Source organism: Hyperoodon ampullatus (genome assembly GCF_949752795.1).
Source record: "Hyperoodon ampullatus genome assembly, chromosome: 17".
NCBI classification, from domain to species: domain Eukaryota; kingdom Metazoa; phylum Chordata; class Mammalia; order Artiodactyla; family Ziphiidae; genus Hyperoodon; species Hyperoodon ampullatus.
Window position 1 is genome coordinate 77,914,956 of NC_136930.1, and position 71,058 is coordinate 77,986,013.

At 49.3% G+C, this 71,058-nt stretch overlaps 1 protein-coding gene and 1 long non-coding RNA gene across 2 annotated transcripts; one reads left to right on the plus strand and one right to left on the minus strand.

The window, feature by feature from the left end:
* Positions 1-7,505: 7,505 nt before the first annotated feature.
* LOC307065793 lies at positions 7,506-11,877 on the minus strand. Its single transcript, XR_013811349.1, has 4 exons — positions 11,804-11,877; positions 11,312-11,438; positions 10,515-10,628; positions 7,506-7,630 (listed from the first exon to the last, which is right to left on the minus strand). It is a non-coding gene; the product is annotated as an uncharacterized lncRNA (long non-coding RNA).
* Positions 11,878-20,744: 8,867 nt separating this feature from the next.
* Positions 20,745-22,745, plus strand: LOC307065517 (UPF0488 protein C8orf33 homolog). The gene is made up of 6 exons (XM_079722358.1): positions 20,745-20,805; positions 20,894-20,933; positions 21,031-21,179; positions 21,379-21,463; positions 21,624-21,770; positions 22,149-22,745. Exons 1-6 carry the CDS (start codon positions 20,800-20,802, stop codon positions 22,286-22,288), a joined length of 567 nt encoding a protein of 188 aa, XP_079578484.1. The 5' UTR covers positions 20,745-20,799; the 3' UTR covers positions 22,289-22,745.
* Positions 22,746-71,058: the final 48,313 nt, after the last annotated feature.

A 71,058-nucleotide genomic window follows, 5' to 3' on the forward strand; every position in this document is an offset into this window, starting at 1 on the left:
CACTTCTGCCCACTGCTGAAGGAACGTCTCCAGGAGTCAGGCCTGGAACACAACGGCTGAACCCTGGCTCTTCTGTAGAGCTCACAGACTCAGGAGCAACTGAGACGCCCCCCACCCCAAGCCCACATTTTAGGGACTTGGAACCTCAGTCCAGATGCCCTTGTGTCAGCGTATTTGTGCACCATCCCAGACCTCCCCCCCTCCCCCCACCCCCTGCGCTCACTCTAACCCTCTGTCCAGACCAGGCCACACCTGGCATGATGCTCCAACACCTGGAGACGTGGCCAAGCCCAAAGCCGATGCTGCTAGGACTGAGTCCCCAGAGCAGGTTGCTAAGGTCAGGGCAGGACTCACCCAGGCCAATTCTGGTGCCTATTTCTCCCATAGAGCCTGGTGCTGGTTGGGGGCTCATAAGTTCTGCTAAGAGCAGTAGGTTCCTTTCCAGCCCCTTTCCCATTCACAAGGCCCTCCTGTCCTCCAGCTATCCCTTTCCTAGATCACTACCTACATGGCCTTCTAATGCCCCCACGCCCTATTCAAGGATCTGCTCTTGTCCACTCAACAAATACAGTAGCCCCAGCAGCCATCCTGCCCCTCTGGACACAGCCAACTGGACAGGCGTTGACATCCAACCCAGGTGGGCCAGAGTCCATTCTCCAAACTCTGCACCCATGGCCACATTCATTGGAGTCCCACAGGTTTATGGGTACATGAATGGACACCAGACCAGAGAATGGACAGCATCCTCTCCTTAGAATATGAATTAAAATACTAAGTTCCCAGCCTTATTCTGGCAGGTCTCTTGGAAGAAGCAGATGTGAACCCAGTAACTGTGGTGGCAGCCAGTTTTTCAGCCCAGTGCACTATTAAACTGAGAAGGCAGGTCTGCAGGGAAACCAGGACACAATCCAGGGGTGGGAAGTCCAGAAACCTTTCCAGTTCCTGACTCCAGCTGTTTCCTTACCTGGGGTCCCATAAGACCTCCCTGGATCCTGACAGATGGTGTTCCCTTCTTTGCTCAGGTTGTCTTAAGCAGGTGTCTGTTACTTAAAACGAGGAGCCCTAGTGCCCACAACTAACCCCTCCAACTTCCACCCTGCAGTTTTCTTCTGGTCCCATCTTCAGATACACAGAATATGCTGCACGTATGCAGCGTTAAAGTGAAAAATCCCAGTGCAGTCCCGCTGCCTGGAAACTCAGGTCCTCAGACTCAAGGCAGCAGCTTGGGTCACTTGCCACTCACTCTTGCATGAACATAAGCAGTAATGGAATCCACCCGCTACCTTTCAATGCTTGTGAATAAACTCATGAAACTCAAGTAAAACCTAGAATTGGTGGTGAAAGAAGAAATGTCAACTACACATGATAAACCAGTAGGATTGGCAGGGGAACACACAACACATTAACAGGCACTTAAGGGCAGACCATCTTTTACAGCAGAAAGAGCAGATCTTGGTGCCCTTATGATTCACACCTTCAGTTGTGGTTCAAGAGCTAGTGGTGGAGGTCAAGGACATGGGTCATCCTCAGGAGTCCACCACACCAAGGCATCAGAGGAAATACCATAAGACAGGCAGACACAGGAAAAGTGAAGGGCTCCTGTGACCCCTCAGCACCTGCCCCCACTGTCTGGGGCGTCCTTTCTCCTGACAGCAAAGCCACCCGAAGTCTCTGGGAATTTTACCTAATAATCCCATGTTCTGGCAATAGGCAGACACCAGAACTAACAAAACAACTCTGGATTTACAAACATGACACTCCTACCCACACAGGGAGCAGGTCCTGGCTGGGCCCCATGACCCACACCCTCATGGTGACGGCTGCCTGCCAGGAAGGCTGAGTCCTTGGGCAGCTCCTGCCGCACAAGCTTGAAGGTAGGGGCCCTTCTCAACACCCCCACACCAACCCCAGCTCCTGCCAATGTCCGGCCCCCGAGTCCAGTTAGGCTATAAAAGTATTTCATGGGGAGCAGACCATCCAAACTGCAACCAACTCTCTTAGTTCAATGAGTAGTAAACAATGTCTTCCTCCAAGTATTAACTGCCCTGAGTTCCTTCCAGTCATAATCCCACACAGCCTGTGGCAAGAACAACCAATACATGGAGATCTAAGGCAGGAGACTTCACCCACCTGCTGTGCAGCAGATAGGTGAGAGAGAACACCTGTCACCTCACCAGAACAGCGGCTCCAGGGGGACCTGAAAATATCCTTATTCTTCCCCGTGTGAGGGTATCGAGCCCGACCAAATAGAGCAGCAGGAATAGGGGCGTCTTCAGGATGAGTACTAGACAGATGGTACGATGTCTGCTGACCAGAGCTCAACCTCCTGCATGTCAAAACTGTCCTGGCCACTGTCCATCTCCCTGCTTCTAGTACCTTTCAGGTGATGAAAGCCCGGGCCACAGGGGGGATTTTGAAAGGTTGTACATCTGCTGGCACTGTCACAAAACTCCTTTAGAAACAGCTTCTTCGCATCAGCTGGGGAAACCAAAATGCCCTTCTCAACCACAGGCAATCGACTGGGTTTAGACGTCAGGCGGCACCAGGTGGATGGGCGCCCTGTGCTCCTCACCACGCAGCGCAGAGAGGCTTCGAACCGTCAGGAGACAGTCTGGCTGCAACCAATACTAATGCCATCACCCAGCTAGGTAAGGCTGGCTAACAGGGATATTTATGACTGAGACAGACAACATTAGCCATGTAAATAAAATTCAGTACAATTTGGGTAAAACATTTAACTGAAAACTAAAACATAATCCAAACTCACTGCAGGAATTACTCATAAAGACGTTTTAGCCACACAACCTAAAACAGAGAATTAGAATAAAAGCTGAGGTTCTCAATTAAGTAAACTGTCCACCGTATGTAAAGATGAATGCATAAAGAAAAAAACCCCACATATTTCCTCCCAATTTAGCATTCTAATTATATGGCCTCGAGGAAGACACTGCCACAGCTTCCGAGTCCTTTTGTCTCTTGAAAGGATGCCAAGGAGATCCTTGGAGCAAGAACAGGGAATTTCTTTTTCTTCCTTCCCAGAAGTTCTTTCTCTACAAGCAGAAGTTGTAACTGGATAAAAAGCTCCAAGGTCCTATCTCAGACTGAAGCCAGGAGAGCCCTGGGAGGAGCTTCTGACACAGCTCAGGAGATTAAGGTGTCCAGTCACCTCAGGAAAAGACAGACATGCCCTCTCTTTTTGGAACACGGCGATCAGGCAATGATTAGTGAAGTCACAAGCCAGAGGCTCCCGACTCTGGACCATCTTCCCATTCTCCTTCACTGATAACACATCTAGAAGACCCACCAGACCACACTACGTGAAACATACAACTTCAATGGGCCAGAATTAGTCAGATGGGTCAGCCTCAGGACTGCAAGCTCCCTGCCTGGGGTGCCGGGGGTGCAGCGGGTGTGGGCCTGGGGCAGGCGCCCAGTGGGGGATCCACGGCTGTGGGCGGCAGAGCCATGTGGTACCAGAGCCGCCCCCGAGCAGCTTCTCTGTGCCTCAGTCTCATTGTGAAACAGGGTTAATAAAAGTACCTACTTCACTGAGGTGATGTGAGGATTAAATGAGAAAACCCAGGAGAAGCATTCATCACAGTGCCTCGCACATACTAAGATAAAAAGGTAAAGGTTTGTTGACTCAATCAGAATTTTTGTTTAGCACGTGATAACCATTATTATCACAGTGTATTCCAGTTTTAAAAAATGTCAAAGCTATTTGTGGTGAAGTGTGCTTAGGAGAAGTATCATTAAGAGGCAGATTTTTCAATCAGCTCCTCAAAATTCTAAAACGAGTAAAGACCAATACTACTGCTATATAGACAAGAGCCTGGAAAATAAGGCCTGAGCCATAAGTCAAGTCAACATAAGGAAAAAAGGTCAGTTAACTTCTAAGAGAAAGTTTCTTTAATAAAGCAGGAAAATAGGTATAAACTTATTATTGAAAAGGATACTATAAAGGAATAGAATGTCCAGCTATTAAGCAACTCACCGCTCCTCTCTCACTCCATTCTTACCCTGCCTTATTCATAAAGCGCCATCCCACTACAGCCCGTGCCAGATCCTGTTAGTCCCTTCTCAAGGGTTCACACATGGTACCAGCTTCTCATCAGACTCTCAACAGCCACTTTCAATTGCCAGATTTGTTTCTAGAACTGTCTCTCACAGACTCCTTCTGCTGAATCTCTCATATTTATAACCCTTTTCCAGCCCATTGGGATGCTAATCTTTCCTCCACAAAAACAGAAGGAAGTGCCATAGAAACTTCTGGAGAACGGGGTTCTGAGGACACTGGAGTGAACCACACGTGATGAACCAGGGGCAGCCACTCTGAAGACTGTGCTCAGGAAATCAGCTCCCAGGATGTTGAGCATCACCTCAAGAATCAGGTGGGAGGGCCACGGGCCCTGAGACACCACTGACTAATACAGCTCCCGGGAGGGACAAAGGCATGTTTTCAGCATGCAGACAGGGGTCCAAGGCTGACAACAGCCTGCACGATAACCTACCCACGAAAAGGTGCTTAATGCCGTGCCCCTGCCTCACCTGGAGTCCTGTCCTCTGGCAGCAGGAGGACCTGCCTTCCTCACCAGAGTCAGCTCAGTGCGAGGCCACCCAGTGAAAGGGAACAGCTCCAACCACTCACCTCCTCTCCCTCAGAAGTGGATCTAGAACATACCAACAGAATCTGTAAGCTGTGTCCCGGGTCCCACGCCAGCCTGTGTCTACTTTATGCCTATTCCACCCTTCCAATTCATGGGGTTTTTTGTTTTCAAATTACCCTGTAGGAAACCCCAGTTTACATGAGTCACCTGACTTCCTAGCACGATCTCAACAGTTTGAATCTACACACAAGCCTCACCTCATTCCTTAACAAACTCTGCTTATACTCATGCCTTCTCACCTCTGTGGATTACCGGATGCTGAAAAGGGACAACCCCTTTGAAGTTAAAGGTATCATATCCCTCACAATAAAACAAAAACATTTTGAAAAGGCCCTACAAACAAATAAGAAAACCCCAACCCAGTTCCTTCACACTCAAAAGTCCAAGGATCCCAGTTACTTTTCCTGAAGCTGAAATAGATGATGAAGAAGAAAGAAAAGAAAGACAGGGGCCAAATGAAACACATAACTGTACACTAAGGTCTGGTGCTATAAAAATATGATCTAGGAAAGTATATTTAAGTTGCATTCATTTAAAACACCCAAGCAGAGAGCCATCCTCTGGGTCTGAGGGAAGGCATGTTACCTTGGAACGTTTACCACATAATTCAGCAGCCTGCCTTCAGTGAGCAGCATATTGGGAGATAGTTTAATCCCTTAAGAGCTGAATTTCCAAAAGCAAAGTCATCAAGTGAGCTTTCTTATCAGTAGAACTCTCCTGCTGTAAAACTGTGAAGAACGTATCAGACAGAGTGAGTCACTCTCCACTGTGAACCTTCCGGTGCTGCATGAATGCTGCCTGTGCGCCAAAGAGCTCCCCATACTCGTCACGCCGACGGGCTTGCTCTCCACCGTGGAGTCTGTGAACTTTCCCATGACTAATAAGAGATATTCTCTGGTTGTAAGTTTTCCCACATCTACTACACATGTAAGGTCGCTCTCCACTGTGGATTCTCTGATGTCGAATGAGGTGAGAGCTTTGTCGGAAGGATTTTTGACATTCAATGCATTTATAGGGGTTCTCTCCAGTGTGAATTCTCTGGTGTTGGATAAGGGACAAGTGTGCACTGACTGATTTCTCACATTCACTGCACATGTAGGGTTTCTCTCCAGTGTAAACCCTCTGATGCTGAATAAACTGTGAATGCTGGCTGAAGGCCTTGCCACACTCACTGCACTCATAAGGCTTCTCGCCGGTGTGAACCCTGAGATGCTGAATGAGGGAGGAGCGGACGCTGAAGGCCTTCCCACAGTCACTACATGTGTAAGGGCTCTCCCCAGTGTGAATTCTTCGATGGCGGATGAGGTGTGCACCCTGGCTGAAAGCTTTCCCACAGTCACCGCACTCATAGGGCTTCTCCCCATTGTGTGTCCTCTCATGCTTAATTAGGGTGGATATCTGTCCAAAGGTTTTCCCACACTCGCTACACTCACAGGGCTTCTCTCCAGTGTGACTCCTCTGGTGCTGGATTAGGTGTGAGCCCTGACTAAAGGCCTTCCCACAGCTGTGGCACTCGTAGGGCTTCTCTCCGTTGTGCACTCTCTGATGCTGGACAAGGGAGGAGAGAACACTGAAGGCTTTGTCACACTCGTTACACTCGTAGGGCCTCTCGCCATTGTGTGTCCTTTGATGGTGAATGAGATTAAAACTCTGGCTGAAAGCTTTTCCACACTCATTACACTCATAGGGCTTCTCTCCAGTGTGAATTCGCTGATGCTGAATAAGGTGTCCCTTTTGACTGAAGGTTTTCCCACACTCATTACACCCATAAGGCTTCTCTCCAGTGTGAACCCTCTTATGTTGAATAACTTGTGAGCGCTGACTGAAGGATTTTCCACATTCATTACACCTATAGGGTTTCTCTCCAGTGTGGATTCTCTGATGAACAATAAGGGTTCAGTTCAGGCTAAAGAATTTTCCACATTCGTTACACTCATAGGCTTTTTCTCCTGTGTGAGTTCTCTGATGTTGAATGAGAGACAATCGTGTGCTGAAGGCTTTGCCGCACTCAGCACAGTCATGGGGTTTCTCTCCAGAATGGGTTCTCTTATGCCGAGTGAGATGTGACTGTCTCCGGAAGGCTTTTCCACATTCCACACACACGTACGGCTTCTCTGCACTATGCACTCTCTGATGATGGATCAGGTTAGAGTTATGACTAAAGGCTTTTCCACACTGACTGCACTCATGGGGCTTCACCCCAGTGTGAACTTTAAAATGCTGAATGTAAGACGGACATGTGCTAAGAGCTTTCTCACATTTGTTAGCCTCACAGGCTCTTTCTCCAGTGTAAGTGTTACAGTGCTGCATGGTGTAGGGACGGGCATGGGAGGCTCTGCCACCTTCCTCACACCCGCAGCGCTTCTCTCCACTGTGAATTCTCCGGTGCTGAATGACAGCTCTGCTCCGACCAAAAGCTATTCCATACACAGCACACTTTTCAAAGGCTTTTTCTAGATTGTTAATCCTCCGGTTCTCACTGAAAACTGAACTCTGCCTGGGCATTTTCACAAACACATCTGCCTGACAGGCTTGTTCTCCTACACAGAAACTTTGGAGGTTAGTGAGGTCCTTACTCGTTTGGAAGTTTTCTACACATGACACACTCTGGTGGAGACTCTTCCCTGAAGACAGCCTGCAGTTTCTGACAGAACTTGCGTCTGCAGCGCAGTTTACCTCAGCTGCACTGAATTTCGGACCTCTTTCCCCCAAGGGGGTTTTCACATGTGTCACTGTCACTGGCCTGAAATTACTCTTCTGGGGGAAATCCTTCTTAAGTCCCTCCACTGCATATTTCCCCCAGCAATTCTTTAGCTTTCCCTCAGTTTTAGTCATCTCTTCAAAATCAGATTCCTTGGAAATATTCCTTACATGCTCTTCTAATTTTGTTCTCTGGGATTCCATTTCTTCAGAAATTTCCTGCTTTGGAGTCAATTCTTTCTTTTCCTTCCTAGAGACATAACCTAAAAAAAAAAAAAAAAGAGTTACTCATGTTTTACTATGAGAAATACTTAGAGCATAAATAGAAACATTTATATGAAACAATTATCTCCTAGGAGGATTTGGATTTTCAGAATGCAAAACCAAAAATGACCTTACTGGGAAGAGAAAAGAGAAGGCGAGGAGAGAGAAGCATGCTCTCAGAGCAATGAAAGCTGGTTTGGGAAGGAAGGAGGGAAGGAGGGAGGGAGGGAAGAAACCCAAGGTGAAATGCCTCCATTTCAGATGGGCTAACCAGGCACAGATGGAGCAGGAACCTCGAGGCGTGACCTGAGGGAGAGGCACCCTCAGAAGGTGAGGAGGGGGGACTTCCCTGGTGGTCCAGTGGTTAGGACTTCACCTTCCAATGCAGGGGGTGAGGGTTCCATCCCTGGTCAGGGAGCTCAGATCCCACATGCCTCAAACCAAAACATAAACAGAAGCAATATTGTAACAACTTCAATAAAGACTTAAAAAAAAATGGTCCACATCAAAAAAAAAAAAAGAAGGCGAGGAGGGAGATGGTGAAGTCAGCAGTGGAGGCTTGGACGGTCAGCACCTACACTGATGTCACTGCTGCACACTCTGTAAAAAAGGCATCTTCCATGGCTTATACATAACAGGCACTCAAACATTTGTTGAAAAATAAATGTATCGTGAATGATTTATAACGAATGAAGGGTATACTGAGTAACACATTATGGGAAAAATGATTTGATCTGGACAACTTGGTTTCACAGAAGTAAATCACGGAAAATAGAGAAAAATAGAAACAAAGAAGCAACCTACCCATTCAAATAGCAGGTATAGCACAAGGCAAAAAAGCCAAATGTGTACAACAGTCCATACCACATGTTCCCAATGGACAAAAGTACCTGAAACTTTGTAAAAAACAAAACCACCCAGCCAAAAGCACTGAATCATGTGGCTACAAAGACCAGTGGAAGGACAACCTGGTGAGAACTGTGAGAGGGTAGCCTCTCACAGTTTTGAGAGACCGCAAAAGCACAATGGACTCTCTCTTTCGTAAACAGTGGTTATTATTAGAGCTGGCACTTTCAGACTGTTTAGCCAGAACAGAGAGACTGAGCTGAAAATATTAACTGGGTGGGATCTAACACTGGGCTAAGTCGTCTTTGCAGAACTACGCCCAGTGCTTCAAAGGGACTGATTTTTACCATTCAAGTCTGAAAAGTAAAAAGCAAACAATACTTCATTCTAGAAACCTAGGAGCAGCCTGAAGGGGCAGGTTGCGGATGGTAAAGGTCCTGAATTCCTGTGGCTTCTGTCAGGAGTATCTGAGGAGTTAAGAGTCTTCAACATCCTGGGACTAGAGTCTAAAAAGATGATCCTTGTCAAGAGGTACTATTTCACCAGGTACGAAACAGAGTGAAGAATGTGACAAAAAAAAGAGACCACAGAACAGAGTGATCTATGAGTCAAGAAGCAACGTCTCTGGGACTGCCTTGGTGGCGCAGCGGTTAAGAATCTGCCTGCCGGGGCTTCCCTGGTGGCGCAGTGGTTGAGAATCTGCCTGTTAATGCAGGGGACACAGGTTCGAGCCCTGGTCTGGGAGGATCCCACATGCCATGGAGCAACTAGGCCTGTGAGCCACAACTACTGAGCCTGCACGTCTGGAGCCTGTGCTCCGCAACAAGAGAGGCCGTGATAGTGAGAGGCCCGCACACCACGATGAAGAGTGGCCGCCGCTTGCCACAACTAGAGAAAGCACTCGCACAGAAACGAAGACCCAACACAGCAAAAATAAATAAATAAATAAACTCCTACCACCACTTATTAAAAAAAAAAAAAAAATCTGCTTGCCAAGGCAGGGAACACAGGTTCGAGCCCTGGTCCAGGAAGATCCCATGCTGCGAAGCAACTGAACCCGCATGCCGCAACTATTGAAGCCCACGCACCTAGAGCCTGTGCTCCACAACAAGAGAAGCCACTGCAACGAGAAGCCCGTGCACTGCGACGAAGAGTAGCCCCTGCTTGCTGCAACTAGAGAAAGCCTGCTCGCAGCAACGAAGACCCGAAGCAGCCAAAAATAAATAAGATAAATTTATTTTAAAAAGAGTTAAAAAAATATACCTAGCATATTATATGCTAATTATACCTTTAAAAAGCTGTTTTTAAAAAGAAAAAAAAGGCGTGTGGTAGGGAGCCAGTCCACCAGAGATCCAACTCACCTCTGTCCCTGGCTGGCTGTGCGACCTCGGGCTAGCAACTGAACCTCTCTGTGCCTCATTTTCCTGAGCACCGACTCTGCAGGGATGCTGGAGGATTGTGTAAGTTCACTGTGCCAGCACAGTGCTAGGAATGCACAACAGGCCAGGCAATGTTAGCTGCCATGCACCAAAGAGCACAGGAACTCTGCTACGCTTACTACGTACATGCCCAAATCCTTCACTACACAAGCAGCAGCCCTAAGTCACGCGTTTCTCCGAAGCCCAGAATCAGCCTGGGAACTCTGAGTGAACAGCAGGGGTGAGAGTCTGGGCAGGATGGCAAGCCTCCAGGTGGACTCTCCCAAGTGGTGTCTCCAGCAGCCAAGGCAGAGCTGGCCAGCAAGACCTGAGGACTGGGTGACATGGAAACGACTGAGAGGCAGCCAGGGTAGGGAGGCAGCTGCCAGGGAGACACCTGAGCTCTTTTCAGGAACTGAAAGAGCATCTTCTAATGTAAGGTAAACATGACCCCATTCAGGGGCACAGCATAGGGGCCATTAAGAGCAAAAAAGAGAAAAGAAGAGAAAGAAGATGGAGAAGGAAAGCAAAGCTCTGGTGGTGACGCAATTTGGCCTGGTGAAGTGGTGGCACCTGCCAGCAGGGGCACGAGAGCGTGGGGGTGTTCCTGCAGACTCACCTGCATGCCTGCGTCTCCAAATCCAGCTTCCCTCAATTCTTGGTGAGTGTGGGGCCCATGGCTCTTCCCCCTGCTCCAGCTTGGAGATGACATCAGGTTTGGAACCTTGAAGTCCTGCTCCAGAAAAAGAAAGCGAGACTGACAACTCATCCAGGTCCAGGGCAGGATGGCCCTATGGGCAGCGTCTGTGTGCTGTCATGACCTTGCCTGCCACCTGGTCTCCAAAGCATGGACACAGATGTAGGCCTCTATCCCAGCTGAAGAAAAGTCAAACCCAGCTCTTCTGGGGTCACAGATAAGGGACAGACGTGGGGCTTGAACACATCATGGCAGAAGACTCATGGTAGAGGAGGTGTTGCTGTACAGCAGACTAAGTATAAGGCAGGTATAAAGCAGGGCTCTGAAGCCAAATGGATGCAAATCCCAGATCTGCTCTGACAGCCTGTGTGAACTTAATAAAGTGATATTTGTCAGCCTCAGGTTCACCTATCAATGATGTATCATACCACCAACCTCGAAGATGCATGAAGATTAACTGAGTGGATATGAATACACTTGGCGTTCAATGAATAATGTTCTCCTTCCATACTTCCTACAAAGAACTCGGGGGAGTCCCTGGCACCACCTGTCCCCTCCTCTGCCCAGACCAGGCCTGCCTGGGCCCAGGGTCACAAATGCCCCATGTCTGGGCCCAGGGGGTGAGAAGCCTCTGAGCCTTGAGCCCAGCCCCAGTCCCAGTCCCCAGGGCCATTTGTGGAGCAGGAAGCCCAGAGCTGAGCTCCTGGGAAGAGCCTCACCCAGCGAGACCAGGTTCCCATAGGTTTCCAGCATCACATCCCTGTAGAGCCCCTTCTGAGCAGGGCCCAGATGGCCCCACTCCTCTCGGGAAAGGAGCATGGCCACTTCCTCGAAGGAAACCAAGACCTGGAATGACAAGATCTTGTTGCAACCGCAGGATGGGCCTGGGGGTAGGGAGGCACTAGGCTCAGGGTGGGCAAAACCCCTCTGAGCACATGCACCAGACTGCCTTCCCCACGAGAGCGGGCTCTTTGAGGCAGACAACATTCTGACTCGTGTTTACCTGCCCATCCCTTGCCCTCCTCTGCCCAGTCCAGGGGTGAGATGATACAGTCCAGAGTGCATTTCAGGGACTTGAACCCAAGGGTTGAGGACATCAATGAAGACAGGGAGCCAACTACCCTGAGACCAGTGCCTCAGAGGGAACCGTGGAGACTCCAGCCAGGAAAGGGCCGAGGCCACATTGAGGTGTCTCCACGAAGACCACTCACCTGGGGCCCAGGAAGAAGCTGCTTGTGGGCCATCACTGGGTCTCCAAGCTTGTCCCGAGGAGGCAGGCAGAGCTGTAGCAAAAGGGAAGAGTGTGATGGAGCCTGATCCGCCTTCTGCTCCTCACAGCAACTTCAGACTTCCGGGCCTGTACCTCAAGAGGTCTGTGGCAGCAGAGACCCAGTTGTAGGCTACTTGAAATCCCCAGGAAGGAACAATGGTCCCAGCACCCAGTGGCCTGAGATTGTATGTTCCCTTGCCCCCCATGAAGCCTCCCCAGCAGCCCGTAGTACGACAGCATAACAAGGCCACACGTGAAAGCCAGGTCCCCGGCAGTGCACCTAAGGGGAGACGACGGTCTGCATCTCAGGCCCACCTAGGAGAATCCTGGGCAGTGGGCAACCAGCTGAGGACAAGAACAAGCTCCTACTCTACAGCAGTGCACAAGCCGTAGGGAGGTTGACAGACATGATACTTGTGTCAGGGGATAAGGAATCGAAACAATAAGCAGCACGAGGGCAGCAACTGTTGGGAGGAGATATTTTACGAAAGGCAGCCAGGGAAGGCACCTCTGATAAAGTAACATCAGAACAGCTATGGATGGAGTGAGGGCCGGCCGGCACTAAGCAGATATCAGGGGAGATACATCCTGGGCAGGGGGAGGCCCAAGTGCAAAGGTTGCAAGGAGCAAGCACACTTGACATGTTCAAGGAAGGGCAAGGAGGCCAGAGGGGCTGAAGCAGAGTAGGGGAGGGCAAGACAGAGGCGGGTGGGGTGACCTGCGGGCTATAGGACTTAGGCTTTTACTCTGAATGAGATTAGGAGCATCTGGAAGGTCTGGGCAGAGTGATATGACTTGACATGCGGCTGCTCCAGCTGCTGCTTTGAAAATGGACTGGGGGGCAGGGAGGAGGGTGTAAGGGTAGAAGCAGGAAAACCAACTGGAAGGTCCCAGCACTAACACAGCTGGAGACGACAGTGTCAGCAGATGGTGGTAGCAGGAGATAAGTAGTCAGATTGCAGATACCTTTCAAAGTACAGTCAATAGGATTTGCTGACAAATTAGATGTGGGATGAAACACCAAGCTGTTTGGCCCAAACACCTGAGATGATGAAATTTCCAATTACCCAGGAAGACTGTAGAAGTATATCTGAAGGATAAAAATTAAAAGTTGTCTTGTACATGTTATGTTCAAGATGCCTATCAGACTACAAGTGGAGAATGAGGGCATTTCGATCCACAAGTCCAAATTTCAGGAGAGAGGTTGAAGCTGGCTGGGTATATACTGGGAACTGTCAGCATACATGTAACATGTAGAACCACAGATCTGGTGATAATTTAGGGTGACAGGTGACACGGGGTGTCACTCCCATGAAAACCTTTCCAACTGGCCTCTGATACACAGTCAGCCTCTACCCCCACAGCCTGCTCCATGCAAACAGACCCCTTAGTTCAGGTAGAAATGTGCCCTTTTTCCTTGGCCCCAGCTATTTTGGCCCTAGCCCACCTTCTGGTCAACAAGGTGTTAAGGGAAGTTTGCAAAGAGGCTTCTAGAAAAGGCTTTTCCTCTCTGATGATAAAAAAGAAACAAGGAGAAACACTTCTGTCTAGTGTGACCATGAGGGTAAAACCCAGGGAACCTCAGAGACACAACCCGGAACAAACCCTGCCTGCCCCGCCTTCATCACTTAAGCCTCTGTGGGCTCTAACTGACAACTGAACCCAAGCTTATTAATGCCCAGTTCACTTCTCTTGGGCCATCCCGGAATCTCCACCTCAGGCCACCCAGGCCAGAGGTAGCCTCTCGGTCCGCAGCCAGGGCTGGCCTTTGACAGGTCCCTGGTGCTCGCGCCCTTTGTGTGCTGTGCACAAGCGGTCCTTCCAAATGCACTCGGTCTCCCCTTTCAGCCTCATGTGGGAGGCACGTAACACTCCTGTTAGAAGCATAGGCTCTGGGCTCCACCAGACTGAGGTCCAATCTCAGATACACGACCTCTTAACGCAAGGGTCTCGAGTAAGTGACGTGTTTCTCCACAGACCATAAAATGAGAACATCACCACTTACCTTAAGTGACTATTTTGAGTTAAGTGAGAAAAATGTATAAATTGCTTCGCATAGTGTTCGCAAACCACAAACAAAACCCAGTAAATCTTAATCATCACCAAGGCAGTGTGTACTGGGCGCCCACCGAGCGAATGAATGAGCCCCGGGATTGTTCAGCGCCGGGATGTGCACCAACGTCCCTTCGCTGCACAGCCTACGCGACTTCATCCTTTCACGGAACCTACCCCTGATGAGTAAAGGTACTCTCTCTCATCTGAGAAAAAGCACAGGTTCGGTGCATCCCCTGACCGCGCCCAAACTTCGCCTCCTCCGTGAGGCCTGGCTCGTGCCCGCCGCCCCGCCTCCGCGCCGGGGTAGCCCGGACCCCACCCCCGCGCGGGTTTCCGCCCGGCCTGCCCCTCAGGCCACACGAACGGGCGCTCCCCCGGCTCGGCCCAGCCCCGCGCCGTCCCGCCTGTCGCGGCGCCGCAGGCACCTCCGCGCGAGGGGAGGCCAGGACTCCAACGGCTCCGCCGAGAAAGGTCGACGTGCACCATACCCCACGCCGGGGAGGGCGGACCCGCCAGGCCGGAAACGCCCGCTGGGAACTTCCGCCCCGCCGCCAGCTTACCGGCCAATCAGATCCTAGGGTTCTGTCGGGCCGCTCTAGGCGGCTCAGAGGACTCTATGCCACTGGCCCCCTTGGCTTGGGAGAGGTTTTAGAAGTTCGTCAGAGAGTTAGGAAGTGACACGAGAAGCTCGGATTTACCCAGAGAAGGGAAACGGGTCAGAGAGGGAGTAAGTGAAGGTAAAATAAAATCTTTTACTTGTCTTACTCCTAAGCAAAATAAAAGGTCATTGTTTTTCAGAGTAATATTGAATATTAGTGACAGTGTATTGGGTAACTGTCGCATGTGTAAGGTGAGTGGCAGCGGTGTCCTAGGGACGGAGGAGAGGAATCGGGACACTGGGTTATAAGTACCTGTGCTACCCGTGAGGCGGTGTAGTGTTATTTGAAGGTGGACTTACATTAGTCCTAATATATATTGCAAACTTCTAAGACAACCATTAAAATTTTTTTGAAGTATAATTGATATGCTAAATAGGAGAAAAAAATCTAATCAGATAAAATGCTCAATTAAACCGGAGAAGGCAGGAGAAGAGGGAAAGATTTTTAAAAAGAAACAAGTGTAATGAATAAAAAACAGTAACAACCATATTAATACTCGCTTTAAAAGTGAATGGTCTAGGGCTTCCCTTCCCTTCCCTGGTGGCACAGTGGTTGGGAGTCCGCCTGCCAATGCAGGGAACGCGGGTTCGCGCCCTGGTCTGGGAGGATCCCACATGCCGCGGAGTGACTGGGCCGGTGAGCCACAATTACTGAGCCTGCGCGTCTGGAGCCTGTGCTCCGCAACAAGAGAGGCCGCGGTAGTGAGAGGCTCGCGCACCGCGATGAAGAGGGGCCCCCGTTTGCCACAACTAGAGAAAGTCCTTGCACAGAAACGAAGACCCAACACAGCCATAAATAAATTAATTAATTAATTTAAAAAGTGAATGGTCTAGATTAAAATTAAAAGACGGAACTGTCAAAGCAGGTTAAAAAAAAGACATATAACATATAATTATATGTTGTCTATAAGAAGCCCATTTTAAACACGAAAACACAGATAGATTAAAAATAAAGGGAGGAGGGGCTTCCCTGGTGGCGCAGTGGTTGAGAGTCCGCCTGCCGATGTAGGGGACACGGGTTCGTGCCCCGGTCCGGGAAGATCCCACATGCCGCGGAGCAGCTGGGCCCGTGAGCCATGGCCGCTGAGCCTGCGCGTCCGGAGCCTGTGCTCCGCAACGGGAGAGACCACAGCAGTGAGAGGCCCGCGTACAGCAAAAAAAATAAAATAAAAAATAAATAAATAAAGGGAGGAGAAAGGCATACCATGCTGACACTAATGGAAAGAAAGTTGGAGTATCTATATCGATTTCAGACAAAGCTGACTTCAGAGCAAGTAAAATTATCAGGGACAAAAAGGGTATTAAATATGATAAAGGGATCAAGTCTATAAGAAAACACAAGGATCCTTACCGTGTATGCACCTAACAACAGAGCATCAAAATACATGAGACAAAAACTGATAACACAGCACATTTTTCCAACAGCATTTGCTCACTTCATGTCTTGGTGTTATATTTTTGTAATTCTCGCAATATTTCAAACCTATCATTATTATATTTGTTATGGTGATCTGCAATCAGTGATATTTGATGTTTTTTTTTTTTTTTTTTTTTGCGGTACGCGGGCCTCTCACTGTTGTGGTCTCTCCCGTTGCGGAGCACAGGCTCCGGACGCGCAGGCTCAGCGGCCATGGCTCACGGGCCCAGCCGCTCCGCGGCATATGGGATCCTCCCAGACCGGGGCACGAACCCGTATCCCCTGCATCGGCAGGCGGACTCTGAACCACTGCGCCACCAGGGAGGCCCATATTTGATGTTTTGACTACGACTTGCTGAAGACTCATGATGGTTGGCATTTTTTAGCAATATTTTGTATTAATGTGTGTACATTGTTTTTTAGACATAATGCTATTGCACACTTAACAGACTATACCGCAGTGTAAACATACTTTTATATTCACTGGAAAACCAAAAAAATTGTGTGACTTTTATTGCAGCATCCACTTTATTGCGGTAGTCTGGAACCGAACCTGCCGTATCTCTGAGGTGTGCCTGTATATTAACTGCCACACTTTTTGTACTTTTATGCTTTTTCTTGGGGATTTCACTGTTTAAAATGGCCCTCAAGCATAGTGCTGAAGTGCTGTCTAATGTCCCTAAGTGCAAGAGGGCTGTGATGTGATGCCTTTATAGAGGAAGTGTGCTAGATGAACTTCATTCAGCACAAGTCATAGTGCTGTTGGCTGAGTTCAGTGTTTATGAATCAACAGTATATATTAAATAAGGTGTCTTTAATCAGAAACACACATAAAACAAGGTTATGTATTCATTGGTTGATGAAAATGTCGTGACCAGAGGCTCCGAGGAAGCTAACTCTATTTCCCCTAGGAGCAATGGTTTGTTATTCCCTAATTCAGCGTTCTCAGCTACTTTATAGAACTACCATGGATGATGAGAATTGGCTCATCATATATGCATATATTTGCACATACGAAATTTATAGTATATTTTCTAAACAGGCCAGGGGAATAGGCCAAGGAGAGACTGTGTCAGTGGAGACTAGTGTGTCTCAAGAGACAGAAAGCAGCCATGATGGTTGAGAGTGAAACGTTAGGCATGATTCCTGCAGTGGCTGTGGAGGTGCAGACAGCCAGGCACAGCTAGATGAAGACTTGCTGTTCATTTTATGAGCCTTTATTACATGCCAGGGTGGGAGGCAATGTAGAGGAGATTTGGGGACTTAGTGACATGGAGGACTAGATCGTCTATGCTTTCCTCTCTAGAGCTCTTCAAGGACCTATTGTCTGAGTCTGGGGGTTTGAACAGGTGCTAGTACTGTCAGGGAAGAAAAATGAGGTGGCTGGCTGGGCAGAGGGCAGTGGGGGCTGCAGCGGCCTGTAAGGAGAGGTGGGGGGTGAGGCTCGAAAGGCTGGCAGATCAGCAGGGCCAGAGCAGAGTGAGGTCGGGAAATAGTTGCCTCTGTATGACTTATGGGGCATGTGCTGGCTGGAAGAAAGGAGCTTGGACTTTATGCTGGAGGAAATAGAAGATTTCTAGGCAGGAGAGCAACACAGTTTCTGCTTTAGAAAGACCACTCTCACCACAGGGTGGTTCAAAAAAGACAGGAGAGAGTGAAAGTGCAGGCAGAGAGATGAGTGAGAACTCGATTGCAGTTCAGGCCAGAGATGGTGTGTGTTGGAGGGGTGGGGGTGGGTAGGGGTGGAGATTACTTAGGAGGTAAACTGATTGGATTCAGTGGCCGACTGGGAATAGAGGCTGTGGAAGGGGAAGCATCTGCTGTGAGGCCTGTGCTCAGGCACACATGTCTGGGCTGAGAAGGCTTCTGTAGGAAGCAGTTTTGGGCCAAGTCATAGAGGGGTTTCACAGCCAAAGGAGGCAGGGAGAGGCCCCTTAGGGTCTGGAGTCCACTCACCACCAAAACCTCAGTCTCCCAGGACTGAAATACATCCTAACTGTGGTTGTTTTAAAATATATCTAAAAAGTCTTTGGTCTTCCTCCAAAAGGTGAAGCAGCCTCAAAGAGAGCCTGAGCTAGAACCAACCAGCTATGCTTTTGCTAGGTTCCTGACCCTCAGAAACTATGAGATAAAGAATGTTTGTTGTTTTCAATCTGATAAGTTTTGTGGTAATTTGTTACACCTCAGTAAATAGCTAATATATTAGCTATTTGGGTTGGCCAAAAAGTTCGTTTGTTTTTTTCTGTAAGATGGCTATAGTAGTGCTTAGTTGTCTTTAACTTCATTCGAAACAATTTTGTTAGATTGTATTGCGACAGCGGTCATATCAGCATACATTAAAAAAAAACTTATCAAAATTGGTGAATTTTTGTGTAGCCATTTTATTTTACTTTTAAAAAATTTTTTAAAATAAATTAATTTATTTAGGTTTTATTTTTGGCTGCGTTGGGTCTTCATTGCTGTGTGTGGGCCTTCTCTAGTTGCGGCAAGCGGGAGCTACTCTTTGTTGTGGTGCATGGGCTTCTAATTGCGGTGGCTTCTCTTGTTGTGGAGCACGGGCTCTAGGTGAGCGGGCTTCAGTAGCTGTGGCACACAGGCTCAGTAGTTGTGGCTCGTGGGCTCTAGAGCGCAGGCTCAGTAGTTGTGGTGCACAGGCTTAGTTGCTCCGCAGCATGTGGGATCTTCCTGGACCAGGTCTCGAACCCATGTCCCCTGCACTGGCCGGCGGATTCTTAACGACTGCGCCACCAGGGGAGTCCCTGTGTAGCCATTTTAATATTGGAGAAGGAAGAAAACCCCAACATTTTCAGCATATTATGCTTTATTATTTCAAGAAAGGTAAAAACGCGAGTGAAACACACACAAAAAATTTGTGCAATGTATGGAGAAGGTGCTGTGATGGATCGAACGTGTCCAAAGTGGTTTGCGAAGTTTTGTGCTGGAGATTTCTCACTGGACGATGCTCCATGGTTGGGTAGACCAGTTGAAGTTGATAGCGATCAAACAGAGAACATTAATTGAGAACAATCAACGTTATACCACACGGGAGATAGCTGACATACTCAAAATAGCCAAATCAAGCGTTGAAAATCATTTGCACCAGCTTGGTTATGTTCATCGCTTTGATGTTTGGCTTCCACATAAGTTACGTGGGAAAAACCTTCTTGACCGTATTTCTGCATGCGATTCTCTACTTGAACATAAAGAAAACGTTCCATTTAAAAAACAAATTGTGATGGGTGATGCAAAGTGGATACTATACAATAATGTGGAACGGAAGAGGTCGTGGGGCAAGTGAAATGAACCACCACCAACCACACCGAAGGCCAGTCTTCATCTAAAGAAGGTGATGTTGTGTATATGGTGGGATTGGAAGGGAGTCCTCTATTATGAGCTCCTTCTGGAAAATCGAACGAGTAATTCCAACAAGTACTGCTCCCAATTAGACCAAATGAAAGTAGCACCTATCGAAAAGCGTCTGGAATTAGTCAACAGAAAACGCATAATCTTCCATCAGGATACCACAAGACTGCATGTTTCTTTGATGACCAGGCAAAAACTGTTACAACTTGGCTGGGAAGTTCTGATTCATCTGCCGTATTCACCAGACATTGCACCTTTGGATTTCCATTTATTTCAGTCTTTACAAAATTCTCTTCATGGAAAAATTTCCATTCCCCAGAAGACTGTAAAAGGCACCTGGAACAGTTCTTTGCTCAAAAAGTTAAGAATTTTTGGGAAGACGGAATTACGAAGTTGCCTGAAAAATGGCAGGAGGCAGTGGAACAAAACGGTGAATACGTTGTTCAATAAAGTTCTTGGTGAAGATGAAAAATATGTCTTTTGTTTTTACTTAAAAACCTAAGGAACTTTTTCACCAACCCGGTTCTAACTACTGGGATGACCAAACTCTACCTTCTACCTTCTGAGACCTCCCATCCCCTCGCCTCAGGAAACAACGCCGATTTCACTGACAGGAATCATCGGACAGCAGCACCTCAGACTCCTGTCCTCTCAAGCAGCACCACGCACCCGGGTCCTCCTGACGCCTGTGATGCGGGACAAGGAGCGGCGCATGGTGGGGGGGCGGCCTTGGGCAGGGAGCGCAGAAGGGCAGGTAGATGGTGCCCACGTCGGGACGCCAGCAGGTGCGCGGGGTCTTCCTGTTTCTGAATCCCCTCCAGGTCCTCCCCTCCCCTGCCCCAGCCCCTCTGGGCCCTCACCACACAGCAGCATCTGGGTAAGGCCGCGTCACTCCTCGGATGGATGAACGTCCCTCAGTGCTTCCACTGCGCTTACAACAGAAGCCGCCTCCCGCTGCGGTCCAGGGCCCTGCAACTCCCCCACCTCGCCTTGCACCTCGCCCCCCGCCCTCCTTTCCGCTGCCGTACCAGCCCCTCCAGGGCTGCTACTCCTCGCAGGACTTTGCTGACCACTCGCCACCCCGTTGGGGCCACTGTTATTCACAGCGCCGCTCTGGGTGACAGCTTTTCATGTCTGTTTACCTGCTTTTCCCTCCCCACTAGCAGGTGAGCTTTAAGGGCACATTCCCTTGTGTAGGCGTCGTCCTTTCATCCAGAGCAGTATCTGCAACATAGTGTTGGGGAGGGTCTCCCGCCCACCGCGCTCCGAATGGCCCGGGCCCCGCCCACCGCGGCCCGCCCACAGCGCTCCGGAAGGCCCGGCCCCGCCCACCGCGCCGGCCGCGCCCTGCGGAACTCTGCTACGCAGACGTGTTTCGCGGGGAGCGAATTCGGCGTCGGTACCGAAGCCCTCCCTCCTCAGGGTCTGGCTGCGGCTGCAGCGCATGGCGGTGAGTGCTGCGGTGAGGGCGCACCGGTGGCGGGGCCTTGGGCCGTTGGTGGCTCCTCGTGACCTTCTTACTGTCCCCCTTTCTCCAGGCTCCAGGACATCCTGCTCGGGAGACATCGGCAGCCCCAGGTACTGCCCACGCACCCCGCAGCCCCCGGTTCCCCCCGCCGCTTCCCGGCGCCCCGAGTCCTTCCACTGTAAGGCCCTATCCAGTCTGTCTGCTTAGGGCACCCTACGTGCAGTGACGCTGCCTCCAAGGCCAAGAAGCAAAAGAAGAAGAAGAAAACCCGGAATGGGGCCTCTGCAGCGAATGGAGGCGGGAAGGCCACAGAAACTCCGGCCCCAGAGGAAGCCCCCCTAAGTGCGGAGGCCCAGGCAAGGGCGGGCCTTAGTCGGGAAGGGTGGAGCCTCGGGGTGCATTCTGGGTGGGAATCCGCCTGTGGGTGTAGTCTCGGATTTGCGGACTTAAAGCGGGGAGAGGATGAGACGGGGCGTTTTGGGTTCCTGTGGGATGGGGCTGGAGGCCGCGGGGTCCAGGTGCCCTCTCACAGCCACTATCCCCGATCCACCACAGGCGGAACAGCTGGCCCGGGAACTGGCCTGGTGCGTGGAAAAGCTGGAGCTGGGGCTGAAGATGCAGAGACCCACCCCTAAGCAGAGTGAGGGGCCTGTCTGTAGAGTTGCGGGGGGCGGGGGCGGGTGAACGGTGACAGTCCTGTGGCCTGCAGGTGCTCCCAAGGGATGGAATCGTTACTTTTGCGGTAGGACAGTTGGAGGTGAGCATAGAGAAGGTTACTAGTCCTGTGTTTTCATTTGCAGAGGAGCAAGCTCTTGGGGCAATCCGAACCCTGCGGAGCCAAAGAACCCCCCTGCCCCGGAAGAGGCAGCTGATGCGCTCCTTGTTCGGGGACTACAGGGCTCAGATGGAAGCCGAGTGGTGCGTGGCCCTGCGGGCTCTCAGGACTGGTGAGGATCTGGGAACTGGTTGGTGCACACCTGCCTAGGTCAAGGGGGCGGGGAGGAAGAGCCTGGGCAGTGGAAGGAGGAAGCCCAGAGCAGTAGGGCTGGCGGGGGTAGAAGATGGCTCAGGAAAGCGTCAGGGAGCAGGGAGAGAGAAAGCCTGGATCTCAGGAACACAGAACTTGGGCTTGGACCAGGGAGGCAGGGGCCAGGAGAGTTAGTGAATCTCTCTGTGATTCTCAAGGGGGTGTGATGATAGTGTGATACCTTATAATTTTGAGAAGTAAGTCAGTTAATTTTTACAATGGGGATAGAGTTGTATGGGCACAGTTAGCATTAGCCATTATCATTCAATTCTGACACGGTCTCTCCCCTCCCATACAGCTGCCCACTCAGTCCAGGTGCAGCCTGTAGGTGAGGCCGCCAGAAAGAAGAGCCGAAGGGTCTGCAGGCCTCGTCTAACAGGGAGAGCCAAGGACACCCTAGACACTCCTGATGAAGAGTTTAGGTTCAATTTCTTTTAGCCTCTTCCCCATTCTGGAACGGTCCTCCTCTGCAGTTGGTGCAGGGGTTTGTCTTGAGTGCAGAGCTTTTCAGGAATGCTCTGTCAGACAGATGTGGGGTTGCCCTATCCCTGGCTGGTCAGTGAATCTGGTGCCATGGCTGTTGGACAGATGCATGTTGGGTACTGACCTGACTGTCAGACAAGCCCAGGACCCCATTTATAGGTTTTCAGCTGAAATGTCTCTCCTGCCAGAAGAGGGAGGTCCATTCAGAAGTTTCTACAGTAAACTGAAGTGAGTGTTTAGCATGTTGTAGAAGGACTCTTTTAACAGGCTTAGGAGCAGACTGGTAGATGTTGGAAATAAGGATTAGTAGGGAAGCTACATAGTTATACACTGGTGCTCACTTATGGAAGGATGTTCTGTCAACTGGTGTAGAGCTCCACACCATTGTGTCACATTACCGTAATAAAAGTATTCCTCATAAAAGTGGAAGAGTGAAAGCGAGTGTTAACTGTCTATATAGATGAGGTGGTGTGTGGCACTGCTGGGTCCAGGCTCTCACCCCAGTGCTTGGTCTTTCGTCTATATTGCCTTCATTCCTGAGCAGGTATCATCCTTGGGGAGCCATCGTAGCCCCCAGCAGCCCAGGCTTTGTTCTGAGGAGCAGATAGCTTCCTGCCCTAAGAATCCCAGCCAGACACCAGCATTGAGCCTCAGTGGACAGGCTCTGATGCCAGCTGCTCCAGGTGATAATCCCAGGCCTTCTGCATTAAGTTGGGTTTTCAAGGGGGCTTAATCCTCTTCAGTGGTTGTGATGCCATCTTTGGTGGTGTCTCCCAAACTTGCAGACTAGACTAGATAGATACCTGGAGCCCACCTGCCTACTCAACATCTCTTATTTTGCTGTTTCACCGGCATTTCAAACTTGACGTGTCCAAAACATCTGATAAGTCCCTAAATCTCCATTTGTTTTCTGCTTTTCAGTGAATGGCCCTACTGCCCAACTAGTTGATCAGGCCAAAAATCTGTGTCACCTCTGCAAAAGGGGTTCGTGGATCCAATTCCAATGTGTGTGTGTGTTTGTGTCGAGGGTTCCCGACACCAACAGCAATTCTTGGATGTCAGCAGCGTGTCCAAGAATGCAACTCAATTCTGACACTGTCTACCCAGAGATGGAATCAGATTCCACAGGAAAAATGCTCAGTCCCACAAGACCCCCCTCCACTTCACATGCCAGTCACGAGTCCTATAGTTGTTCCCTATACTTCTGACAACTGGCTATAAATCAGGTTCCTGTGACCCCCTTCTTTCTTTTTTTTTTTTTTACATCTTTATTGGAGTATAATTGCTTTACAATGGTGTGTTAGTTTCTGCTTTATAACAAAGTGAATCAGTTATACATATACATACGTTCCCATATCTCTTCCCTCTTGCATCTCCCTCCCTCCCACCCTCCCTATCCCACCCCTCTAGGTGGTCACAAAGCACCGAGCTGATCTCCCTATGCTATGCAGCTGCTTCCCACTAGCTAGCTATTTTACGTTTGGTAGTGTATATATGTCCATGCCACTCTCTCACTTTGTCACAGCTTACCCTTCCCCCTCCCCATATCCTCAAGTCCATTCTCTAGTAGGTCTGTGTCTTTATTCCTGTCTTACCCCTAGGTTCTTCATGACAGTCTTTTTTCCTTGAATTCCATATATATGTGTTAGCATACAGTATTTGTCTTTCTCTTTCTGACTTACTTCACTCTGTATGACAGACTCTAGGTACATCCACCTCATTACAAATTGTTCAATTTCGTTTCTTTTTGTGGCTGAGTAATATTCCATTGTATATATGTGCCACATCTTCTTTATCCATTCATCCGATGATGGACACTTAGGTTGTTTCCGTCTCCTGGCTATTGTAAATAGAGCTGCAATGAACATTTTGGTACATGACTCTTTTTGAATTATGGTTTTCTCAGGGTCTATGCCCAGTAGTGGGATTGCTGGGTCATATGGTAGTTTGTATGTATGTATGTATGTATGTATGTATGTATGTATGTATGTATGTATTTATCTATCTATCTATCTTTATAACAAATTTAATCAGTTATACGTATACATATGTTCCCGTATCCCCTCCCTTTTGCGTCTCCCTCCCACCCTCCCTATCCCACCCCTCCAGGCGGTCACAAAGCACCGAGCTGATCTCCCTGTGCTATGCGGCTGCTTCCCACTAGCTATCTACCTTACGTTTGGTAGTGTATATATGTCCATGCTGCTCTTTCACTTTGTCACAGCTTACCCTTCCCCCTCCCCATATCCTCAAGTCCATTCTCTAGTAGGTCTGTGTCTTTATTCCTGTCTTACCCTTATGTTCTTCATGACATTTTTTTTTTCTTAAATTCCATATGTATGTGTCAGCATACAGTATTTGTCCTTCTCTTTCTGACTTACTTCACTCTGTATGACAGACTCTAGGTCCATCCACCTCATTACAAATAGCTCAATTTCATTTCTTTTTATGGCTGAGTAATATTCCATTGTATATATGTGCCACATCTTCTTTACCCATTCATCCGATGATGGACACTTAGGTTGTTTCCATCTCTGGGCTATTGTAAATAGGGCTGCTATGAACATTTTGGTACATGTCTCTTTTTGAATTATGGTTTTCTCAGGGTATATGCCCAGTAGTGGGATTGCTGGGTCATATGGTAGTTCTATTTGTAGTTTTTTAAGGAACCTCCATACCGTTCTCCATAGTGGCTGTACCAATTCACATTCCCACCAGCAGTGCAAGAGTGTTCCCTTTTCTCCACACCCTCTCCAGCATTTATTGTTTCTACATTTTTTGTTGATGGCCATTCTGACTGGTGTGAGCTGATATCTCATTGTAGTTTTGATTTGCATTTCTCTAATGATTAATGATGTTGAGCATTCTTTCATGTGTTGGCAGTCTGTATATCTTCTTTGGAGAAATGTCTATTTAGGTCTTCTGCCCATTTTTGGGTTGGGGTGTTTGTTTTTTTTGTTATTGAGCTGCATGAGCTGCTTGTAAATTTTGGAGATTAATTCTTTGTCAGTTGCTTCATTTGCAAATATTTTCTCCCATTCTGAGGGTTGTCTTTTGGTCTTGTTTATGGTTTCCTTTGCTGTGCCAAAGCTTTGAAGTTTCATTAGGTCCCATTTGTTTATTTTTGTTTTTATTTCCATTTCTCTAGGAGGTGGGTCAAAAAGGATCTTGCTGTGATTTATGTCATAGAGTGTTCTGCCTATGTTTTCCTCTAAGAGTTTGATAGTTTCTGGCCTTACATTTAGGTCTTTAATCCATTTTGAGCTTATTTTTGTGTATGATGTTAGGGAGTGATCTAATCTCCTACTTTTACGTGTACCTGTCCAGTTTTCCCAGCACCACTTATTGAAGAGGCTGTCCTTTCTCCACTGTACATTCTTGCCTCCTTTATCAAAGATAAGGTGACCATATGTGTGTGGGTTTATCTCTGGGCTTTCTATCCTGTTCCATTGATCTATCTTTCTGTTTTTGTGCCAGTACCATACTGTCTTGATTACTGTAGCTTTGTAGTATAGTCTGAAGTCAGGAAGCCTGATTCCTCCAGCTCCATTTTTCATTCTCAAGATTGCTTTGGCTATTCGGGGTCTTTTGTGTTTCCATACAAATTGTGAAATGTTTTGTTCTAGTTCTGTGAAAAATGCCAGTGGTAGTTTGATAGGGATTGCATTGAATCTGTAGATTGCTTTGGGTAGTAGAGTCATTTACACAATGTTGATTCTTCCAATCCAAGAACATGGTATATCTCTCCATCTATTTGTATCATCCTGAATTTCTTTCATCAGTGTCTTATAATTTTCTGCTTACAGGTCTTTTGTCTCCTTAGGTAGGTTTATTCCTAGCTATTTTATTCTTTTTGTTGCAGTGGTAAATGGGAGTGTTTTCTTGATTTCACTTTCAGATTTTTCATCATTAGTGTATACGAATGCCAGAGATTTCTGTGCATTAATTTTGTATCCTTCTATTTTACCAAATTCACTGATAAGCTCTAGTAGTTTTCTGGTAGCATCTTTAGGATTCTCTATGTATAGTATCATGCCATCTGCAAACAGTGACAGCTTTACTTCTTTTCCGATTTGGATTCCTTTTATTTCCTTTTCTTTGATTGCTGTGGCTGAAACTTCCAAAACTATGTAGAATAAGAGTGGTGAGAGTGGGCAACCTTGTCTTGTTCCTGATCTTAGTGGAAATGCTTTCAGTTTTTCACCATTGAGGACGATGTTGGCTGTGGGTTTGTCATATATGGCCTTTATTATGTTGAGGAAATTTCCCTCTATGCCTTGTTTCTGGAGGGTTTTTATCATAAATAGGTGTTGAATTTTGTCGAAAGCTTTCTCTGCATCTATTGAGATATCACATTGATTGATTTGCATACTTGATCATGGTGTATGATCCTTTTTTTTTTTTTTTTTTTTTTTTGTGGTACGCGGGCCTCTCACTGTTGTGGCCACTCCTGTTGTGGAGCACAGGCTCCGGACGCACAGGCCCAGCGGCCATGGCCCATAGCCCCACCGCTCTGCGGCATGTGTGGTCCTCCCGGACCGGGGCACGAACCCGTGTCCTCTGCATCGGCAGGTGGACTCTCAAACACTGGGCCACCAGGGAAGCCCGTGTATGGTCCTTTTAATGTGCTGTTGGATTCTGTTTGCTAGTATTTTGTTGAGGATTTTTGCATCTATGTTCACCAGTGATATTGGCCTGTGGTTTTCTTTCTTTGTGACATCCTTGTCTGGTTTTGGTATCAGGGTGATGGTGGCCTCGTAGAATGAGTTTGGGAGTGTTCCTCCCTCTGCTATATTTTGGAAGAGTTTGAGAAGGATAGGTGTTAGCTCTTCTCTAAATGTTTGATAGAATTCGCCTGTGAAGCCATCTGGTCCTGGGCTTTGGTTTGTTGGAAGATTTTTAATCACAGTTTCAATTTCAGTGCTTGTGATTGCTCTGTTCATATGTCCTATTTCTTCCTGATTCAGTCTTGGCAGGTTGTGCATTTCTAAGAATTTGTCCATTTCTTCCAGGTTGTCCATTTTATTGGCATAGAGCTGCTTGTAGTAATCTCTCATGATCTTTTGTATTTCTGCAGTGTCAGTTGTTACTTCTCCTTTTTCATTTCTAATTCTATTGATTTGAGTCTTCTTCCTTTTTTTCTTGATGAGTCTGGCTAATGGTTTATCAATTTTGTTTATCTTCTCAAAGGACCAGCTTTTAGTTTTATTGATCTTTGCTATCGTTTCCTTCATTTCTTTTTCATTTATTTCTGATCTGATCTTTATGATTTCTTTCCTTCTGCTAACTTTGGTGTTTTTTTGTTCTTCTTTCTCTAATTGCTTTAGGTGCAAGGTTAGGTTGTTTATTTGAGATGTTTCCTGTTTCTTAAGGTAGGATTGTATTGCTATAAACTTCCCTCTTAGAACTGCTTTTGCTGCATCCCATGGGTTTTGGGTCATCGTGTCTCCATTGTCATTTGTTTCTAGGTAGTTTTTGATTTCCTCTTTGATTTCTTCAGTGATCACTTATTATTAAGTAGTGTATTGTTCAGCCTCCATGTGTTTGTATTTTTTACAGATCTTTTCCTGTAATTGATATCTAGTCTCATAGTGTTGTGGTCGGAAAAGATACTTGATACGATTTCAATTTTCTTAAATTTACCAAGGCTTGATTTGTGACCCAAGATATGATCTATCCTGGAGAATGTTCCATGAGCCCTTGAGAAAAATGTGTATTCTGTTGTTTTTGGATGGAATGTCTATAAATATCAATTAAGTCCATCTTGTTTAATGTATCATTCAAAGCTTGTGTTTCCTTATTTATTTTCATTTTGGATGATCTGTCCATTGGTGAAAGTGGGGTGTTAAAGTCCCCTACTATGAATGTGTTGCTGTCGATGTCCCCTTTTATGGCTGTTAGTATTTGCCTTATGTATTGAGGTGCTCCTTTGTTGGGTGCATAAATGTTTACAATTGTTATATCTTCTTCTTGGATCGATCCCTTGATCATTATGTAGTGTCCTTCTTTGTCTCTTCTAATAGTCTTTATTTTAAAGTCTATTTTGTCTGATATGAGAATTGCTACTCCAGCTTTCTTTTGGTTTCCGTTTGCATGGAATATCTTTTGCCATTCCCTCACTTTCAGTCTGTATGTGTCTCTAGGTCTGAAGTGGGTCTCCTGTAGACAGCATATATATGGGTCTTGTTTTTGTATCCATTCAGCCAGTCTGTGTCTTTTGGTGGGAGCATTTAATCCATTTACATTTAAGGTAATTATCGATATGTATATTCCTATTCCCATTTTCTTAATTGTTTTGGGTTTGTTATTGTAGGTCTTTTCCTTCTCTTGTGTTTCCTGTCTAGAGAAGTTCCTTTAGCATTTGTTGTAAAGCTGGTTTGGTGGTGCTGAACTCTCTCAGCTTTTGCTTGTCTGTAAAGGTTTTAATTTCTCCATCGAATCTGAATGAGATCCTTGCTGGGTAGAGTAATCTTGGCTGTAGATTTTTCTCCTTCATCACTTTAAATATGTCCTGCCAGCCCCTTCTGGCTTGCAGAGTTTCTGCTGAAAGATCAGCTGTTAACCTTATGGGGATTCCCTTGTGTGTTATTTGTTGTTTTTCCCTTGCTGCTTTTAATATGTTTTCTTTGTGTTTAATTTTTGACAGTTTGATTAATATGTGTCTTGGCGTATTTCTCCTTGGATTTATCCTGTATGGGACTCTCCGTGCTTCCTGGACTTGATTAACTATTTCCTTTCCCATATTAGGGAAGTGTTCAACTATAATCTCTTCAAATATTTTCTCAGTTCTTTTCTCTTTCTCTTCTTCTTGTGGGACCCCTATAATTCGAATATTGGTGCATTTAATGTTGTCCCAGAGGTCTCTGAGACTGTCCTCAGTTCTTTTCATTCTTTTTTCTTTATTCTGCTCTGCAGCAGTTATTTCCACTATTTTATCTTCCAGGTCACTTATCCGTTCTTCGGCCTCAGTTATTCTGCTATTGATCCCTTCTAGAGTATTTTTAATTTCATTTATTATGTTGTTCATCGTTGCTTGTTTCATCTTTAGTTCTTCTAGGTCCTTGTTAAATGTTTCTTGCATTTTGTCTATTCTATTTCCAAGATTTTGGATCATTTTTACTATCATTATTCTGAATTCTTTTTCAGGTAGACTGCCTATTTCCTCTTCATTTGTTAGGTCTGGTGGGTTTTTATCTTGCTCCTTCACCTGCTATGTGTTTTTCTGTCTTCTCATTTTGCTTATCTTACTGTGTTTGGGGTCTCCTTTTTGCAGGCTGCAGGTTCGTCGTTCACATTGTTTTTGGTGTCTGTCCCTAGTGGCTAAAGTTGTTTCAGTGGGTTGTGTAGGCTTCCTGGTGGAGGGGACTAGTGCCTGTGTTCTGGTGGATGAGGCTGGATCTTGTCTTTCTGGTGGGCAGGTCCATGTCTGGTGGTGTGTTTTGGGGTGTCTGTGGACTTATTATGATTTAGGCAGCCTCTCTGCTAATGGGTGGGGTTGTGTTCCTGTGTTGCTAGTTGTTTGGCATAGGGTGTCCAGCACTGTAGCTTGCTGGTCGTTGAGTGAAGCTGGGTGTTGGTGTTGAGATGGAGATCTCTGTGAGATTTTTGCCATTTGATATTATGTGGAGTTGGGTGGTCTCTTGTGGACCAGTGTCCTGAAGTCGGCTCTCCCACCTCAGAGGCACAGCACTGACTCCTGGCTGCAGCACCAAGAGCCTTTCATCCACACGGCTGTTAGTGCTGGACGGTCTCCTGCAGAGGTGGGCGGTGGCTCTTTTTCACCATGGGGACAAGGACACTGGCAGCAGAAGTTCTGGGAAGTACTCCTGGGTATGTCTCTGACCCCCTTCTTGGGTTCAGTTAACTTGCTATAATGAATACCAGAACTCAGGAAAACTTGTTCACTCACTAGATTACCAATTTATTACTAGTATATGAATAAAAGCCAGATACATAGCACCCCGCATGGGGAAAGGCATGGAACTCTCCTTCGGTCTCCATGTTCACCACCCGGAAGCTCTCTAAACCCCGTCCTTTTGTATTTTATGGAGTCTTCCATACATAGACATTATTATTATTTTTTTTTCTGGTACGCGGGCCTCTCACTGTTGTGGCCTCTCTCGTTGCAGAGCACAGGCTCCGGACGCACAAGCCCAGCGGCCATGGCTCACGGGCCCAGCCGCTCCACGGCATGTGGGATCTTCCCGGACTGGGGCATGAACCCGTGTCCCCTGCATCGGCAGGCGGACTCTTAACCACTGTGCCACCAGGGAAGCCCTACATAGACATTATTGATTCAACTTTTAGCCCTTCTCCACTCCCCAGGGGTGGGGAGTTTTAACCCTCTAATCACATGCTTAGTTCTGCCAGCCAGCCTCCATCTTTGGTTGGAATTCGAAAGTCACCTTCCCTGAAGTGTTTTCAGGAGCTGAGGACAAGAGACCAAATAGCCTATCGCCATTGTTCCTCAGGGAATTCCATGGATGAAGACCAAATACATGTGAGAAATACATATTTTGATCATTTGAATGAAACACACACGTATGTGTATATATATATATTTCTTATAAATCATGGTATTGTGTCCTGTGTTGCCCTTTCTCCCCCACATGTGTTCAGTACTTCAGCTGGTGCGAGCTCTGTCTTCAAAATAAGCCTCAGATCTTCCGCGCTTTCTTTGTCTTCTCTGCTAAGCATTCTCATCCTGGCCGCGTCTCTCACCCTGAGTGCTCTGTGGGCCTCCAGGTGCGAGTCCCCTCTGACAGCCACTCTTGCCTCCTGTCTGTTCACCAGCTAGAGTGTTCGTCCTCCATGTGTGTTGGGTTCTGTTCCTCTGACCCAGTGACTTGATTGTACCTAGGATACCATATGAAGGCTGGTGGATGAGGCCCCACACAGGGCCTGCACACATTTAGGCTCCTGACCCCCTGTCTGATGTGGCTCCCTCCCCGCCACCCGCGTTCCTGCCTTGCTGGCTTCCTGTCTGCTCCTGAGGTAACCTACTTAATCCTGCTTAAAGGTCTTTAGTTCTGCTGCTCCCTTTGCCTGATTGCTCTTCCTTCAGATCTTAGCAGGACTGGCCTCTGGGAGAGTAAATGGCTTTGATGGAGAAGTCGCTCCACCCTGTCACTCCTCAGTTTGAGCTGGGGAGGGGCACACAGAGGTGAGCAGCTCTGAGGTGCAGCACGGCAGGTTCCATAGAGTCCACCTGCAGCAGGTCCTGGACTTTGGGAAACACGCGACAAGGAAACAGGACGCCTTTGGAGACCAGAGATATGGGGGAACTGCCTGGCCTCTGGGTGGGCAGTCAGCTAGGCCGCCCTCTCTAGCCTTGGATCATCTTTCTACTTGGGATGCTCCTCCTTTGCCCTGTACCCAGTGGTGGTCTTGGCGGGGTTCCCTCTGTGACTTTTTTGTTGCGCAACTACAGCCAAGTCACGTCCCTTCCCCTGTCCTCTGTTCAGCCATCTGCACATGGGGTGGGTGGAGGTAGTGGTGGGCGAGGTGAACTGGAGGCCCTCACCCACCTGCCGTGCTCTTCAGCGTGTTCTGGTGTGTGCAGCAGGCCCTGGTGTGGGGTGGGGGTCTCAGGCTGACACCAGCTCCACGGCTCAGTGGCTCACCTGCAGATCCTCCAGGTGGCCTTTGCCCTCTGTGTGAGCTACACCCACGTGTGTGACACAAACCACTGGGCGATGTCCTCCTGGTCTGACCCCTGCAGGGGTGCTGGTGTCCAGCCACACTGTGAGCCCTCCGACCCCCCCCCAGTTGCCCAGTGACCCCACTCAGGGGCCCTATTTCTTTTCCTAGTCCCTGCTTTCCTGGGGCCCCTCTCATGCTCTTCTCCTTCCTGCTCTGAGAAGACAGTCCTCCCCGCCAACTCTTCCCCCGGTGTCCGCTCCCTCTGCCCCGCCCCCAGGCCCTACTCTTCTCACTGCTCCCCACACTCAGTACCCGTGCACCCTTGGGCTTCCTGCACCCCGCTCTCTACCTAGTGTCCCACTCCTGCTCCTTCTGGAGACATCTGCCTCCTACCTTTAAGAAACCCATCGTCCGCCTGCCCCCCGCCCCCCACCAGGTTCCTTGTTCCTACCCGGGTCCCCATCCAGTCAGCTCTCTCGCCCCCTTCTAGATCAGCTATATCTTGGAGTTCTTTAATCCTGCCTGGAGGAGGAGGCACTGGGATGAAAACCCTGCCTGTCCCTGCACTGGCCCCGGGCAGTGCTGACCACAATTGTGCTGCCTGGTCTCTTCCTCCTGCCGCTTGGAGCCACCCAGGCAGGGCCCACCTGTGAATCCAGTTGAGGTTCAGCCCGTGGGTCACTGTGTCTTGGTCCTGGCAGGACCCTCACCTGGGATGGCGGCAAGGACTCTGGACAGGCTCTAGGTGTCCTGAGCTGGTGGCAGCAGTATGCTGGCTCCACTGCTCCCACATCCTTGTGTGCACTGGACCAGGGCTCCGGGGGTGCCTGGGGCAGCCTTGAGCATTGTAGGATCGACCCTGTCCTCATAGCTCACTGAGTACCCCTTTTTTTTGCAGAGTTAGGGAAGGGGCCAAGAGATCAGAATGGATGCGGTTTTGTAAAATGTAATGTACACGTTGGTTTTTAGTAAAATAGACCATTTGTTTTTCCTTCAAAATGTTATCAGCACCTGCTCTGTCCCCTATGGCCTGTTCTGAGGACTGTGTTCCTTCCAGGAGAGGGAGGCCCTCCCCCTTACTTTGAGTCCTGTTGTCTCCTGAAAAATGGAGGTGTGTCCCCCACCCTCTGGATGCCTGGACAGGTTTGGCTCAGGGATACGCATTCTGCCCCTGAGATTTCAGAGCCCCAGCTATGTCCACCTGCAACTACACTGCAACTACACATACCTTGGTATCCTGGGGTCCCAGCCTAGTTTGTCTGCTTGCTGTGTCCCCATGGGACTCACCAAAAGCTGATCCCCACCTAAAGTCTTGCCCTTCCAGTCCTGGGCCCCAGCTGCCCACTCCCCTCTGGTCATGTGGACCCCACACCTGGGGAGCTTCAGAAACAGGTGACACCCAGACACTCTCCTGTTGTCTTCCTTCGAAAGGGATGCTAGCTTCTCACTCACAATTCACAATAATGAACGCTGGAAGAGTAGATCTAAAGCTGTAAACTAACCTCTAGAAATGCTGGGAAAAAAAGCGAGAAAACATGTTCAAGACTGGAGTGTAGGGAAGATTTGCAGAATTTTATAATTCATTCCACACGCTGGGAAGAATATATCTAAAATGGCATTCAAGTGTTTGAAACTGATAACTGAGGGGCTGACATTCCTGAAGGAATTGCTGATCACACAGAGCTTACTTTCTTCAATAAGAGGGTAAGTAGTAAATCTAGCTTTAGTTAGGATAAGAGGCAGGACATTAGCTAGGGACAGTGTCAGCCTAGGGCTAGTGTCAGGAAATGAGCTAGGGATAGTGCCAAGACCTTAGTGACTGAGACGTCAAGGCCTTATTTACTACCAGCGTCGGGGCCTCAAATAGTACCAGCAACAGGGCTAGAGGAAGGGACAGAATCAGAGCTTGAGTTGGCGAGAGTGACAAGCTTTGAGTCAGGGATTTCGTCGGGGCCTGAGTTAGGGACAGCGTCCCTAACTATAGAGAGACAGGTCTCACCGTTGCTTCTCCACCTGCATCTCTCAGAGGTGGAAAGTAGGAGCTTAGATTTATCTCTGGCACAGTCTGCTCAAAACTTTTTTGAAAGTATTAAGTCATTTGTGTCACATAAAACCTTATTCTCAATGCTCATTAATGGAGGAATCATTGCAGTAGTTGTTCTAATTCTGATATTTTTACTTCCAGTCATCGTTAGAATAATTATTAAAAGCATCAAACAACTTTCCGTGGAGCTACATACCGCACTTTTAAAAAATAAAAAAGGGGGCGATGTCGGAAGCCATCCTGGAGCCATTGCACCATGACAAAGTCATGAGCAACGGAAGGTGAAACTGCAAGGCAGCGCCGTGCCAGGAAGGTGGACTACAGCTCCATTGTTATGTTTTATGATAATAAATTTACATACAGGGGCAATTTTGGGGGGATGTTGCTCCACGTGAAAGAAAAATTCCTCTAGGACTCCCCCTCCTGAAACTACTACAGAATGGGAAGTACCCACTAAAGCCCCGGGAAAATAGGTAAAGAATTAAGAGCCTGGAACTAAGGGGATGTTTTTATGAAAAACGCCCTCTAGTATGGAGTTATGGCCATGGGCCGGAGTTTCTGATGACGACATAGGAAATTTATGGTTCTATTATAAAGGAAGATTAATTATAGAAAAACAAATGACTAGAGCAGAATTCGTTGCCAGGATAGGGAGAAAACACTGTCTTAGTTGAAGAAAACAATGAGAAAGAGCATGCAGGTACATTGTAAATATTTTCATGGAACCATTGTAAAAGGTTGCTCATGCAAGAAGAAAAATAGGAACAAGTAGCTTTAACTTTTACAATTGATATAATCATATAACTGCTTAACTTGGTTACTAAGAAACAACCTGTGATTAATGGGAATTTGGGGAAATATTTTAATAGGACATCTAGAAACTAGGGGATATTTGTTTTAAAAAATCTTTATAGAATATTTTGAGGTTTGTGCTAAGATTGTTTGGCCATGTACCTGGTAATGTAATCAACTACAATATATGAACCTGTGATTGTAACAAAAAAAGAATGAAAAAGAAGAATCAAGAATAAAGACATGAGAGAAAGAAACATGCAATGCTGAAGTAATAGAATTATTTCCTTCGCTGACGCTATCCATCCCTCGGTTATCCCTGGACTCGCTGGAGCTGGACTCCGGCAGGACCAAATGTGTTCTGTGGAGCTGGATGATTCTTACAGACAGAGGGCAGGTATGACTCCTGGGCTCCCACCTCCCAGGGACGCAAATGAAGTCTGTGTGCCTTTTGAGGCACACAGGCAATCAGGGCCAGCCTCTGATGTGAGGCCCCGATGCCCAAAGCAAGAGTCGAGTTTACCACCAACAGCAAAGTTGCTATTTTAGCAAATGGAAGAGCTTCCTGCCATCAGGGGAGGACAGCAAGAGCCCTGGATGGGTGACCACAGCCCCTGACCTTAACTGAACCTCTTCCTTTCTGGTAAAATGGACATTGAGTGGGTGTCGCCTGGAGTTTCTGGAAGTCCTGGATGCAGCGAGAGAGACTCTTCCTGTGAATGGGGCCACCCAAAGGCATTTAGCAGGATAAAGGATTGGAGGGAGACCAGATCACACTGCAAGAGAGTGAGCCACCAGAACTGCCAGGTCTAAATCCACTCTTAAACCTGTCTCTTGCAGTTACTAATTTATTTATATCATTAAAAAATAATGATTTATTTTACTTTAGTAAGTGTGTCCAGTCCATTGGAATCACAAAAGTCATAGCTGATAACATCAGAACCAATAATCCCTGAGACTCCCTTGGGTGCCCTACTGGATGGGGCATGGCTGGGCGAGGTGAAGACACTGAGTGCAGCCCGAACTTAGGGGAACTGCCAGATGGCTCCGTCTCCATTCCTTCCCTGTCCCAGGAGAGTGAAATCCCGGAACAATGAAAGGAGAAGCAAAATGGGGAAGAAGTCTTTTGGTGGCTAACTGTTCTGTTTGTATTTTCCTTTGTTACGTTCCATTTTGTTAATGAGTGTTTTTACTAGGAAGTTACCCATTTCGTCTAGATTTCTAGTGTGATGCAATAGGTTTCTCATTCTAGTTTTCAACCGAATTGTCACAATTAATGATAAAACGTCAATACCTTATTATTAACTGACATCCATATTTCACTTGGGTTTCCTTCATTCTAACTTTTTCTCTTCCAGGATGCCATCCAGGGTATCATGTGACATTTAGTCATCATGTCTGTTTAGGCCCCTCTGGGCTTTCTCAGTTTCTGAGACTCTCCTTGTTTCTATGACCTTGACATTGGTGAGGAGTACTGGTCAGGTATTTTGTTGACTGTCCCACATTGGAATTTACTTGGTGTTTTTCTCAGGATTAGGCTTGAGTTATGGGTGTTGAGTAAGCAGATCACAGAGGTAAAGTGCTTTCTCATCACTTTATATCAAGGGAACAGGCTCTCAGGGCAACTTATCACTGTTAATATTAACTTTGGTCACCTGACTGAGGTAGTTTGTCAGATTTCCCCACAATGAAGTTAAGTTTTTCCCATTTCCATACTGTGTGTCTTCTTTAGGAGGAAGCTACTTTGGGAACCAGCACTTATGGAGACAGGAGTTATCTCCACCTCCACACTCCATGGATGGCTGAGTGTCCACATCAATTATCTGGACTTCCACATAGGAGATTTCTATTCAACCCTATTCATTAAAACAAACAAACAAACAAAACCCTGTGCAGTTACTTATTTTTACCAGCATGGACACCTGTGGATAGTATTTTTTGCTTTGCTTTGTTTTTTTAACGTTTTGTTATAATCCAGCAGTCCAGATTTTGTTGCTAAGTTCATTCCTACTTTGGCTATTGAGAGCTCTTTCCATTGGTTCCTGTTTTCCTTTGACATCATTCCATCCTGTGGATTTTTTTTTCTTGGTACTTCCTTATTTTCTGATATAAGATTCAAGATTGTCCTGGCTCATATATTTCCTGTGTCAGTCCTAGTGTCAGCCTTTATTTCAAAGAGCTCTGGTTCCTTTTACTAGAGAATGTTATTAAAAAGTTACATATAGGGCTTCCCTGGTGGCGGGGTGGTTGAGAGTCCACCTGCCGATGCCAGGGGACACGGGTTCGTGCCCCGGTCTGGGAAGATCCCACATGCCACAGAGCGGCTGGGCCCGTGAGCCATGGCCGCTGAGCCTGCGCGTCCGGAGCCTGTGCTCCGCAACGGGAGAGGCCACAACAGTGAGAGGCCCACGTACCACAAAAAAATAAAAAATCAATCAATATAACTTAATATATCAAGGAGGAAAATCTATATGATTATCTCAATAGATGCAGAAAAAGCTTTGACAAAATTCAACATCCATTTATGATACCTACATTCTATATAAACTAGAAATTAAAGCAAACTTTCTCAATCTGATCAAGGATATCTATGATAAACCTACAGCTAATGACATGCTTAACAAAGAAAGCCTGGCTCCTTTCCCCCTAAGATCAGTAACAAGGCAAGGATGTCTCCTGTCACCATTTTTGTTCAATATCATACTTGAGGTTCTAGCCATTGTAACAAGTCAAGGAAAAGAAATAAGAGGTGTACCAATTGGAAATAAATAAATAAAATTGTCTCTATTCATGATTGACATAATTATGCAGAGAATCTTAAAGAATCAAATAAAAAGTTAATAAAACCAAAGCATCTACAAGCCTAGGAATACCAAGGATTGCTGGGAACCACCAGAAGCTAGGAAGAGACAAGAAGCATTCTTCATTAGAGCCTTTCAAGGGATCACAGCCTTGTCGATACCTTGATTTTGAGCTTCTGGCCTCCAGAACTGAGACAATATATTTCTGTTGTTTGAAGCTGTAAGAAGTTACTAAAACTAATACCTGAGTGTAGCAGGGTCAGTATATGAAAAGCAAATGTATTTCTATAGATTATCAATTAACAACTGAAACTGAAAAAGTTCCATTAAAATTGCACCCAAAACATCAAATAACTGGCTAACTCTAAAAATATATATGCTAGAGTGTATGCTGCAAATTTCAGAATATTGACCAAAGGAATCTGATTTAATAAATAAACCAAGCACTATATCACGTTCATGCATTGGAAGACTCAATATTGTTAGTTCTCCTCATACTGATCAATAGACTCAGTGTTATGCCAATCAAAATCCCAACAGGCTTTCTGGGTTGAGATTTATAAACTGATTCCAAAATATACGTAGAAAAGCACACAAATTTGAGTAACAAAAACAATTTTGCAAAAAGAATAAAGTATTTTAGCCATTTAAAGAATGACAATATTAAGTACTGATGAGAATGCAGAAAACTCGAATTCTTGTGTTCCTAGTGTGGATACAGTGGTACCGCCGCTTTGGAAAACAGTTTCACCGTTCTTTATCGTGTGGCTCAGGCAACCCACTCCTAAGGGAGATGACATGAAAGTATACATGCACACAGAAACTTATACGCTAAAGTTTGTGGCTTTATTCATAATCGCGCCAAACTGTAAACAACTCAACCATCAGCCAAATGGTGACTGATAATCAAACTGTGGTGTGTCTGTGCGATGAGACGGTTCTCACTCAGCAACAGAGAAACAGGCTGCCGATGTGCTTGGCGTGGGTGGGGCTCAGATGCATCGTGCTGGGTGAAAAGTCAGACTCGACAGCATGTTGTATGAAGCCACTTGTATGACATTCTGAGAAGTTGAAACAGTTGAGACAGAAAACACATCGTTGATGCCAGGGCCCTGGGAGAGGGCGAAGGGGTGGACCACAAAGGGTACGGAGGGAGCTTGGCAGGGGTGCCGAGCTCCTGCCTGGATTGTGATGGTGGATCCACGGTCATATGCATTTACCAAAGTTCACAGAGTGGGAGAACTAACCAGGTGAATGTTTATGTACGTAAATCACACTTTAATAAACACGATGTTTAAACAAAGATGGATCAGAGTGCTTTATCCCTCTGCTCGGACCCTCTGCTGCTTCCTGTCTCAGCGGCCCCCACCTGCACGTCCTCTCCCTCTGCTCCAGCCTCGCCCTCCTGGCTCCCTGGCCCCCTTCAGGGTCCCGTGAGCCCTTTCCTGACCGTTCTGTCCAAACTGCAGCCCTCCTGATAGTTCCTGCCCCTCCCCTCTTGGTTTTCCCTGTATCCAACATACTGGATTTTTAACTTACTGCTACTTTATTGTAGATTAAAATCATGTAACTCCACAAGGGCAGTTTCTTTTTTCTCTTTTTTTTTTTTTTTTTTTGCGGTACGCGGGCCTCTCACTGCTGTGACCTCTCCCGTTGCGGAGCACAGGCTCGGGACGTGCAGGCTCAGCGGCCATGGCTCACGGGCCCAGCCGCTCTACGGCATGTGGGATCTTCCCGGACCGGGGCACGAACCCGCGTCCCCTGCATCGGCAGGCGGACTCTCAACAACTGCGCCACCAGGGAAGCCCCAGGGCAATTTCTTTTGATTTTGTTCCCTCACCTAGAACAACACCTGGTGTTCGGTGGGCGCTCAGTAACTTTTATGGAATGATTGATGAATGGCTGGAACACCGCGGTGTCCCTTCCCAATCCCATCAACACCCACGCCTACACGCCTTCACACCCTCGCCACTGGGCGGCTCAGCTCCCACACCTCTTTAGACAGGTTCTGCCAGGGAGCTCTCTGACCAGCCTCCAAGGCAGTGTTTCTCCCCCCTGCACCTTTCCTCGAGCATGGGGTCTCTCCCCGCCCACCCCAGCTCTGCCTGTTTCCCCAAGGGGGCTGTGGGATGGCTCCTAACATCTCTCCACCCTTCCCACCCTTATCCTGCCCCAGCTGGCACAAAGCAGCATCAGTGTGACACAGAATTGAGGAAGGAGATTTCCTCTGTGTGGGCCAATCTGCCCCAGAAGACCCTGGATTTACTGGTGCCACCCCATCAACGTAAGTGGGGTGAGAAACTCCCCCTGCCCACCCCTCTTCTGTCGCACCCAGAGGCAGAGCAGGGAGTCCTGGGTGAGGGCAATTGTTGAGTCACCTTGGAGAGGAGGGCTCACGTCCTTGGTAGCCCAGAGCACTCGTCTCCAAGGTGGGTGCCAGGGGCTGTGGGAGGAGATGCCTGGGTCGTATTCCGTTGGGCAGAGTCACCCACACTCCTAGTGTGGGGAATTCCCTTCAGAAAATCCAGAGAAAAGGTAGGGGGACGCCTACAGTTGGAACTGGTAGAAGGATGAGGTGTCTGGGGTTAAACTGAGCTGTGCTGTGTTGGGTGGAGCCCAGCGGGGCCTGGGGAAGAGTCAGTGCAGCTCCAGGTGGTCCCACGGTCCCGCCCACGGGTCCAGGAGTCCTCGTGGTGGGCGCTGGCTCCTCACCGCAGCCCACCCCACATGTCCCCTTTCTCTTGTATTCCCTCCCTTGCCTGCCGTGCTCTCCAGCCAATGAGATGACAGTGGGGAAAGTGTATGCAGCTCTGACGATGTTCGACTTCTACAAACAGAACAAAACCACCAGAGACCAGATTCACCAAGGTCCCGGAGGCCTGTCCCAGGTACCAGGTTCCAGGAGTTCCAGGAAGTAACCCCAAGCCTCTGCCACCTTCCACTGTTTGGCAGCAGAGGGGACCTGGCCCCGTCTTGAAGAAAGTGCAGCGGGAAGAAAAGGAAGATGAGAGGTTCTTGTGGCCGCCTCTCTGGCCCACAGAGTCAGAAACCCCATATAGCCTGTGCTTCCGTTAGTGGGAGGTGCACACAGGCGGGGCCCAAAGAGGTTCAAACCAACTGCCCAGGGTCATGATGTGTCCCACTCATGCCTCTGGCTGGGATAGTTTGGAGGACTTTCTTCCAGAGGTCATCCTTCAAAGATGACGACTTCACCACACAGCCAAAACCTTTGGTGTCCGTGTGTAGACTCTCATCTATAAAGTTGTCCTGTGTCCAGCACTCAGGACATTCACCCCCAGGGTGCGAAGTGTCTGGTGCCCACACCCCAGCCCTGAAATCTGCTCCGAATTCTGCTCAACCTGGGACTCTGGCAGCCTCTACCAGTCCATCCAAGTTGATGATGAGATGAAATCTTTTTGCCATTTGTAATCAGATCCAGTCCCCAAATTGTGTAGGAAGGGAAACTGAGGCTCCAAGAAAGGAAATGACTGTCCTGAAGTCACTTACAGGCCAGACTGGGAATGGGCTTCTGATGGGCGAGGGGCAGGCCCAGGGACCCCCATCCTGCCCTGGGGGGTCCGGACAGGTGGCCGAGCACCTCGGTGCCCGGGGTCCATGGGGCGTCCCCGGCCTCAGAGACCCTCCTCCTGGCGCCCCTTCTGCAGATGGGCCCCGTGTCCCTGTTCCACCCTCTGAAGGCCACGCTGGAGCAGACGCAGCCGGCCGTGCTCTGCGGAGCCCGGGTTTTCCTTCGGCAGAAGAGCTCGGCCTCCCTCAGCAATGGCGGGGCAGTGTGAGTACCACCGGGCAGGGCGTGGGGCCTTGGCGGGGGGAGGGCAGGGGTCCCCTCGGGGCTCCCGTGGGCAGTGCCCCAGGACAGGGAGCACTTGGGTCTCACCGCCACCCAGGCACACCCACCTCCACCCAGATGCTTCGCAGTGGGTCCAGCTGGTCCAGTCTGCCGCCGGAGCCGGTTCTGTGGTGCATCTGAGGCTAATTCCTGTAACAGTAGACAGGTGCTCTGACGGCACCGGGGCCACCTGCTTCAGACAGTCTGTTATTCCAGCCCACGCCTCCCACTGTGGGAGCCTGTTCCTCTCTCAGGTGAGGGCTCCCCTCTGCTTCCTCGTTGGTCTTCGGTGCCTGCAGACCATTAAGAAGGTATCTGTTTCCACCTCAGCTTCTCACCGCTTTTTGTTAATGGCCTGTTAGTGTTCCCATCTTCCTTTAAGACACTTTCCCTCCCAGATCTCCATTCTGATATTGATGTCTGTTTTGTAGACAAATTGGCAAGGTCCTTCCCTATCACGTAACTCTTGGTAACGACCCAAAAACCAAGTGATCCAGACTAGCCATCCCTGTGGCACTCTGAGGGGTGCCAGGCTGGGCCGCACCGGAGGGCAGGACCCTCTCAGCCACCGCCCCCAGTCAGAGGGGGTGTCCCACATCTGCTGACATCCCGTTGGCCGAAGCCACTCATTGGTTGAGCCCAAAGCAGGAACGTGCGCTGTTTCACCGGCAGGGGCTGAGGGTGGGCCTCACACCCACTTGCCGTCCTGGAGAACCACGAGGCCAGGCAGCAAGCATGGCTAGGGCTCCCGGTTTCTTCCTCTCCTGTGCATGTTTTGGACACCCTTTTTGAAGCCTGATTTTGGGTCATGGACTGTGGATCAGGTAGCTTTTGCTGAGTAACAAACTGCCATACTTAGGGAGCCGGCCCTAAGTGCTTTGGCAGTGCTTTGGGCCTGGGCCCGGGCCAGCTCCTGTGGGGCCGGTCGGCCCAGGACAGCATATTCTCACCTCCTGTGTCTGGGCTCATCGGTGTGGGGAGGCTGGAGAACAGCCCGAGGGGAACGGTTAGGGTGCAGGCGTTCAGGCCTCTCCTTGTGCCCCATTGGCCAAAGCAAGTCACCTCCCTAGCCCGAGCTCATGGGACAGGGGTTGACACTGCGGCGGCACAAGTCCAGAGGTGGAGAGGCCACAGGACACTGGGAGAACCTAAGCACAACTGGTAACGCTCGCGTGTGAAAACCGCACTCTTGAGTGCGTGCAGGCCCTGAGGGTGGCCTCCCGGCCTCCGGGAGCCCCCGTGCTCCCACACTCTCCTTTCTCCATGCTGATTACGATCCCTTTTGTGCATTTAAAGTTAAACAGTGGATTCTGAGTGTCCATGTGTGTGTCGGAGGGGATGGGGTGGGGAGGTGTCTTTGTGGATTGATCTGAGCCGGGCTTTCAGTTCAGGAAAATGAACTTCGCTTATTTCCAGGGTTATAATTTCTACACAAATCAGTTACCACCCCTTTTTGTTGCATGTGAGAGAGGGCCCGATCTACCGGGGCCAGGCAGTGGGGGCATTTACTGAGCCTTCTGATGGCTGGTGTAAGTGCCCACCCGGCCTCGGCATGGTGTGACCTCAGAGGTGACCAGGCCTTGGGGCCAGCGTCCGTCCTCCTGGCCGTGCTTCCTCTCAGGATCAGCCTTTCCTGAGGCTAGAGCAGCTCCAGACAGCACAGTGCAGGGGAGATGCTTGCAACTTGAGAATATGAAGGATGTTCTCAGAAACCCCAGTGATGGTGGGTCTGGTCATCAGTGTGGCCAGCGCAGGCCGTCAGGCTCCACCTCTGAGCTCAGAGTGTGATTGTTGCTGCTCAACCCGGGTGACGGAGAATGTACGTGATGCCTCATTGCACACGAGAACGAGCAGAAACCCAGGCAAATGCTGGGCTGTTTTGGTGCCACTTGGGAGACACAATAAGAAAGACAGACACTGACAAGGAGAGGGCAGGCGGTTAGGTTGCGTGTCGTGGGGAAGGCCTCCAAAAGTGGTCTCACCAAAGGTGACACTTGTGCCTAGACCTCCGGGCAGGAAGGCCTCTGTGGCTGGGGTCAGGGGAGTCGTGAGTAGCCGTAGGCCATCAGGGCCGACGGAGCAGCCGCGCAGGCTGGATGCCTCACCCGTGTGCATGTGTGTGGCCTTGTCCCACCGCACATGTAAGCCCCTGTCTAGGCCAGATGTCCCCAGACTAGGGTCCCCTCTCTGCCCATCAACTCTGAGCGGGCACGACCATTGCTGTACCTCCACTGGAGAGTGGCCACACTCAAGAGGCCTCCTTCCTCTGGGCTCCTTCTAGCCCAGAACAGGGTCGGGGGTGGAGGTTTCTGGCAGGTGGGAGCCACGTTCTGTGGCCCATGGACCTCCAGGCCCACAGGACAATCCTCTCTCCTCCACAGACATACCCAAGAGGGTGGCATCAAGGAGTCGGTCTCCTGGGGCACTCGGAGGACCCAGGAGGTGCCCTGCGAGGTGACGATGCCCCTGGAGCATGGCCACTCCATGGAGATCCCAGTGGTGCAGACAGGAGAACCGATGAGGGCTCCCAGGGCTGGGGGGCCGAGTTGGGGGTGGGGTGAGAGTGGGAGGGTGAGGGCGAGAGCAGGATGGGGGGAGGCTGGCATGGGGGAGAAGGTGAGAGTGGGATGGGGGTGGGTGTGACTGGGGGGCTGCTGACCCCCCAGGCTGTGGATGTCCAGATGCACAGCATGGCCCTGAGAGGCCCTGACGGGGAGGCCCAACCCGGGCTGGAGAGCCAGGGCCGAGCGGCCTGGCAGCCGCCTGGCAGCGGAGACTCAGGTGGGCGGTCTGGGAGGGTTGGGGTCATGGGAGGGGGGTGGGGGTGAGGAGACTTGGCATGGAGGAGCTTGTGTTCCACACGCGGGCTTTGCTGGGGTGGAGCCTCCCCGAATGCACTGTAGTCTGGACACCACCGGCCCTGTTTGGAGCCCTCAGAACACGATGCTGGCCTCGAGAGGTGTGGCCAGGCCAGCAAGAGTCCCCACTGCCCCGTGTCACTGGCCCAGCCCTTCCCTGTCTCTGGGACACGCCTCCCCCGCTCCAGCTCTTCACTCCCCCAGAAATCACACACACGGCCTCCTCAAGCCACCCTTTTCCCTCATGTCCTCTCGGAGGCCCTGGGGGTGACCCTGCTCTCTGTCTGGACACTGGAGGTTCTTTCTCTGGGACTCGCTTGACCACCTGGCAGGAAGCCCCTGGCCAGGGGGCTGCAGCACTGTTTCCCGGGCTGAGCCCTTGGGTTGAGCATTCCTCTTCCAACCCCTCACTCCCCCGTCTCTGCCCACTGCGCCTGGTGCCCTCCTGGCCTGGCCACCTCCCTTCGGTGCCATGCTGGCACCTCTTCTCCCTCCTTCATGTTTGAACCCGAGCAGTGGCTCTGGGTGAGCCCATTTCCGTGGGTTGTGCTTTCAGCCCTGGGGGAGCAGCCTCACGGTGCTGGATGGACGGAATGGCACAGTGGTCTCGGATGGCACAGTGGTCTCACTGTGGCCGCCGAAGCAGCTCTGGGCCCCACTGGGGATCCTTCCAGCCAGGCCAATGGCCTCCCTCTTCCTGGCACCCTCCCTGTCCTGTAGGGACGCTGAGGCCAAGAGGCCTCCTGGGCCCCGCCCGGCCTGGGAGAGACAGTCAGGCACACAAACAGCATTTTGTGCAAAGAGTGCTTCTGAAGAAGCGGTGGGTCTCGGGTGGGCAAGAGCAGTCCAGGGAGAGGGAGGGGCTTGGTGGTCCCTGAGCCCCAGCCCCTCAGTGGGCCTCCCCAGGGACCCTGCCAGACCGCAGGCCAGGCCCTCCGTGGCGCCATGCTCCCCCCTCCCCCCCAGCCCCCTGGGGCACAGCCTCCCTTGTCCGGGGAGATGCCCTAACTTCAGGGATAGAGTCCCAGGCCCATTCCTCCCGATGGGACGTGGAACGTGGGCCTGAGGACCCCGCCTCGCCCGCGCTCCCTGGGGTCCGGGAGGGAGCCCCTTCCTTTCCTGGTTCCTAGGCCCCAGCCTGCGCTCCTCGCTTCCCGGGCCCGTCCGTCCCGCCGGGCGGAGCCCTGGCCCTCCCGCTGTCCAGTCCCTTCTTTGCTTTCCTTCTGACAGAGGTGGGCTGGGCTGTGGCCCCCTGGTCCCTGGCCCTGTGCCTATCCCTTGCTGTCACCACCATCCCCAGACTGCCATCCCACCCTCCTGGGGCCGCCCCGGGTCCATCGCAGCTGCCCGGCCCCGCCCCCCGCCGTGGCTCTCCCCTGTGCCGTGCCCTGTTCGCCGTGTCCTTTGACTGGGATTTGCTGTGTTCCCGTTTCCTGCAGGGCAGTGCTTCAGCGGACGGGAGCCCCCTGCTGCCAACATCTGGTGCTAGCACCCCTGGCCGCGGCGGGCGGAGGCAGCTGCCCCAGACCCCGCTGACCCCCCGTCCAGCATCACCTATAAGACGGCCAACTCCTCGCCCGTCCACTTTGCTGGGGCTCAGACCAGCCTCCCTGCCTTCTCCCCCGGCCGGCTTAGCCGTGGCCTTTCAGAACACAACGCCCTGCTCCAAAGAGACCCCCTCAGCCAGCCCCTGGCCCCCAGCTCTCGGATCGGCTCCAACCCGTACCAGGGGCAGCGTCTGGACAGCGAGGCTGCTGCCCGCACGCAGCCTGAGGACACGCTCACCTTCGAGGAGGCCGTGGCCACCAACTCGGGCCGCTCGTCCCGGACTTCCTACGTGTCCTCCCTGACCTCCCAGTCGCACCCCCTCCGCCGGGTGCCCAACGGCTACCACTGCACTCTGGGGCTCAGCTCTGGCGGGGGCGGCCGCGGGCGGCACAGCTACCACCACCCCGACCAAGACCACTGGTGCTAGCCGCACCGCGACCGGCGGGCGCGTCCCAGGTGATGAGTTTTATCATCCGCGCTGGGCTCCGGGGCGCTCGGGCGCTGAGGCGGGGGCAGCAGCCCTGGGAGGAGAGCCTCGCCCCTGTGTCTCCTCCCTCGCGCTGGGCGGAGCGGTCTGTAGAGGGCTGTGGCTCCCTCTCTACCCCTCCCGCGCTGCCTCCCTGGGTCCCACAGCTCAGAGCCTACCCAGGACGCGGCTGTGTGTGCTGAGCCGCACTGGGTGAAGGGCCCAGCATCCGAGGTGTGTGCTGGGGACGTTTTGCAGGAGGGCTGGATCTTGTGCGGATCATCCTTCATCCAAACGTGCGGTGCAGAGGAGCGGGCGAGACCTCAGGCCAGAGTCGGTGGTAAACCGAGCAGGTCTCGTCAGCCCCCGTGCACCAGCAGTCCGGTGGCGCCCTTCGCACCTAAAATGGCAAATAGGCGCTAGAAACACACGCAGATGCTCTGTCCTCCCAGACACGGTCAGCCCTGACGGGGACCAAATCTGGACCACGTTCTTGCTGTTGGTTTTGATTTTTAGTCACGACACCCTTCACTCGTTTGTTGACTCTATATACTTGATCAGAAAATAAAAATAAAAAACCAGAATAACGGGGAAGGGAATGTTAACATGACTGTGAAACATCAAATCTATAGGAGGATCTCAGCCTCTCAGGATGTGTGTTCTCGGCTTGCTCGAGGAGATGCTCTGTGTCCAGTCCAGGCGGCCAACCAGACCACCCCGGCTACCGCGGCTCTCGACCAAGTGCCTGACCTCCTAGCCCCTCGCGCAGGCTCCCGGGGGCGGGACGGGAGGCCTGTGTGAACTGCGAGTGGGCTTTGTGGAAACTGCTCCAAACAGCAACTGAGTAGAAAGCGGATGTAATGGAGAACGTGCAGAAAACATCCAGTAGGTCCGTCGTGGTTGGAATGAAGCGGCCGTTTGCCCTTTTTCCTCGAAGCAGTAGAGGCTGCAGGGCACGTGTAGCATGGCCCGCGTGGGCAGGTCTTTCTACATGCGATTCTCAGGGACAGGGTGCCTGACAGGCAGGGCGAAATCTCTGTAGTTGTACAAATTTCTTTTCACAGAAGGCTCATCGGAGAGAGGCTGGTGGGAAGTGGGGGAGATTGGATGGGGTTGGGACAGGCGGGGCGCCCTCGTCTGAGCAGATGAGGGCAGCTGGGAACCAAACGGAAATGAGGCCGGAGCTCGGAGGAAGGAGCAGCTCAGCTGCAGCTGCTGAGCTGGGCATCTGAGCCCACACTCTTTCTGGCACAAGAGGTGGGAAAGCAGGCAGCCAAACGAAGTCCCGCTTCAGGGCCACATTCAAAGGAGAAAGACCACTGTTAGGATGTGGTGCATAAAACACTGGGAGACCCTTTGTTTTGTGAACAAAAGGAGCATTTAGATGAGTAGATTCTGGTGTGTCCTCCATATTTTGAAATGTGAGATGATCTCTTTGCTGGATCATTTGAGTGTTCCCGTTGGCTTTTACCCCATGATTCTCCTAAAGAAACTTGGAGTGTGATGTGTGTGTGTGTCCCCGTGAGTGGATGCCATTAACCCATAGGGCTATGCAACAAAAGACACACATTTATTATTAGAAATAAAACACACAAGACCGCCACCTGTTCTAGGGTTTGAGCATGATTGTGACCAAACCATTTTATAGAATTTCCTTACTTGAAGGCACAACACTCTGAAACTTTAAAATAACAGAGTATTTTACTCAAATAGGATATAATTAAAATCGGAATCTCGGACTGTGCATGTCATCACTGGCTCCTGTTGCAAAGCAGAAGGATGAGTATTTTGGGACTGATGTTTTGTCTCTGGTCCCCCAGCCCATATTATTTTGAGTGTATTCTTCTGTGCAGAACCACAGCTGCTTCCCCAGGCCATGTTGGGCAGAGAATCCACTTTTCCAGACGCACACAGCCATGCTGGCTTGTCTGGATTCTTCTAGACACTGGAATTGGTGAAAATTACAGACAGCGGGGGATATAGTGTCTTGTTTTCCTGACTCTGCATTTTGTTTCTGTACTGTCTCTTCTCAGCTGTCACGTTTCCCCCCAAATATCATAGTGAGTTGCCAAATTTGAAGTGCATCAACCAGTTGTCTGCATCTGGAACCAGTCAAGCAGTGGCTGTAGTTTGAATAAGTTATGTGTGCATGTAAAATATATACATATATACATATATTCAAGTATGTGCATGACATGTATATCTTCATACTTTTTGATAAAATGTATTCATTTGTTAATTTTTAATTATATTTGATATAAATCAAGGGTTTGTTGCAAAACTTTATATTTAAGAACAGTGTTTAAAAAAACAAAAACAAAAAGAGAAGTGCCAACCATGCAACAAAACTGGGACTTGCTTTAAAAAAAAATTCTGTGATTTGTCTAGTTTGCTGCCTGAGTAATATTTATCAGCCAAACTTTGGATTCTGCTGTTGTTTCTACAATGACATTTTGTATGAAGCAAAGTCCTTGGATTAAAATAAAACTTAGCAAAAAATCAAAAACAAAACCCCACCATGCTGCTGGGTGATATATGCAAGGGGTGCGGAGCCAGGCGGATGAGCCATCTCCGTGGGTACGGGGCTCGGGGGCGGAGTGCACAGGGCTCAGAAGAAGGTGAGAACCTCTTCAACTTGCTCTGGGCCTGATAGGATGCAAGGGTGGATTAGGCCCAGCTTCACGGTGAGGATCAGGGTAGGCTTGTGGCTGGAGGAGCCAGGATGACTCACGGGGGATGTGGTTGTGTTTTAGGGTTAGGAATACAGTTTGGGAGTTGAGCAGGCATTGGCTGAGGTTTGGGGTGGCTGTGTTGGGTGGGTTAGTGGTTAGAGGTTAGAGTTAGGTTTGGGGTTGAGGTTGGGGTGTAAGTTAGAGTTGGGGTTAGGAATTAGAGGTTAGGGTTAGGTTACAGGCAAAGGGTTTGTCTATATAACCACTAACAGTGTAGGGTTATGTGGGTATAAGAATTAAGGTTTTGTTCAGTCTACTGTACATTAGAGCTCATTTAGAAAAGGCATAATTGAACAGGCTTAGGTTTCAGACAAAAATGAAAATTGTGGTTCTGATTACACTGGGAAAAGGGATTGGAGTAGGGTTCAAGGTTTTCGTCTGTTCTGATCTGGGCCTCTATTTGGATTAGGGTTAAGGGTGGTGTAGGATCATGGTCAGGCTCAGAGGTTAGGGTCAGGGAGCAGAGGAAGGTTCAGAGTTAGAGGGTCAGGAGTGAGGATGGAACTTCAGGCTCAGCGCTCAGGGTTAGAATGTAGGGTCAGGGTCAGGGTCAGGGTTAGAGGCTCAGGGACAGAATTAGAGGGTACATTAAGAGGATGAGGGGCTTCCCTGGTGGTGCAGTGGATAGGACTCCGCGCTTCCAGTGCAGGGGGCCTGGGTCCGACCCCTGGTCAGGGCCCTGGGTCCCACATTCATGCCTCAACTAAGAGTTCGCATGCCACAACTAGGGAGCCCGCATGCCACAACTGAGGAGTTGGCAAGCTGCAACTAAGGAGCCCACGAGCCACGACTTAGGAGCCCTGGAGCCACAACTTAGGAGCCTGCCTGCTGCAACGAAGACCAGGTGCAACCAAATAATAAAAAAAAAAAGAGGATGAGGTTTTGAGGGATTAGAGTTAAAGGATGCAGGCTAGAGGGTCAGGGTTAGAGGGTCAGGTTAGATGGTCTGAGTCAGGGTCAGGGTAAGGGTTAGGAGTTTACAGGTCAAGGTCGAGTATCTAGGGGCTAGGGGTTAGGAGCATTAGGGTTTAGGATTTGAGATTAGGAGGTTAGGGTTAGGGAGTGAACAGTAGAGGTTTGGGCGTTAGGGTTAGTGGGTTAGTGTTAAGCACAACTGGCCCACGGCCCCCCTAACCACACACCTCTGAGTCCTGTAGGGTGGACAGGACTTGCCCGGGGTCACTCACGAGTGTGGGGTTCACCTGGACCACTGGTTATCTACCCCCGTCCTGTAACCTGAGAGCAGAAGAATGAAATGTCTGCTCTGGTCACTGACTGTTTCAAATCCAACTCAACCTCAGTCAATGGCTGTTAGGGCCTCAGAAGCCCACAGGGTTTCCTCCTACCATCTGAACTGGAAAGAGTAGTGCTGGCCCCACTTGGCCTGGACAGCCCGGGTCCAGCACAGGCCTGACTGAGCTCACTCCAAGGTCATGCCATGAATTTATACAGAACTTGGTGCAGCGACCTACCAGCCCCCAGGTGCTGCCTCCTGAGGGCTGGTGGGGCCCTCCTGGGACTGCAGGCATCTTTTGTCCCAACTGAGTGGGCATCAATAGACATCAAGTCTCAGGACGGCCCTTGACCTCTGACCATCCAGGCAGTCATATGTGGTCCTCCAGCTCAGGCCAGTCTGGTCCCTGTCAAACCTCTGTGGCCAATTACTGAGCTGACCTTGCTGCTGGGAAATTGAACAGCTACCTGGGCAGCACAGACAGCCCTTTGGGATGTTTCAGTTACTAGCATCCATGTGGTTGAGAAAAGGGCCTCGCCGTCACAGGCCCATAGCCTGCCAAGCGAGGTAATAACCGTCTAAACATTTGAGTGTGTCCCTGACACAACAACCATACAGCAGATCATGGCCTTGGAATCCTTTGGGCTTCCAGCTGTAACAAATTTTTGATATATATATTTTTTGAGTCTTAAGCAATTAATTTATGAAATTCTTTTCTTAAAAGTCTTGATATTAAAGAAAAAACATGGGTTAAACATATCTGGGGGAAATTGATATCTTTGCACAAGTCCTATTTGTTGTTCTACACCTGTGTCATTATTCCTTGGGGTTCATATAGTTTATCTTTTTTTTTTATATCTTTATTGGAGTCTAATTGCTTTACAATGGTGTGTTAGTTTCCGCTTTATAACAAAGTGAATCAGATATACATATACATATGTCCCCATATCTCTTCCTTCTTGCGTCTCCCTCCCTCCCACCCTCCCTATCCCACCCCTCTAGGTGGTCACAGAGCACTGAGCTGATCTCCCTGTGCTATGCGGCTGCTTCCCACTAGCTATCTCTTTTGCATTTGGTAGTGTATATATGTCCAAGCCACTCTCTCACTTTGTCACAGCTTACCCTTCCCCCTCCCCATATCCTCAAGTCCATTCTCTAGTAGGTGTGTGTCTTTATTCCTGTCTTACCCCTAAGCTCTTCATGACATTTTTTACTTAAATTCCATATATATGTGTCAGCATACGGTATTTGTCTTTCTCTTTCTGACTTACTTCACTCTGTATGACAGACTCTAGGTCCATCCACCTCCTTACAAATAGCTCAATTTCGTTTCTTTTTGTGGCTGAGTAATATTCCATTGTATATATGTGCCACATCTTCTTTATCCATTCATCCGATGATGGACACTTAGGTTGTTTCCGTCTCCTGGCTATTGTAAATAGAGCTGCAATGAACATTTTGGTACATGACTCTTTTTGAATTATGGTTTTCTCAGGGACTATGCCCAGTAGTTGGATTGCTGGGTCATATGGTAGTTCTGTTTGTAGTTTTTTAAGGAACCTCCGTACTCTTCGCCATAGGGGCTGTACCAATTCACATTCCCACCAGCAGTGCAAGAGTGTTCCCTTTTCTCCACATCCTCTCCAGCATTTATTGTTTCTAGATTTTTTGATGATGGCCATTCTGACCGGTGTGAGATGATATCTCATTCTAGTTTTGATTTGCATTTCTCTAATGATTAGTGATGTTGAGCATCCTTTCATGTGTTTGTTGGCAGTCTGTATATCTTCTTTGGAGAAATGTCTATTTAGGTCTTCTGCCCATTTTTGGATTGGGTTGTTTGTTTTTTTGTTATTGAGCTGCATGAGCTGCTTGTAAATTTTGGAGGTTAATCCTTTGTCAGTTGCTTCATTCACAAATATTTTCTCCCATTCTGAGGGTTGTCTTTTCATCTTGTTTATGGTTTCCTTTGCTGTGCCAAAGCTTTGAAGTTTCATTAGGTCCCATTTGTTTATTTTTGTTTTTATTTCCATTTCTCTAGGAGGTGGGTCAAAAAGGATCTTGCTGTGATTTATGTCATAGAGTGTTCTGCCTATGTTTTCCTCTAAGAGTTTGATAGTTTCTGGCCTTACATTTAGGCCTTTAGTCCATTTTGAGCTTATTTTTGTGTATGGTGTTAGGGAGTGATCTAACCTCCTACTTTTACATGCGCCTGTCCAGTTTTCCCAGCAGCACTTATTGAAGAGGCTGTCCTTTCTCCACTGTACATTCCTGCCTCCTTTATCAACGATAAGGTGACCATATGTGCGTGGGTTTATCTCTGGGCTTTCTGTCCTGTTCCATGGATCTGTCTTTCTGTTTTTGTGCCAGTACCATACTGTCTTGATTACTGTAGCTTTTGTAGTACAGTCTGAAGTCAGGGAGCCTGACTCCTCCAGCTCCGTTTTTCGTTCTCAAGATTGCTTTGGCTATTTGGGGTCTTTTGTGTTTCCATACAAATTGTGAAATGTTTTGTTCTAGTTCTGTGAAAAATGCCAGTGGTCGTTTGATAGGGATTGCATTGAATCTGTAGATTGCTTTGGGTAGTAGAGTCATTTTCACAATGTTGATTCTTCCAACCCAAGAACATGGTATATCTCTCCATCTATGTGTATCATCCTTAATTTCTTTCATCAGTGTCTTATAATTTTCTGCATACAGGTCTTTTGTCTCCTTAGGTAGGTTTATTCCTAGATATTTTATTCTTTTTCTTGCAGTGGTAAATGGGAGTGTTTTCTTGATTTCACTTTCAGAGTTTTCATCATTAGTGTATAGGAATGCCAGAGATTTCTGTGCATTAATTTTGTATCCTGCTACTTTACCAAATTCATTGATTAGCTCTAGTAGTTTTCTGGTAGCATCTTTAGGATTCTCTATGTATAGTATCATGTCATCTGCAAACAGTGACAGCTTTACTTCTTCTATTTCGACTTGGATTCCTTTTATTTCCTTTTCTTCTCTGATTGCCGTGGCTAACACTTCCAAAACTATGTTGAATAAGGGTGGTGAGAGTGGGCAACCTTGTCTTGTTCCTGATCTTAGTGGAAATGCTTTCAGTTTTTCACCATTGAGGACGATGTTGGCTGTGGGTTTGTCATATATGGCCTTTATTATGTTGAGGAAAGTTCCCTCTGTGCCTACTTTCTGGAGGGTTTTTATCATAAATGGGTGTTGAAGTTTGTTGAAAGCTTTCTCTGCATCTATTGAGATGACCATATGGTTTTTCTCCTTCAATTTGTTAATGTCGTGTATCACATTGATTGATTTGCATATATTGAAGAATCCTTGCATTCCTGGAATAAACCCCACTTGATCATGGTGTATGACCCTTTTAATGTGCTGTTGGATTCTGTTTGCTAGTATTTTGTTGAGGATTTTTGCATCTATGTTCATCAGTGATATTGGCCTGTAGTTTTCTTTCTTTGTGACATCCTTGTCTGGTTTTGGTATCAGGGTGATGGTGGCCTCGTAGAATGAGTTTGGGAGTGTTCCTCCCTCTGCTATATTTTGGAAGAGTTTGAGAAGGATAGGTGTTAGCTCTTCTCTAAATGTTTGATAGAATTCGCCTGTGAAGCCATCTGGTCCTGGGCTTTGGTTTGTTGGAAGATTTTTAATCACAGTTTCAATTTCAGTGCTTGTGATTGGTCTGTTCATATGTCCTATTTCTTCCTGATTCAGTCTTGGCAGGTTGTGCATTTCTAAGAATTTGTCCATTTCTTCCAGGTTGTCCATTTTATTGGCATAGAGCTGCTTGTAGTAATCTCTCATGATCTTTTGTATTTCTGCAGTGTCAGTTGTTCCTTCTCTTTTTTCATTTCTAATTCTATTGATCTGAGTCTTCTTCCTTTTTTTCTTGATGAGTCTGGCTAATGGTTTATCAATTTTGTTTATCTTCTCAAAGAACCAGCTTTTAGTTTTACTGATCTTTGCCATCGTTTCCTTCATTTCTTTTTCATTTATTTCTGATCTGATCTTTATGATTTCTTTCCTTCTGCTAACTTTGGGGTTTTTTGGTTCTTCTTTTTCTAATTGCTTTAGGTGCAAGGTTCGGTTGTTTATTCGAGGTGTTACCTGTTTCTTACGGTAGGATTGTATTGCTATAAACTTCCCTCTTAGAACTGCTTTTGCTGCATCCCATAGGTTTTGGGTCGTCGTATCTCCATTGTCATTTGTTTCTAGGTAGTTTTTGATTTCCTCTTTGATTTCTTCAGTGATCACTTCGTTATTAAGTAGTGTATTGTTTAGCCTTCATGTGTTTGTATTTTTTACAGATCTTTTCCTGTGATTGATATCTAATCTCATAGCGTTGTGGTCGGAAAAGATACTTGATACGATTTCAATTTTCTTAAATTTACCAAGGCTTGATTTGTGACCCAAGATATGATCTATCCTGGAGAATGTTCCGTGAGCACTTGAGAAAAATGTGTATTCTGTTGTTTTTGAATGGAGTGTCCTATAAACATCAATTAAGTCCATCTTGTTTAATGTATCATTTAAATCTTGTGTTTCCTTATTTATTTTCATGTTGGATGATCTGTCCATGGTGAAAGTGGGGTGTTAAAGTCCCCTACTGTGAATGTGTTACTGTCGATTTCCCCTTTTATGGCTGTTAGTATTTGCCTTGTGTCTTGGGGTGCTCCTATGTTAGGTGCATAAATATTTACAATTGTTATATCTTCTTCTTGGATCGATCCCTTGATCATTATGTAGTGTCCTTCCTTGTCTCTTCTAATAGTCTTTATTTAAAAGTCTATTTTGTCTGATATGAGAATTGCTACTCCAGCTTTCTTTTGGTTTCCATTTGCATGGAATATCTTTTTCCATCCCCTCACTTTCAGTAGGTATGTGTCTCTAGGTCTGAAGTGGGTCTCTTGTAGACAGCATATATATGGGTCTTGTTTTTGTATCCGTTCGGCCAGTCTGTGTCTTTTGGTGGGAGCAATTAATCCATTTACATTTAAGGTCATTATTGATATGTATGTTCCTATTCCCATTTTCTTAATTGTTTTGGGTTTGTTATTATAGGTCTTTTCCTTCTCTTGTGTTTCTTGCCTAGAGAAGATCCTTTAGCATTTGTTGTAAAGCTGGTTTGGTGGTGCTGAACTCTCTCAGCTTTTGCTTGTCTGTGAAGGTTTTAATTTCTCCATCCAATCTGAATGAGATCCTTGCTGGGTAGAGTAATCTTGGTTGTAGGTTGTTCTCCTTCATCCCTTTAAATATGTCCTGCCAGCCCCTTCTGGCTTGCAGAGTTTCTGCTGAAAGATCAGCTGTTAACCTTATGGGGATTCCCTTGTGTGTTATTTGTTGTTTTTCCCTTGCTGCTTTTAATATGTTTTCTTTGCATTTAATTTTTGACAGTTTGATTAATATGTGTCTTGGCATGTTTCTCCTTGGATTTATCCTGTATGGTACTCTCTGTGCTTCCTGGACTTGATTAATTATTTCCTTTCCCATATTAGGGAAGTTTTCAACTATAATCTCTTCAAATATTTTCTCAGTCCCTTTCTTTTTCTCTTCTTCTTCTGGAACCCCTATAATTCGAATGTTGGTGCGTTTAATGTTGTCCCAGAGGTCTCTGAGACTGTCCTCAGTTCTTTTCATTCTTTTTTCTCTATTCTGCTCTGCAGTAGTTATTTCCACTATTTTATCTTCCAGGTCACTTATCCGTTCTTCTGCCTCAGTTATTCTGCTATTGATCCCTTCTAGAGTATTTTTAATTTCATTTATTGTGTTGTTCATCATTGCTTGTGTCATCTTTAGTTCTTCTAGGTCCTTGTTAAATGTTTCTTGCATTTTCTCTATTCTATTTCCAAGATTTTGGATCATCTTTACTATCATTATTCTGAATTCTTTTTCAGGGAGACTGCCTATTTCCTCTTCATTTGTTAGGTCTGGTGGGTTTTCATCTTGCTCCTTCATCTGCTGTCTGTTTTTCTGTCTTCTCATTTTGCTTAACTTACTGTGTTTGGGGGGTCTCCTTTTTGTAGGCTGCAGGTTCGTAGTTCCCGTCGTTTTTGGTGTCTGTCCCCAGTGGCTAAAGTTGGTTCAGTGGGTTGTGTAGGCTTCTTGGTGGAGGGTGCCTGTGTTCTGGTGGATGAGGCTGGATCTTGTCTTTCTGGTGGGCAGGTCCACGTCTGGTGGTGTGTTTCGGGGGTGTCTGTGGACTTATTATGATTTTAGGCAGCCTCTCTGCTAATGGGTGGGGTTGTGTTCCTGTCTTGCTGGTTGTTTGGCATAGGGAGTCCAGCACTGTAGCTTGCTGGTCATTGAGATAAGCTGGGTGTTGGTGTTGAGATGGAGATCTCTGGGAGATTTTCGCCGTTTGATATTACGTGGAGCTCGGAGGTCTCTTTTGGACCAGTGTCCTGAAGTTGGCTCTCCCACCTCAGAGGCACAGCACTGACTCCTGGCTGCAGCACCAAGAGCCTTTCATCCACCCGGCTCAGAATAAAAGGGAGAAAAAGTAGAAAGAAAGAAAGAAAGAAAGAAAGAAAGAAAGAGGATAAAAGAAAATAAAGTAAGGTCAAATAAAATAAAGTTATTAAAATAAAGAATTATTAAGAAAAAAATTTTTTCAGTTAAAAAAAACAAAAACCAAAAAAAACGGACGGATAGAACCCTAGGACAAATGGTAAAAGCAAAGGTATACAGACAAAATCTCACACCGAAGCATACACGTACACACTCACAAAAAGAGGAAAAGGGGAAAAAAATGATAAATCTTGCTCTCAAAGTCCACCTCCTCAGTTTGGGATGATTCGTTGTCTATTCAGGTATTCCACAGACGCAGGGTACATCAAGTTGATTGCGGAGCTTTAATCCGCTGCTTCTGAGGCTGCTGGGAGAGATTCCCCTTTCTCTTCTTTGTTCGCACAGCTCCCGGGGCTCAGCTTTGGATTCGGCCCCGCCTCTGCGTGTAGGTCGCCGGAGGACGTCTGTTCTTCGCTCAGACAGGACGGGGTTAAAGGAGCCGCTGATTCGGGGGCTCTGGCTCCCTCAGGCCGCGGGGGAGGGAGGGGCAGGGAGGCGGGGCGAGCGTGCGTCGGCGGAGGCCGGCGTGACGTTGCGTCAGCACGAGGCGCGCCCGTGCGTTCTCCCGGGGATGTTGTCTGTGGAGCCCGGGACCGTGGCAGCGGCGGGCAGCACAGGCTCCCGGGAGGGGAGGTGTGGAGAGTGACCTGCGCTCGCACACAGGCTTCTTGGTGGCGGCAGCAGCAGCCCCAGCGTCCCACGCCCGTCTCTGGGGTCCGCGCTTTCAGCCGCGCCTCGCGCCCATCTCTGGAGCTCCTTGAAGCAGCGCCCTGAATCCCCTCTCCTCACGCACCAGGAAACAAAGAGGGAAGGAAAAGCCTCTTGCCTCTTCGGCAGCTCCAGACTTTTCCCCGGACTCCCTCCCGGCCAGCTGTGGCGCACTAACTCCCTTCAGGCTGTGTTCACGCCGCCAGCGCGCTCTGACTGAAGCCCGAGCCTCAGCTCCCAGCCCCGCCCGCCCCGGCGGGTGAGGAGACGAGCCTCTCGGGCTGGTGAGTGGCGGTCGGCACCGGTCCTCTGTGCGGGAATCTCTCCGCTTTGCCCTCCGTACCCCTGTGGCTGCGGTCTCCTCCGCGGCTCCGAAGCTTTCCCCCTCCGCCACCCGCAGTCTCCGCCCGCGAAGGGGCTCCTAGTGTGTGGAAACCGTTTCTCCTTCACGGCTCCCTCCCACTGGTGCAGGTCCCGGCCCTATCCTTTTGTCTCTGTTTATTCTGTTTTCTTTTGCCCTACCCAGGTACGTGGGGAGTTTCTTTTCTTTCTTTTTTTTTTTTTTTTCCGGTACACGGGCCTCTCACTGTTGTGGCCTCTCCCGTTGCGGAGCACAGGCTCCGGACGCGCAGGCTCAGCGGCCATGGCTCACGGGCCTAGCCGCTCCGCGGCATGTGGGATCCTCCCGGACCGGGGCACGAACCCGTGTCCCCTGCATCGGCAGGCGGACTCTCAACCACTGCGCCACCAGGGAAGCCCCGTGGGGAGTTTCTTGCCTTTTGGGAGGTCTGAGGTCTTGTGCCAGCGTTCAGTAGGTGTTCTGTAGGGGTGGTTCCCCGTGTAGCTGTATTTCGGATGTATCTGTGGAGAGGAAGGTGATCTGCGTGTCGTACTCTTCCGCCATCTTCCCGCTCTCCCAAACGTTTTAATAATAGTAATATTTCTGACGCATGAGCATGGAATATTGTTTTCTATTGTGTCTTCAGTTTCTTTACCAGTGCTTTATAGTTTTCTGAGTATAGGTCTTTCGTGTCCTTGGTTAAATTTATTGCTAAATAGTTCGTTCTTTTGGATGGAATTGTAAATGGGATTGTTTTCTTAATGTTTCTTGCTGGTGGTTCATGATTAGTGTATAGAAACGAAACTGATTTGTGTATATTGACTGCATATTTTGCGACTTTACTGAATTTATTTTTCAACATATTTTTTGAAGTAATGTGAAAAAGTGCAATACTAAAATCTCACCGTTTCTACTGCCCCCCAGGTGATCCACAGGACCCACGACATGGTAGCTACTACTATACTCTTCCCACGGTGCCTCTTAATACCATGCGGACTCCTACAAGGGAAATAAGTATCACAACTTTGGTTGAACGTGGTCTGGGTAAGTCTTGGCCTCTATAAGAAAAATTTGATGTCTGTCTTCTCTGATTTTCTGGCATGATACTGACATGGTTGTCTAGGAAAGTAATTTACTTTCCAGTAATTTAAAATGTACAGAAAAGTTGCAGTAGTGTCAAAAAGTACTCACATTTGGCACTTGACACAAAATGCTCAGTGTGTTTTGCCCAAGGCACCAGCACATAACCCCTAAATGAAGAAATCCTGATGTCCACATTATAATTTAATACTCAGCCCCACTTCAACCTTCACCTACTGTCCGAACGGTATGAAAATGTCTTTTTCCATCCTGATCCAGTTTTCTTTTTCTGGAACCATGACTGAGTTTCTCCCTCATTTGGACAACCTTGATGGATTTGAAGCAGACGAGATGAGTATGGGATCTAGGGGGCCTTTTCTGTATGGCTTTTTTCACTAAGAATGTTTTTAACGTTCATTTTTGTAACAAATATCAGTGCTACACTTTTTTTTTTCATTGTCATTAAAAATACAAAACACGACTTTAGCATTTAATTCACTTTATGTATACAGTTTTGTGGTATTAACTACCTTCATTTAGTTTGCACAAACAAGTTAACTAACATGTGTATCTCCTGTGTGCATGGCACATACCCAGGAAATTGAGTAACACCCTGAAACGGCCCAAGACATCACCTTAAATACCGTATTCATCTAAAAGGGAAAAAAAGGAAGGCTGTAGTTGTTTCTGTCTACATTCATTTGATCGTATATGGTTTCCAATTGATGTTGTATAACTAGTTGTGGAGAAGTCATGGGATAGGTGGCTTCATTTCAGTTTGAATTTCCAAATTTAGTGGATTCTGCAGGCTTGTTTACAAACTTGTTTACAAACAAGATTTACAAACTTCATATTGGATCAGGACATCCCATGGTGTAACTGGTATTCATGGTTTGTTCAACAGTTAAAGTTCTGTGTGATATGAGTTCATCCTGGAGTAATCCAGGTTAGTTTCTGTTATACATTTGTCCCAGGATGAAAGGACAAGAGAACTAAGACCTAATTTATAAAAGTGCCTTCAAACTAATTGATACTGAAGTATAGTTAACCTACAATGTTGTGTTAATTTCTGCTGCACAGCAAAGTGATTTATACATACGTACATACATATATACATATTTTTCATATTCTTTTCCATTATGGTTCATTACAGGGTATTGAATACAGTTCCCTGTGCTGTACAGGAAGACCTTATGTATCCATCCTATATATAATAATTTGCATCTACTAATTCCAAACTCCCAATCCATCCCTCTCCCCTGTCTTCCCCTTGACAACCACAAGTCTGTTTTCTCTATTTGTGAGTCTGTTTTTGTTCTGTAGATAGGTTCATTTGGGTCTCATTTTATAATCCACATATAAGTGATATCATATGGTATTTGTTGTTCTCTGTCTGACTGACTTCACTTTGTATGATAATCTCTAGGTCCATCCATGTAGCTGCAAATGGCATTATTTCACTCTGTTTTATGGCTGAGTAATATTCCGTTGTATATATGTACCACATCTTCTATATCCATTCATCTGCTGAGGGACATTCAGGTTGCTTCCATGTCTTGGCTATTGTGAATAGTGCTGCTGTGAATGCTGGGGTGCATGTATCTTTTCGAATTATAGTTCTGTCTGGATATGTGCCCAGGAGTGGGATTGCCGGGTCATATGGTGATTCTAGTTTTAGTTTTTGAGGAACCTCCATACTGTTTTCCATAGTGGCTGCATCAATTTACATTCCCACCAGTAGTGTAGTAGGGTTCCCTTTTCTCCACACCCCTTCCAGCATTTCTTTCTAGAGATTTTAATGATGGCCATTCTGACCACTATGAGGTGATAACTCACTGTAGTTTTGATTTGCGTTCTCTAATAATTAGCGATGTGGAGCATCTTTTCATGTGCCTATTGGCTATCTGTATGTCTTTGGAGAAATGTCTGTTTAGACCTTCTGCTTATTTTTTGATTTTTTTTTCTTTTTTGAGCTGTATGAGCCGTTTGTATATTTTAGAATTAAGACCTTGTTGGTCGCATCATTTGCAGGTATTTTCTCCCAAACAGTTAGCACAGGTAGTGGAACAACTGGATACCCACATGCAGAAGGGTAAAGTTGGACCCTTACCTCCCCCCACCCCACATACAAAATCAACACAAAATGGACCAAAGGCCTAGGTGCAAGAGCCAAAATTATAAAACTCGTAGAAGAAAACATGAGAGTAAATCTTCATGACCTTGGATTTGGTCACGATATCTTAGGTCTACCAAAAGCACAAGCAGCAAAAGACAAAATAGATGAATTAGACTTCCTCAAAATGAAAAAGAGTCGTGTATAAAAGGAGCAAGGAATAAGATAATCAATCCACCATCCAAAATGGCGCAGGATGTTTGCAAACCATGTATCTGATAAAGGACTGTATGTAGCCCCCCGGCCAAGCCCCCGGTGGTCCAGTGGAGTGTCTGTGTGGCCCCTCCCGTCCTCGGTGATCAGGGAATTTCAGGCCCCACGGCACCCGAGGGGTGGTCACTGGTCATTCTCGGCACCCTCAAGGAGTGAGTGAGTGCTGGATGGTTTTGAGCCCCGATGCACTCCCATTACTGCCCTCAAAGGCTGAAGCCTTCAGCATGCCTCCAGAAGGACACAGAGTATTTGCAAGTCTTTGAGAGCCAAGAGAACAGTCTTCACTTTTCTGAAGAGGGCATCTTACTATCTCACAGCATGACCATTTTCAATCTGGCTCTCGGGGTGCCCTCCCACCTTCTTTATTTCTCTGAGAGTGGCCATGGTGGTTTGGCTGTCCCCAGTCCCCACACCAGGTGACAAGGCCAGTGGGGCCAGATCCTGGTGGTCCTTGGCTTCGTTGGAGATGAACCCAGACTCTCGGCCTGCGATTGAACGGGGATGCCCCTGCTTCTCCCCATCACCGATTCTCATCTCCTCCTCTATCTCTTTTCCTCTTGCTTTTCAGTCTCAGATTTACCTGATGGTCACCACTCACAGCTCCCGCAGAGCCCAGAGATTTCTCCTTGAAGGAAGGGTTCTGGAAAATCAGAGGGGTAAATAAAGGATGCAGCTGCTTCCCGCCTTGTGCTGACGCCCAAGAGGGTGAGGAGAGTGAGTGTTTTCTCATTAGAATTTTAAATCCTGCAAGTAATAGATCATTGGGGGTGGGGGGCATCCAGTGTTTTCCTGCTCATTCTCATAATGTCATTCCTGAATTTTTATGTGGTAAATAATTTATATTATTTATCAGTAATTTGATTATTGATATAATCAAATTATTATTAAACTATCCTGAGGGGGATGTCCATTTAAAAAATGTTAGAGGTAACTCCAAGGGATTTACAACAAACAAGGACACAGAACCCGTTCTCCAGACACTGGCTGAGAGATTCCTACCCTGAGCCGCAGTCCCCTGGAGGGCGGAGTGGCCATGACTCTCCTCCCACAGGTGAGCCTACACAGGCACATCCCACGTGGGACCACTGCATCGCAGAATCTTAGAGTGGCCAATGGCAGGCAGCTGGCCAGAGATGCGGACAAGAGAAAACTGCCCAGCAGCCTGGGACAACCCCGGGGTGAGGCCTTAGGAAGGGCCAGTGTCAGAGCCTCAGAGATAACCTGAAGAGAGTTCAGGCTGTTAAGGACATCGTCAGAGATGCACTTAGGGACATATTCAGGGCCGTAGTTATGGACAGGATCAGGGCATTATTTAGTGACAGCTGAGACTATAGGGGACAGCATCAGGGCCTGATACTGTCCCTAACAAAGTCTGTAACCCTATACCTGACTCAGGCCCTGACAGTGTACCTAACAGAAGGCCCGGACGCCAGTCCTAACCAAGACCCTGACACTGTGCCTAACAAAGGCTCTGATGGTAGTGCTAACCAAGGCCCTGACACAGTCCCTAAGTAGGGCCTGAGACTATGGCTAACTCAGGCCATGACACGATACCTAAACAAGGCTCTGATGCTAGTCCTAACTCAGGCCCTGACACTGTCCCTAACTAAGGCCCTGACACTACTCCAAGCTCAGGCCCTGACACGATACCTAATGAAGGCTCTGATGCTAATCCTAACCAAGGTTCTGATGCTAGTCCTAACTAAGGCCCTGACACTGTCCTAATTTATGCCCTGACACTACACTGAACACAGACCCTGACACTGTTCCTGAGAGAGGCAATGATTCTATTCCTAACTCAGTCCCTGACACTACTACAAGCTCAGGCCCTGACACGATACCTAATGAAGACTCTGATGCTAATCCTAACTAAGTCTCTGACACTAATCCTAAATAAGGCCTTGACAGTACTCATAACTAAGCCCCTGACACTGACCCTAACTAAGGCCTTGACACTACTCCTAAATCAGGCCCTGACACGATAACGAAGAAAGGCTCTGATGCTCGTTGAAAGTAAGGTCCTGACACTGTCCGTAACTAAGGCCTTGACACTACTACTAACTCAGGCTGTGATACTGTCCCTAACTAAGGCTCTGACAGTGTCCCTAACTAAGGGCCTGACTCGTCCCAACTCTGGCCTTGCAATTATACATAAGAAAGGCTCTGACTCTCGTACTAACTGAGGCCTTGACACTGTCCCTCACTAAGGCGCTGACACTACTTCTAACTCAGGCCGTGAAATTAATCCTAATGAAGTCTCTGATGCTAACCCTAGCTAAGTCCCTGACAGTGTTCCTTACAAATGCCTTGACACTATTCCTAACTAAGGCCCTAGCCGTAGCCCTAGCCCCATCCCTAGCCCCAACCCCAGTCCCAGCCCCTGATCCTACAGAGGCCTTTATGCTCCTCCTAGGCCTTGCCCTGACACTGGTTAACTAAGGCGTTGACACTACTACTAACTCAGGCTGTGATACTGTCTGTAACTAAGGGCCTGACTCTCCTCATAACTCTGTCCCTGCCATTATACATAACAAAGGCTCTGACGCTCATCCTAACCAAGGCCCTGACACTGTCCCTCACTACGGCCCTGACACTACTTCTAGCTCAGGCCCTGATACTTTACGTAATGAAGGCTCTGATGCTAACCGTAACTAAGGCCCTGACAGTGACCCTAACTAAGGCCTTGACACTATTCCTAACTAAGGCCGTAGCTCTAGCCCTAACCCCAGCCCCAGCCCCAGCCCTAGCTCCAGCTCCAGCCCCAGCCCAGCCAAAGCCCCAGCGCCAGCCCCACTCCCGGCCCATAATGCTGATCCTACAGAGGCCCTTGTGCTCCTCATAGGCCTTTCCGTGACACTGTCCTTAACTAAGGCCTTGACACTATTCGTAACTAAGGGCCTAGCCCTAACCCTAGCCCCAGCCCGAGCCCCAGGCCTAGCTCCAGTCCCAGCCCCAGCCCCTGCCATAGCCCCAGCCCAAGCCCTAGCCTCAGCCCCAGCTGTAGCCCTAACCCGAGCCCCAGCCCTAGCCCTAGCCCCAGCCGCAGCCCCAGGCCTAGCCCCAGCCGCAGCCCCAGGCCTAGCACCAGCCCCAGCCCCAGGCCTAGCACCAGCCCCAGCCCCAGCTCCAGCTCCAGCCCCAGATGCTGATCCTACAGAGGCCGTTATGTAGCTCCTAGGCCTTGCCCTGACAATGTCCTTAACTAAGGTCTTGACGCTATTTTTAACTAAGGCCGTGATACTCTCCCTAACTACGGTCCTGACAGTGACCCTAACTAAGGGCCTGACTCTCCTCCTAACTCTGGCCCTGCCATTATACATAAAAAAGGCTCTGACACTCGTACTAACCAAGGCCCTGACACTTTCCCTCACTAAGGCGCTGACACTACTTCTAACTCAGGGCCACATTATACCTAACGAAGGCTCTGATGCTAACCCTAACTAAGGCTCTGACGGTGATCCTAACTAAGGCCTTGACACTATTCCTAAATAAGGGCCTAGCCCTAGCCTTAGCCGTAGCCCCTAGCACTAGCTCTAGCCCCAGCCCCCACCCCTGATCCCATAGAGGCCCTTATGCTCCTCCTAGGCCTTTCCCTGACACTGTCCATAACTAAGGCCTTCACACTATTTCGAACTAAGGCCCCAGCCGCAGTGCCAGCCCCAGCCCCAGGCCCAGCCCCAGGCCCTGCAGCGCCCCAGCCCCAGCCCCAGCCCCTGATCCTGATACTAATCCTACAGAGGCCATTAAGCTCCTCCTTGGCCTTGCCCTGACACTGTCCTTAACTAAGGCCTTGACAGTACTACTAACTCAGGCTGTGACACTGTCCCTAAGTAATGCTCTGACAGTGTCCCTAAGTAAGGGCCTGACTCTGGCCCTGCAATTATACATAACAAAGGCTCTGACTCTCGAACTAACTGAGGCCTTGACACTCTCCCTGACTAAGGCACTGACACTACTTCTAACTCAGGCCCTGATTTAATACCTAACGAAGGCTCTGATGCTAACCCGAACGAAGGCCCTGACAGTGACCCTAACTAAGGCCTTGACACTATTCCTAACTAAGGGCCTAGCCCTAGCCCTAGCCCCAGCCCCAGCCCTAGCCCCAGGCCCAGCCCTAGCCCCAGCCCTAGCTCCAGTCCCAGCCCCAGCCCCAGCCCCAGCCCCAGCCCCAGCCCCAGCCCCTGATGCTGATCCTATAGAGGCCCTTATGATCCTCCTAGGCTTTCCCCTGAAAATGTGGTAACTAAGGCCTTAACACTATTTATAACTAAGGCCCCAGGTCCAGCCCCAGCTGCAGCCCCAGCCCCTGATGCTGATCCTATAGAGGCCTTTATGCTCCTCCTAGGCCTTGCCCTGACACTGTCCTTAACTAAGGCCTTGACCCTATTCCTAACTAAGGGCCTAGCCCTAAACCTAGCCCCAGCCCCAGCCCCAGCCCTAGCCCCAGCCCTAGACCCAGCCCCAGCCCCAGCCCCAGCCCCAGCCCCAGCACTAGCCGCAGACCCAGCCCTAGCCTTTGCCTCAGCCCCAGCTCCAGCCCCAGCCCCAGCTCTAGCCCCAGCCACAGCCCTAGCCTTAGCCTCACCCCCACCTCCAGCCCCAGCCCCAGCTCTAGCCCCAGCCCCAGCTCTAGCCCCAGCCCCAGCCCTAGCCCTAGCCCTAGCCCCAGCCACATCCCCAGCCCTAGCCCCAGACCCAGGTCCAGCCCCCACCCCCACCCCTGATCCTACAGAGGCCCTTATGCTCCTCCTAGGCCTTTCCCTGACACTGTCCTTAACTAAGGCCTGGACAGTATTTCTAACTAAGGCCCCAGTCCCAGCGCCAGCCCCAGCGCAGCCCCAGCCCCAGCCCCAGCCCCTGATGCTTATCCTACAAAGGCCCTTATGCTACTCCTAGGCCTTGCCCTGACACTGTCCTTAACTCAGGCCTTGACACTACTACTAACTCAGGCCGTGATACTGTCCCTAACTAAGGCCTTGACAGTGTCCCTATCTAAGGGCCTGACTCTCCTCCTAACTTTGGCCTGGCCATTATACATAAAAAAGGCTCTGATGCTCGTCCTAATCGAGGGCGTGACACTGTCCCTCACTAAGGCCCTGACACTACTTCTAACTCAGGGTCACATTATACCTAACGAAGGCTCTGATGCTAACCCTAACTATGGCCCTGACAGTGACCCTAACTAAGGCCTTGACACTATTCCTAACTAAGGGCCGAGCACTAGCCCTAGCCCTAGCCCCAGCCCCAGCCCCAGCACCAGGCCCAGCCCTAGCCCTAGCCCCAGCCACCGCCCCAGTCCTAGCCCCAGCCCCAGGCCCAACCCCAGCCCCTGATGCTGATCCTACAGAGGACCTTATGCTCCTCCTAGGCCTTGCCCTGACACTGTCCTTAACTGAGGCCTTGACACTACTACTAACTCAGGCCGTGATACTGTCCCTAACTAAGGCCCTGACTGTTTCCCTATCTAAGGGTCTGAATCTCCTCCTAACTCTGGCCTTGCCATTATACATAAAAAAAGCTCTGACGCTCGTCCTGACCGAGGCCCCGACACTGTCCCTCACTAAGGCCCTGTCACTACTTGTAACTCATGCCCTGACATTATACCTAACGTAGGCTTTGATGCTAACCCTAACTAAGGCCCTGACAGTGACCCTAACTAAGGCCTTCACACTATTCCTAACTAAGGGTGTAGCCCTAGCCCTAGCCCTTTCCGCAGCCGCAGCCTCAGCCCCAGCCCACACCCCTGATCGTACAGAGGCCCTTATGCTCCTCCTAGGCCTTTCCCTGACACTGTCCTTAACTAAGGCCTTGACACTATTTCTAACTAAGGCCCCAGCGCCAGCCCCAGTGCAGCCCTAGCCCCAGCCCCAGCCCCAACCCCAGCCCCAGCCTCTGATGCTTATCCTACAAAGGCCCTTATGCTACTCCTAGGCCTTGCCCTGACACTGTCCTTAACTCAGGCCTTGACAGTAGTACTAACTCAGGCCGTGATACTGTCCCTAATTAAGGCCTTGACAGTGTCCCTATCTAAGGGCCTGACTCTCCTCCTAACTCTGGCCTGGCCATTATACATAAAAAAGGCTCTGACGCTCGTCCTAATCGAGGGCCTGACACTGTCCCTCACTAAGGCCCTGACACTACTTCTAACTCAGGGTCACATTATACCTAACGAAGGCTCTGATGCTAACCCTAACTATGGCCCTGACAGTGACCCTAACTAAGGCCTTGACACTATTCCTAACTAAGGGCCGAGCCCTAGCCCTAGCCCCAGCCCCAGCCCCAGCCCCAGGCCCAGCCCTAGCCCTAGCCCCAGCCACCGCCCCAGTCCTAGCCCCAGCCCCAGGCCCAACCCCAGCCCCTGATGCTGATCCTACAGAGGACCTTATGCTCCTCCTAGGCCTTGCCCTGACACTGTCCTTAACTCAGGCCTTGACACTACTACTAACTCAGGCCCTGTCATTATACCTAACGAAAGCTCTGATGCTAAACCTAACTAAGGCCCTGACAGTGACACTAACTAAGGCCTTGACAATATTCCTAACTAAGGCCCCAGCCCTAGCCCGACCCCTAGCTCCAGCCCCAGCCCTAGCCCCAGCCGCAGCCGCAGCCGCAGTCCCAGCCCTAGCCCCAACCCCAGCCCCAGCCCCAGCCCCAGCCCCAGCCCCAGCCCTAGCCCCTGATGCTGATCCTATAGAGGCCCTTACGATCCTCCTAGGCCTTCCCCTGACAATGTGGTAACTAAGGCCTTGACACTGTTTCTAACTAAGGCCCCAGGTCCAGCCCCAGCCGCAGCCCCAGCCCCTGATGCTGATCCTATAGAGGCCTTTATGCTCCTCCTAGTCCTTGCCCTGACACTGTCCTTAAGTAAGGCCTTGACCCTATTCCTAACGAAGGGCCTAGCCCTAAACCTAGCCCCAGCCCCAGCCCTAGCCCCAGCCCTAGCCCTAGCCCTAGCCCCAGTCCCAGCCCCAGCCCCAGCCCCAGCCCCAGCCAGAGCCCCAGCCCCAGCACTAGCCCCAGACCCAGCCCTAGCCTTAGCCTCAGCCCCAGCTCCAGCCCCAGCCCCAGTCCTAGCCCCAGCCCCAGGCCCAACCCCAGCTCCTGATGCTGATCCTACAGAGGCCCTTATGCTCCTCCTAGGCCTTGCCCTGACACTGTCCTTAACTGAGGCCTTGACACTACTACTAACTCAGGCCGTGATACTGTCCCTAACTAAGGCCCTGACTGTTTCCCTATCTAAGGGTCTGAATCTCCTCCTAACTCTGGCCTTGCCATTATACATAAAAAAAGCTCTGACGCTCGTCCTAACCGAGGCCCCGACACTGTCCCTCACTAAGGCCCTGTCACTACTTGTAACTCATGCCCTGACATTATACCTAATGTAGGCTTTGATGCTAACCCTAACTAAGGCCCTGACAGTGACCCTAACTAAGGCCTTCACACCATTCGTAACTAAGGGTGTAGCCCTAGCCCTAGCCCTTTCCGCAGCCGCAGCCTCAGCCCCAGCCCACACCCCTGATCGTACAGAGGCCCTTATGCTCCTCCTAGGCCTTTCCCTGACACTGTCCTTAACTAAGGCCTTGACACTATTTCTAACTAAGGCCCCAGCGCCAGCCCCAGCGCAGCCCTAGCCCCAGCCCCAGGCCCAACCCCAGCCCCTGATGCTGATCCTACAGAGGACCTTATGCTCCTCCTAGGCCTTGCCCTGACACTGTCCTTAACTGAGGCCTTGACACTACTACTAACTCAGGCCGTGATACTGTCCCTAACTAAGGCCCTGACTGTTTCCCTATCTAAGGGTCTGAATCTCCTCCTAACTCTGGCCTTGCCATTATACATAAAAAAAGCTCTGACGCTCGTCCTGACCGAGGCCCCGACACTGTCCCTCACTAAGGCCCTGTCACTACTTGTAACTCATGCCCTGACATTATACCTAACGTAGGCTTTGATGCTAACCCTAACTAAGGCCCTGACAGTGACCCTAACTAAGGCCTTCACACTATTCCTAACTAAGGGTGTAGCCCTAGCCCTAGCCCTTTCCGCAGCCGCAGCCTCAGCCCCAGCCCACACCCCTGATCGTACAGAGGCCCTTATGCTCCTCCTAGGCCTTTCCCTGACACTGTCCTTAACTAAGGCCTTGACACTATTTCTAACTAAGGCCCCAGCGCCAGCCCCAGCGCAGCCCTAGCCCCAGCCCCAGCCCCTGATGCTTATCCTACAAAGGCCCTTATGCTACTCCTAGGCCTTGCCCTGACACTGTCCTTAACTCAGGCCTTGACACTACTACTAACTCAGGCCGTGATACTGTCCCTAACTAAGGCCTTGACAGTGTCCCTATCTAAGGGCCTGACTCTCCTCCTAACTCTGGCCTGGCCATTATACATAAAAAAGGCTCTGACGCTCGTCCTAATCGAGGGCGTGACACTGTCCCTCACTAAGGCCCTGACACTACTTCTAACTCAGGGTCACATTATACCTAACGAAGGCTCTGATGCTAACCCTAACTATGGCCCTGACAGTGACCCTAACTAAGGCCTTGACACTATTCCTAACTAAGGGCCGAGCCCTAGCCCTAGCCCCAGCCCCAGCCCCAGCCCCAGCCCCAGCCCCAGGCCCAGCCCTAGCCCTAGCCCCAGCCACCGCCCCAGTCCTAGCCCCAGCCCCAGGCCCAACCCCAGCCCCTGATGCTGATCCTACAGAGGACCTTATGCTCCTCCTAGGCCTTGCCCTGACACTGTCCTTAACTCAGGCCTTGACACTACTACTAACTCAGGCCCTGTCATTATACCTAACGAAAGCTCTGATGCTAAACCTAACTAAGGCCCTGACAGTGACACTAACTAAGGCCTTGACAATATTCCTAACTAAGGCCCCAGCCCTAGCCCGACCCCTAGCTCCAGCCCCAGCCCTAGCCCCAGCCGCAGCCGCAGTCCCAGCCCTAGCCCCAACCCCAGCCCCAGCCCCAGCCCCAGCCCCAGCCCTAGCCCCTGATGCTGATCCTATAGAGGCCCTTACGATCCTCCTAGGCCTTCCCCTGACAATGTGGTAACTAAGGCCTTGACACTGTTTCTAACTAAGGCCCCAGGTCCAGCCCCAGCCGCAGCCCCAGCCCCTGATGCTGATCCTATAGAGGCCTTTATGCTCCTCCTAGTCCTTGCCCTGACACTGTCCTTAAGTAAGGCCTTGACCCTATTCCTAACGAAGGGCCTAGCCCTAAACCTAGCCCCAGCCCCAGCCCTAGCCCCAGCCCTAGCCCTAGCCCTAGCCCCAGTCCCAGCCCCAGCCCCAGCCCCAGCCCCAGCCAGAGCCCCAGCCCCAGCACTAGCCCCAGACCCAGCCCTAGCCTTAGCCTCAGCCCCAGCTCCAGCCCCAGCCCCAGTCCTAGCCCCAGCCCCAGGCCCAACCCCAGCTCCTGATGCTGATCCTACAGAGGCCCTTATGCTCCTCCTAGGCCTTGCCCTGACACTGTCCTTAACTGAGGCCTTGACACTACTACTAACTCAGGCCGTGATACTGTCCCTAACTAAGGCCCTGACTGTTTCCCTATCTAAGGGTCTGAATCTCCTCCTAACTCTGGCCTTGCCATTATACATAAAAAAAGCTCTGACGCTCGTCCTAACCGAGGCCCCGACACTGTCCCTCACTAAGGCCCTGTCACTACTTGTAACTCATGC

Coding starts and splice junctions, on each gene's coding strand:
- LOC307065517 (XM_079722358.1), top strand. Junction 21,180..21,378: donor CCCTAAGTGCGGAGGCCCAG/GCAAGGGCGGGC, acceptor GATCCACCACAG/GCGGAACAGCTGGCCCGGGA. Junction 21,771..22,148: donor CCTGCGGGCTCTCAGGACTG/GTGAGGATCTGG, acceptor CCTCCCATACAG/CTGCCCACTCAGTCCAGGTG.